This window comes from Magnolia sinica, chromosome 2 (genome assembly GCF_029962835.1).
Source record: "Magnolia sinica isolate HGM2019 chromosome 2, MsV1, whole genome shotgun sequence".
NCBI classification, from domain to species: Eukaryota; Viridiplantae; Streptophyta; class Magnoliopsida; order Magnoliales; family Magnoliaceae; genus Magnolia; species Magnolia sinica.
This window is the reverse complement of record NC_080574.1, coordinates 50709373-50781461: the sequence shown is the minus strand read 5'-3', so window position 1 is coordinate 50781461 and position 72089 is coordinate 50709373. Positions and strand designations below refer to the sequence as shown.

The 72089-nt window shown below is 40.3% G+C and overlaps 1 long non-coding RNA gene and 1 pseudogene across 2 annotated transcripts; both read left to right on the top strand.

Annotated features, from left to right (window-relative positions):
- Positions 1-30923: 30923 nt before the first annotated feature.
- LOC131225406 (protein PHOSPHATE STARVATION RESPONSE 3-like) lies at positions 30924-32928 on the top strand (annotated as a pseudogene).
- Positions 32929-33298: 370 nt separating this feature from the next.
- Positions 33299-35984, top strand: LOC131228788 (uncharacterized). Of its 2 annotated transcripts, XR_009163090.1 has the most exons (3): positions 33299-34624; positions 35196-35316; positions 35645-35984. It is a non-coding gene; the product is annotated as an uncharacterized LOC131228788 (long non-coding RNA). The 2 variants fall into 2 exon arrangements; XR_009163089.1 differs by lacking the exon at positions 33299-34624 and having other exon boundaries at positions 34822-35316.
- Positions 35985-72089: the final 36105 nt, after the last annotated feature.

The window sequence follows — 72089 nt, the reverse complement described above, 5'->3', positions numbered from 1 at the left end:
ACTCTCCTATTTCCTACCCGTCTCTCTCTCTCTCTCTCTCTCTCTCTCTCTCTGCAACTCCACGACTCTCTCCTTCTCTCTTTCCTCTTTCTCTCTCACGGCTGCTTTGGGATGTCTCCGTAGTATCTAGATCTGCTACTCTCTTGTTTCCTAGGGTTTTGGATCTGTTTTCTGCACTCTGCTGCAGTTCGGTCTTCTGCTGCTGGTAAATCTTAGATTCTCAGGTATGATCTATTTTAGAATACTTGATTAGGAATATGTTTTGTTAAATACAAATCCCTAATTAAGGATTTGCGTTGTAGAATCCATTTTTAGGGATTTGCATTGTCGAATCCATTTTCAGGGATTTGCATGGTCGAATCCCTAATTTAGAAGTGCTTATTACATCTGCAGATTCTCGAATCAGGGTTGTTGATGGTGTTGATCTAATTCACAAGTTCAAAGGTATTAGCTAAAACCTTCACACACACACACACACACACACACACACACACACACACACACACACACACACACACACACACATATATATATATATATATATATATATATATATATATATATATTGTTCCTGTTTGTATCTTGTCCATCATTTTCTGTTGAAACTGTTTTAGGATTTGAGACGAATCACCAGCGGATAGTCCATTCTGGAAAACAAATCATTCTTCTTCGTTAGTCTTCCTGTGTGCATGACATGATAGTAGATATGGCAAGTATGTTTTTTTTCTCCTCAAAGGATGTTTTTAATATGGCAAGTATGTCTTACTGAAAGTCAAATGGTAGTAGATATGTGCACTGTTTGATTTACGAGGAGAACGCTTTTGTAACATTATTATTATTATTTATTTTTCTTACTGAATGCAGGATCAGTATATACTGGGGTGGATTTTTGTAAAAGGCTATGCGGTGTCTCAATTATTAGAAGGTAGACTGTCATAGTTTGTTGCGAGTTCTATTATCAGTATTATTTCCACCTTTTAAGTACTGAACATGAAGAACATCTTATTTATGCAATACCTCTTCCCATTTTTCTGAACCACTTGCATCTTTGAATGTGTGGATTTTATTTGGATGAAGAGGTCACGATCCAATGAGTTTCTAGGTTACTTGGAACATTCTTTTTAGTTTTTGAAATCTATGTGCTGGTAAGAATGCCAATCAATGGAATCCTGGCATGTGCTTCAGGACTTTTGCATGATATGAAACATTGGTTGTTGTTATTTTTTTTTTTTTTTTGCATGATATGAAACATTGGTTGTTGTTATTTTGCATGATATAATAATAGACTTTTACTGCTCCCCTTTCTTGAACTCAGACTCTAAAAATCAAAGGCTCTCTCCCTCTTCTCCTTTGCCTAGAAGCATCTCATTGCATGGTCTCCTCAGCACTACACATCTACAAAGAAACTTGGATCACCACTTGCAATATTAAAAAAAAAAAAAAAAAATCTTCGATACAGTCTACCAAATCAGGTACCATGTTAGACCATATTTTTTGACCCACATGAATCTTAGCTGACACGAATGATGGTGTGTGAGATCTGGAGCATTCATTTGTTGGGACCTAATGTGGATGGCCTGTTTGGTGGACACCTAAAACAGAGTTCAACTCGCTTTATTTAACAATAGTTATGTATTAGAGATCTTGATCTCTAGTGCATAATGAATTAATGTTACCGTTAAATAAAATGGATGAACTCATTTTTAGGCGTCTACCAAACAGGGCATAAGAATTTCTAATTGAGAATAACCACATTCATGTTAGATAATTCTCACCAAGAGAAGTTTTTTTCTATGCCATTTTTCAAGTTTTAGGTTCAGTGACAGTTGGAGTAATTTAGGTAAGAAGTACAAAAAGGCAGTGATGGTTTCCTCCCGCAGCTGCCAAAGCAAATAGCACTATTATTTACTTGCAAAGAGTCAGTCTCAATCCAAAAATCAACATTAAAATAGAAAACTGCAATTTATGCAAGTAAAGAGAATCCTTAAAGCTTCACATTGACTTAAAAAAGGACTGTCAACTAATTAACATCCTTTTAGCGGGTATGCTACAATTCTCTATTTGTTGTTCTGTCATTTTTGGTGCTTAATGGAGAGCAAAACTGAAAGTTGTTGTCCATATGTTAAAGTTCCAAACAAATTTCCTAATTCTATGACCACATCTAGTCATAAGGTAATTTCAGTTATTTCCTACTCATATTATTAGAAATTGCATTGATAAGACTGTTTGATAAAGATCTGGGGCTTGAATCTGCCATCTTTTGAGAAACTAACAAATGGAAGTGACAGGAGGATATAATGCAGGAGGAATTATTAGTTCTGGTGATTGGGACTGTAGACCTGATGGGGCCCAATGTGAATGAGGAATTCCTGAACGTCTTCAAGATCTGAGAATCTTAAGCATCTGATTTTTGTCATTTTTTTCTTGGACTGTTGATGTGTTTTTGTTTTTATTTTTATTTTTTCCTTCTTTTTTATATGGCCATATTTGCCACTAATCAAGGAGTTAGTATCTTCTAATATTGGAGTATCAAAGATGTTTTGAGAATCTCTAAAAAAAGAGATTTTGAAAATATCAGGACATTTTCCTGATATCATTGCTATTTTTTAACATGTATGCTGATATTCTTATGTATCAAATCTTTATGGATTTTTAGTGATAGATTATATGCTCTGGAGCATATCATTCTAAATGCGAAGTGGTTGGTAGTAGAGTGGGCCAGGGCCTCAGATGCCATTGCTGGCTGTCATGTTGAGGCCTTCCAGAGTAGTTGGGGATAATTCTTCTTTGTAGCGATCTAATGATTCTTCGTCATCTTTATTGTATTTTATCCTCTTTTGTATTTTAACCCATGAAAGCAACAAAACAAGAAATTCTTGTTAAACAAAGCTTTCTTCAAACAAGATGTCCATGAAGTGTTCTACATGCTTCGGCATTATAAACATTAAGAAATGCAGGATTCATAGTGGTTGTGCTTTTTGTTATTGTTGGATAAATATCATCAGTTCAATTAATGGGCATGTATATTATTATTTAATCCTTGAAACATGATAACAGGAAGCTTGGAACAAGTTAAATTCAGAGGAGCTCTTCTAAAGACCTTGAAACCTTCTTTGCAGATGATTTTGGTAATTTGCATATGTTGGGAGGGGCAAACAGCACATGCGTTTTGCAGCTGCTTAATACATCATGCAGTTGTTCTGGTGTAGTGCTTTATGGATGGTGCTTCCAATGTGCTGCTGCTGCCTTAGTAAGGACTCTTTGTTGTGTTTATGGCTGCTGTAAATTGCTTTTCATTGAGAAATATGGATTACAGAGGTGTGCTTTTGTGGAAGTGCGACGACTGCTTTAGTCATGTGTAGAGTAGCAGCAGAGAGGGATGGCGTAATCCATGCCCCATCGTTCGGCCATCCCCTTTGATTTGTAAGTGGTTGTCTTATTCTTTTTCGTGATCATCAGGATCAGATCCTTGAACGATCGAAAACATTGAATGAATGCCGTTGGCGGCGGATGAGTTGTCTTAGATTATGAAGTCAAGCTGGCGATTTATGATTTTTGGTTAATTGTATTCTAAAACTTGACTGTCAAAACTATTTTTGGGTATCTACGATGAGTGGAATTACTTCTTAAATTTCGATCAGATTTGATCTAGGTCTGGTTGCTTCTGTTTTGTCTTGCTGCATCTGTGAGCAACAATCAAGCAAGCACTGGTAGAACTGTTGTTGAATTTCTATAAAGGGATAGTTGCTATTTACTAGCTGGAAACTCTTCCCATTTCCAGTTCTTTAGCTATGAGAATCCTTCGAAGCTCTGCATTTGAAGGCATCCAGTTGCTGGCTCCAGATTAATCTACTATAAAATGGTGGAAACATGGTATATGTTGGATATCAAATTATACAGAAATAATGTATCCAGACGTGGGAACTGCACCTTTAATTCATTTGATGACATATCCAAACATAATGTTTATCTTTCGAAGAAAAAAAAAAAAAGGAAAACAGGAAAAAATGTAAAAACATCAGAATCTGTCTTCTTCTTTTTTGTATCATGTGTATTTGTGCGTTTTTAACATGTATACTGATATTCTTATGTGTGTACATCTAGTTCTAGTTTTAGTGGTTTTTTTGGTTTTGTTTTTTTTTTTTTTTGTTGGTTTTTTTTTGGTTTTTTTTGTTTTTTTTTTTTTTTTTTTTGTTTTTTTTTTTTTTTTTTTTTTTGTTTTTTTTTTTAATTTTTTTTTTTTTTTTTTTTTTTTTTTTTTTTTTTTTTTTTTTTTTTTGTTTTTTTTTTTTTTTTTTTTTTTTTTTTTTTTTTTTTTTTTTTTTTTTTTTTTTTTTTTTTTTTTTTTTTTTTTTTTTTTTTTTTTTTTTTTTTTTTTTTTTTTAAAAAAAAAAAAAAAAAAAAAAAAAAAAAAAAAAAAAAAAAAAAAAAAAAAAAAAAAAAAAAAAAAAAAAAAAAAAAAAAAAAAAAAAAAAAAAAAAAAAAAAAAAAAAAAAAAATAAAAAAAAAAAAAAACAAAAAAAATACAAAAAAAAAGAAAAAAAACAAAAAAAACACAAACAAAAAAAAAAAAAAAGAAAAAAAAACAAAGGGAAAAAAAAAAAAAAAAAAAAAAAAAAAAAAAAAATGAAGTACATCAAAGTGGGCCCCACCATCTGGATAGTGAGAATACAACGCATACATTATGGTGGGCCACACCTGTCCAGCAAACAGAATAGACAGCGAGGCTGAAAATACATACATCAAGGTAGGCCTGATGCACCACAAAATGGGCCTTATGAGGCGGCCCATGGTTCAACCAAGATAGGTGGGCAGTCATGTACAACATATACATTAAGGTGGGCCCTGCACAAGTAGCAGGTGGGCCTGCACAATCCATATAGGCCCCATCAAATGGGCAGCTAGGATTTACAATGCATATATCATGGTGGGCTCCATCGACGGTCAACAAGGACAAAACACAAACATAATACAGCCCCGTGGCCTGGCGTAGATATACAACATATACCTCAGGATGGGCCTCACATGCACCATCCAGATGGACAGTGCAGAGACAAAATACATACATCAAAGTGCGTTCCACAACACTGCACCGTCCAGATGGACGGTACAGATATAGAATACGTACATCCAGGTGGGTCCCGCACATCACTGCACAGAAAAATAGTTGGACGGTTGGGATATACCCACATACATCACGGTACATCCCTCCCAACACCGTCCAGAATGGATGGTGTGGAGACATGATACATACATCAAGGTGGGTCCCACTGTCCTAGCTAGACGGTGGAGATGCCACATGTGCATCACGTGGGTACCACGGTGGATCTCATAACCCGCTGGTTAGTGGCAAACAAACACCATGGTGGGCCCAAGGTTTCATTGATGGACGTCAATCCTCACTGTCCAGCGATGGTGCGGTGCATTAGAACTTAGGATCTCTATAGCAACTATATAGCTGGTGCAGGGTACCTCGGCCAATCCATCCAGCAGGTGGGTCCCACATGGGGCCCACCACATGCATATATTTATATAATATTATATTTATTATATATATTAATATATTCTATTTTACTTTATTATTATTGTTATTATTTTTTAAAAAAGAAACTCCAGCTTCCAGACCTTGGACGCTGGACAGATGATAAATAAAACACATACCTCCTGGAGGGGTGTCCCATTGTCCTGGGCAAATGGACGGTGTGGATGAGCATCACGTGTGGGTCCCACACGGATGAATGGTTGGGATATAATACATACCTCAAGCAGGGACCCGCAGAACCTACTGACGTACTCCCAGGAGCTACGTGCTGGTATGTGGTACTCCATCCAATCTACATCCACCGTCCAGCAGATCTGGACGGGGTGGATGCAACACATCATACAAGGTGGGCCCCACATGCTGCTATGGTGGGGTCCACGTCCCAAGGATGGACGACTGCAAATAAACATACAACATGGTGGTCCACAGCACTGTCCGTCCATTATCAGCACAGACGGATGTGTGGATGAAAAGGTATACATCACAGGGGCCACATTGGGCGACCTGGATGAAAAAATACATTTGGTGGGTCCCTCCGTCCTTGCTGGAAGGTGGTGATACGCCACATCATGGTGCGTCCCACGTGAACGGTCGATAGGGATAATCCACATATATTATGGTGGTCCACGTGGTGGCCCACCCGAGCCAGGATCAACTGATATTTGTGATTTCCCTTCATCCAGATCAGGCAGCAGGACTGGCCTAATGGCTGGGCGGTTTGAATCATGCATGCACATAATAGGTGGGCCACATGAACAAGGAAGGAGAGAGAGAGAGAGAAAGAGAGAGAGAGAGAGAGAGAGAGAGAAGTGGTGAGGAGGTGAGGGACCCCGTCACTATGGGCCCTCCCTATATAATACATACATCAAGATGGGTCCCACATATGTGGGCCCTCAAATCATAAAATCAATAAATAAAAGCACTCACTTCGAGATCTCTTCTTCCTTCTTCTGCCAATGCATGATAGAGTCCCAAAGGGACAATTTTAACAATTGAGATGGGCTTAGGATGGTGGGATCGGGTGGTAGAAAGGTGGGCCACACTACTCTCTCCCATGGAGCTTGGACGTGAGTTGCTCTCATGGAGCTTGGGAGAAATGAGAGAAAAATGAGAGAGAGAGGTGATAGGTGAGAGATGTGAGTGATGGGTGAGTGAGTGATGGGAGTACTTGTGTAAGAGAGAGTTGACTTTAAGGGGGGATAATTGTACTTGGGGATGGGTGTGAGTGATGGGAGTGATGTGTACTTGATTGATATGATTGATGGGATTGATGTGATAGATTCTCTTAGGATTAGCAATGCACGGCATTTAACTCGAACTAAACGCAGGCCCACATCTCCTGGCCCAAGTATCCCCTTGGTTCGTGAGATGCGGCATCAGAACCACGGCGACACTGCAGTCGCAAGGAAATAAAAATTTTGTCCTCGAAATTCACTATCACGCAGGACAAAGCGAGGGAAGCGGAAGCATTATCATAAACATATACAAGGCATAATCAATTTATAAACAAATGGAGATAGTGTTCTCTAATCTCAACCTCGCCCTCCCAAAATGCATCACCAACACTATGATGATCCTACGAAACTTCAGACTATGCAGTCTCGCAATCTCAACGGTAGGGGGGCTATGTCAGAAAATCTCTAAGTTATTCGAACTTGGGGATCTAACCATTCTAAGTTCTCAACAATCATACAGTGTAGGGCAGCTATCAGCAGATATGTGATGTTTTCTTCATGTATTCCCAAGTTATGCTCTGATACCAACTTCTGTCACGCCCCAAACCCAGAAATCGGATTCACAGGAATTCCGATCGCCAAATCCGGTGCCGACAGCCTCCGTAGTACCCCATTCTCGGCTCCTAGTGTCCATACGCCAGATTCCAATCCTGGGATCCTACAAGGAGGATTTTTTTTCCAATATACATTTAACTCTTAATTGGCATAACCATAAGTATACCCAAATCACAAAGGCAACATCATCATCACATATCTACTAATATAAACATTTGAATACAATGCTGAAAAGGAAATACATATGTAAAAATTACAGAAGTCAGCTACATACTCCAAGCTTCACGCTGTTGCAACCTAACATCACCTGCACGCATCTATCATACATAAGCTTATAGAAAGCTTAGAGGGTAGTGTAAGTGTGTGCACAAGTTAAGTGCCAAGTATTCAATGCAATGCCATAATCATACAATGTCAAAATAGGCACAAGATCATCAATCATACGTTATCAGAGTAAGCGAAGATACTGACAAGTCCATGAGTCAAATAATATCAGAATACGCAATACATATCAACTATACAAAAGAGGAACAATATTAGATTATGCGATACAGATCAACTATACAAACGAGTCATAAAGAGTCAAATATCAAATGCAGTATCTAAACCATATAAATGCACAAACACAGGTAACCCAAAATGTCATATGCCACAGATGTAATGCAATAAGCGGTACGAATGGAATAACCATGCTAGAGTGTAAAGTCGGGATGATAGTACGTAGTACCGTAGGCTATGGGGTTCATCACAAGGGACTTCTATCGAAACTAGTCCCATACCTAATTTAGATAGTCAGACTTAGTGTGGTAAACTCCTGATCTCAGGTTAGTTGTGCACCCCAACCGAAATCCTGGCCATAGTGAAGGTACATGTAACAAATAGTTACACACCACTAGCTCGAGTGGATAGTGAATAAATGAATGAATGAGTATGCAACTCCTGTTCAATAAGTCCACACATCAGCACTGCCCCTCTGCCAACAGCACAGTTCAAGTGAGCGTAAGAAACCTCACTATCCGCCTGGCCAATAGTTTGTCAATATCTATCTAGCACGTCGATAGCGAACCCATTTACGAGCTGGTCAAACTCAGGCTAGCTATGCCCCCTGTCCTCAGGCGGGTAAGGCCACACCCCCTCCCAACTGACCACGACACAGTGGGAGACGCGGCTTCCTGGTATTCGGCACTCAGGCGCTCATGTATCCACTCGGTCTTGACGTTGGGGCGTCTCCTGGCTCGGAGGTTTAAAGATTTTCACCCAGGACCACATATGGCAGCCTGATGCTAATAACATATTTTCAATGTCCCATCTGGCCATCCGCGTACAGTAATCACATCATACAATGCAATATGCATGAGTTATACAATCCTGTCATGCATCAATCCTGCGCATACCGTGCGCTCATGTGAGATAACCTCCGCCTATCTGGGAGTCTCATAATAACCTGTCCAATGGCATATGCAATGGTCGATCACATCTCATAACACACATGCAAATGATGCATATGGGTATGTATCATGATGTTATGCACATACTCATAATCGGTATTAATAACCGGTATCGACAATCAGGATTGATCGATAATTAGAATTGGCAAATAGGTCACGTCAATTGGAATCGATTGATAATCTGAATCGACAAATCGGTCACGTCAATCAGGATCGATCGATAATCAGAATCGGTAAGTCGGTCACGTCAATCAAAATCGGCAATCGGTCACGACAATCGGGATCAATCGATAATCAAAATCGCCAAATTGGTCATGTCACTTGGAATCGGCAATCGGTCACTACAATCGAGATGGGCAATCGGTCATGACAATCGGGATCGATAGATAATTAGAATCGCTAAATCGGTCACGTCACTTAGAATTGAAAATCGATCACGACAATCGGGATCGATCGATAATCAAAATCGATAAATTAGTCACGTCAATCGGGATCGACAATTGATCATGACAATCGGGATTGATCGATAATCAGAATCAGTAAATCGGTCATGCCACTTGGAATCGTTAATCAGTCACGACAATCGGGATCGATCGATAATCAGCATCAGCAAATCAATCACGTCAATCAGGATCGATTGATAATCAAAATTAGCAAATTGGTCATGTCAATCGAAATTGATCGATAATCAGAATCGGCAAATCGGTCACGTCAATCGGGATCGATCGATAATCAGAATCGGCAAAATCGATCATGTTAATCAAAATCGGCAATCGGTCACGACAATCGGGATCCATTCATAATCAGAATCGGCAAATCGATCACATCACTTGGAATCAGCAATTGGTCACGACAATCGGGATCAATCGATAATCAGAATCAGCAAATCGATCACGTCAATCGGGATCGGCAATCAGTTACGACAATCGGGATTGATCAATAATCAGAATCGATAACTCGAGCACATCAATCAGGATCAACAATCAGTCACAACAATCGGGATCAATCGATAATTAGAATTGACAAATCGGTCACGTCACTTGGAATCGGCAATCGGTCATAACAATCGAGATCGATCGATAATTAGAATCGTCAAATCAGTCACATCAATCGGAATCGATCGATAATCAAAACTGACAAGTCGGTCATGTCAATCGGAATCAGTAATCGGTCACGACAATCGGAATCGGCCTTGACAAGTTGGAATTGACCTTGATACTTGGTCTCGACGATCGGAATCGGCTTAACAAGGCTTAAGGGAAGGTCACTATGTGGACATCTAACCATCATTGCCCATCAATGTGGTCATTTAACCAACATTGCTCCCAAGGAGTGGCCCACATAGAACCAAACGTATAGTGGGCCCCTGGCCTCTCGCAAGGGCCTCATACACAACATAATGGTCCTCACTGTATGGGCTGAAAATACATTGCAATGGGCCATGAATACATCAAATCGGGCCTCATTCAAGGGTCAAAATATATGGTCTTCAAATACACAAAAGGTGGGCCCTGCACATGGGCCATAAATACATCACAATGGGCCACAACTCATGGGCCTTAATACACAACGGGTGGGCCCTAAGCATGGGCCTAATATACATCACAGGTGGGCCCTGCACATGGGCCTCATATACAAAACATGTGGGCCTTGCACATGGGCCTCAAATACATAACATGCGGGCCCTATGTATGGGTCTCATATGCATCAAATGGGTCACGCCAATGGGCCTAATACATATCACAATGGGCCACATGATATGGGCCTAATACACATCACAATGGGCCTCGTATACATCAAGTCGGCCACATGAACGAGCCGCACCATGGGGCCAAGAAAAGTGGATGAACCATATGCATGCAATACACACATCATGGTAGGCCACACAAATGAACGACATAGATATACAATTCATGCATCCATGGTAGGCCCCACGTGACAGCCAAAACAGATGGATGGCATGGCTGTAAAGTACATCAAAGTGGGCCCCACCGTCTAGATGGTGAGAATACAACGCATACATCATGGTGGCCACACCTGTCCAATAAAAAGAATGGACAGTGAGGCTGAAAATACATACATCAAGGTGGGCCTGATGCACCACAAAATGGGCCTTATGATTTTCCATCTTAGAAGAGTTTTTGGGGTCGGGTACTTATCTTAGTTTACTTATGCAAGTAAAAGAGGTATTATGGGACACCAACATGCTTCGAAAACAGTGTTTCCTCACTAACTTACTACAGGTTTATAGGAAGCAAAAGATTGAAAAGTAGATGATTTAATGCAATAAATAGAGCAGACTGGGAACTAAATTTCATATCTTGTTGGCAAAAATGGAACTGAATTGAAAACTTAAGTATTAGAGACTCTATTCATGCTCAGGCCTTTCATTTCTTAGAGAAGTCAGGACACTGGTCCAAACACCATGGCCTGTTGCATAGTCAGGATAGCCACATTAGTCTAATTTACCAGGACTAGAATCTCAATTCCCTGCTGACTTTTCAGCTTTAGTAGAATGTCTATTGTCAAATGCAGCAAACACTGCAAACATTGGGGCGGTATTGCTTTTCTGGTGATTTATATACTTTCATTGTAATATTTATGGTTTTTGGTGGAAACCTCGTCATTCGTTCTCATCGTCTTATTCATTACCAACTTCTCTTTCCTTCACTCTGAATAGCTCACAACACTATGCTTATTGTTTGTGTTTCAGGAATGGCCAGAAGAAGATTATCCACCGTATGCCAATGGCCCAGGCTACATCGTATCATCAGACATTACACAATTTGTTGTAACAGAGTTTGAGAAACACGCCTTGAGGGTAAGATGTACAAACTTCTGCTACTATTGTTTTAACCCTTATTACCAACTTGAAAAAAAGAAAAAGAAAAGGAAAAAAAAGGCCTTCACGCTGATAATTCAACTCTGAAACAGCTCTTCAAGATGGAAGATGTGAGCATGGGCATGTGGGTGGAGCAGTTAACAGCACGACACCCGTCGAGTATCTACACGACCTGAAATTACTGGCATGCTAGGGCCTCTCAAATCCATACAAAGGCTTCTACCGGCGCTTGTGTAGAAATCTTACGACACTTTTTTCGCAAGAAAAAGTGTCCACAAACCATTTTTACCGGCGCTCTAAGTGATTTTTACCGGCGCTTTTTCGGCGCTCAGAACGGTTAGCAAGGACAAAACACATACATAATACAGCCTTGTGGCCTGACGTAGATATACAACATATACCTTAGGATGGGCCTCACATGCACCATCCAGATGGACAGTGCAGAGACAAAATACATACATTAAAGTGTGTTCCACAGCACTGCACCGTCCAGATGGACATGACAGATATAGAATGCGTACATCCAATTGGGTCCCGCACATCACTGCACAGAAAAATAGAAGGACGGTTGGGATATACCCACATACATCATGGTGCATCCCTCCCAACACCGTCCAAAATGGACGGTGGGGAGACATGATACATACATCAAGGTGGGTCCCACCGTCCCAGTTGGATGGTGGAGATGCCACATGTGCATCACATGGGTACCACAGTGGATCTCACAACCCGCTGGTTAGTGGCAAACAAACACCATGGTGGGCCCAAGGTTTCATTGATGGACGTCAATCCTCACCGTCCACCGATGCTACGGTGCATTAGAACTTTGGATCTCCCTCAGCAGGATGAAGGATGGACGGCGTGGAGTCGAGAGATTAGAGGTGGGTCCCACCGTCCAGCCATCTAGATGCTGGAGATAATCAGTGGGACCCATGGAACTTGTTGTTTCAATACAACAACTATATAGCTGGTGCAGGGTACCTCGGCCAATCCATCCAGCAGGTGGGTCCCACATGGGGCCCACCACATGCATATATTTATATAATATTATATTTATTATATATATTATTATATTCTATTTTACTTTATTATTATTATTATTATTGTTTTTTTTAAAAGAAACTCTAGCTTCCAGACCTTGGACGCTGGACAGAGGGTGAATAAAACACATACCTCCTGGAGGGGTGTCCCACCATCCTGGGCAAATGGACAGTGTGGATGAGCATCACATGTGGGTCCCACACGAATGAATGGTTAGGATATAATACATACCTCAAGTAGGGACCCACAAAACCTACTGACGTACTCCCAGCAGCTACATGCTAGTATGTGATACTCCATCCAATCTACATCCACCGTCCAGCAGATCTGGATGGGGTGGATGCAACACATCATACAAGGTGGGCCCCACATGTTGTTATGGTGGGGTCCACGTCCCAAGGATGGAAGGCTGCAAATAAACATACAACATGGTGGTCCACAACACTGTTCGTCCATTGTCAGCACGGACGGATGGGTGGATGAAAAGGTATACATCACAGGGGCCACGTTGGGCAACCTAGATGAAAAAATACATTTGGTGGGTCCCTCCGTCCTTGCTGGAAGGTGGTGATACACCACATCATGGTGCGTCCCACGTGAACAGTCGGTAGGGATAATTCACATATGTTATGGTGGTCCACGTGGTGGCCCACCCAAGCTGGGATCAACTGATATTTGTGATTTCCCTTCATCCAGATCAGGCAGCGAGACTGGCCTAATGGCTAGGCGGTTTGAATCATGCATGCACATAATAGGTGGGCCACATCAACAAGGAAGGGGAGAGAGAGAGAGAGAGAGAAGTGGTGAGGAGGGGAGGGACCCCGCCACTATGGGCCCTCCCTATATAATACATACATCAAGATGGGTCCCACATATGTGGGCCCTCAAATCATAAAATCAATAAATAAAAGCACCCACCTCGAGATCTCTTCTTCCTTCTTCCGCCAATGCATGATAGAGTCCCAAAGGGACAATTTCAACGGTTAAGATGGGCTTTAAGATGGTGGGATCGGGTGGTAGAAAGGTGGGCCACACTACTCTCTCCCTTAGAGCTTGGACGTGAGTTGCTCTCATGGAGCTTGGGAGAAATGGAGAGAAATGAGAGAGAGAGGTGATAGGTGAGAGATGTGAGTGATGGGTGAGTGAGTGATGGGAGTACCTGTGCAAGAGAGAGTTGACTTTAAGGGGGGTGGTTGTACTTGGGGATGGGTGTGAGTGATGGGAGTGATGTGTACTTGATTGATATGATTGATGGGATTGATGTGATGTTTTCTAGGGATTGCAACGCACGGCATTTATCCTCAAACTGAATGCGAGCCCACATCTCCTGGCCTGGGTATCGCCTCGGCACGTAATACGCGGCATAAGAACCGCGGCAATGGTAGGGTCGCTAGGGTACAAGTCTTAGGTTGAGCCGACTCTGGAATACGGGACGCAACTCAAGATTGCGCCAACTATCGATAACAGATCGCAGGTCGCCGGAATTCGACCGGAAAGACCGCGAAAGCCTATGGAACGGTACGAGCTCGAATACGGGTCTTATAGGTACTAAATGGACATGCATCACATGCATGCATACACACATGTCATGGATTCAAGTCATCCAACGTGCCATGCATGCATACAATTTGTCACCTGCAAATATCATGGGCCAACACCCCTACTAGATGGTGCTTTATGGACCCAAACATGTATCTCATCCAAGCGGACGGTGTAGATATATTACATATACCACAGTGGGTCCCACCTTCTAATGGAAGGCGCACCAGATGATCAGGCCCAAAGAACTTACAGCGAGAATACACCAGCAGCAGGGTTGCAAATGTGGATGGTCTGGGTGCCACACAGATGAACGGTTGAGAACAGATACCTCATGCTGGTGCACAGAACTTGCTGACATCAAAAGATGGCAGCAATGTGTGGGGTCCACACATGTGACCACCAACTAATGGACGGTGTGCGTTTACACCGTGGTGGGCACGTGCAACACGTGCTGCTGCTGCAAATGTTGCAGCAGATGGCAGCGGCTGCAGCTAGACAACGATAGAGGTGGGTCCCACGTAGGGCCCACCGTGAGGTTTATTTACCATCCAATCTGTTAATAAGGTCACAAGGACCTGAATGAAAAAGAAAAATAAATTTCATAATGATTCAAAACTTCTGTTAACCACAAAAGGGTTTCCAATGACAACTGTTCAATCCCACTATTCCTTGTGATGTAGGCCACCTGAGCACCACATACGACTGACTTTTGGGGTGTCCACTATCCCAAAGGAGACCCAACAAGTGGCGTCCACTATCCCAAAGGAGACCCAACAAGTGCACGGTGTTGATGATCAACACACATCATGGTGGGGCATACGGCTGGGACCCAACAGTCCCTGCCTTTTTCTACGCCAGCGCAGCAGCGTGCTGCAGCATCAGCAGCGCCTGCTGCTTCTTTTATTTTTATTTTTTTTGAAAAACTAAGTATTTTCAAGGTCTTTCCTATGTGGGGCCCGGATCAGGGGAATCCGACCCAGCCATTGGTTGTTATGGCCCAAGACGGACCCATCAAGCCCAATATTCGATGTATTTTGGGATATACAAATATTAGGGTGGATTTCAACGGTACAAACACTGTTTCCTATGCTACGGCCCGCCAGATAGTCGGATTGGCTTCATTTTTCAGCTCAACGCCTAAAATGATTTGGGGAATGGAATGGACGATGTGGATTAAATCCATACATCAAGGTGGGGCCTACATGAGTAGCCAACCGCAAAAGCTTGAATATATAGATATATATATATATATTTTCCTACAAAACACGTCCAGACAGCACATCCCACTGTCTGTTCATGCTTCCCAAAATCACGTCCAGCGTCCAAGGACGCTGGACGGATAGCGTGGGTACATTTCATCAAGGTGGGTCCCACGTGTGGGGACCACGGCTGGTGGGTCCCACGTGGACATGGCCCACTTGGTTGGATCAACTTGATATTTGTGTCTTCCCATCACCCCAAGGTAGGGCCCACATGGCTTGGACGGCGTAGATCTAACACGTCCACCAAGTGGTGCGACAAAGGTGGACAACCTAGATGAATTGCATACATAATGGACCAATCAACAAGAGAAAAGAGAGAGAGAAAGAGGGAGACAGACATGTGATGGAGGGGAGGGATCCCGCCACTATGGGCCCTCTCTATATACATGCAACAAGATGGGTCCCATATATGGGGGCCCTCAAATCATAAAATCAATCAGAACAATAAATAAAAGCACCCACATTTGATCTCTTCTTCCTTCTTCCGCCTATAGGTTTTAGAGCTCCAAGGAAACAATTCCAACAGTTGAGATGAGGCTTGGTTGGTGGAGATGGGAGGTAGGAAGGTGGGCCACACTAGCTTCTCTCCTCTCCCTTGGGAAGCCATGGATGATTGTTCTCTCTTGCTTGGGAGAATGGGAGAGAGAGAGAGATAAGAGAGAGAGGTTATAAGAGAGAGGATGGGTGTGATGTGTGAAAAGGTGAGTGATGGGTGATGTGTACTTTGACATGTGAGGGATGGGTTGCTTTGACTTTGGGATTGCTTGGGTATGGGGTTTTATACTTAACATGAGAGGTGATTGATGGGATTGATTTGACATGTTGTAGAGATTCTCTTGGGATTACAAATGTGCGGCGTTTTCTCAAACTGATCGCGAGCCCACATCTCCTGGCCAGGGTATCAGATTGGTATGCAAGACGCGGCGTTGGAACCATGACGATGGTGCGGTCACAATAGTACAAGTCTTAGATTAAGTTGACTCAAATCTACAGGATATGACTTAGGATCACGTGCAAACGCCCATTATTGGTTACAGGTTACCGAAATTTGACGGGAAGGGTCTCGGGAGTTGACGGAATAGTACAGACTAGGATACGAATCTTACATAAAATGGGCCAAATATTCTGGTCAAAATTGTGACCCAAAATACTGACCTCGTGAAAACCTAAGAATCGATGTTAGTAAACTTTGTGGGCCCCATCATGATATGTTTCAAACATCAACACCGTGCATTTGATGTGTCCCCTTTAAGTTATGAGATAGCTCAAAAATCATCCGTATACAAAACTCAGGTGGGTCATACCATCTAAAACTATGTGAAGACATCCTAAAAAATATAAAAGCACTTGGTGGGGCCCAGATGACTTTTGGATGCGGCTGAAACTTAATCTAACCCCTCATCCAAGTGGGACACACATAATGAATGGGTTGGATCTGTGAATCACATTTAGGTAGGCCCAATATATGATTATGAATGTTACCCCTCTCCACTATATTATGTGGTGTGGCCCACCCAAGTCATGGATTGAGTTTGAGTTTATTTTTAAGCTCTTGGCCCACCCAAGCCATGGATTGACTTTCTCCATACTGCTCAACGCTTTTCTCGGATAGTTTTAAGATATTAACCAAAAAATGGGGCGGGTCCAAGGCTTAAGTGGACTACAGAGTGGGGATTGAACGTCCGCCATTAAAAACTTCTTAGGAGCTGGACAAGTTTCAAATGAAGCTGATATCTGTGTTATCTGTGTTTTCACTTCATCCACATCTACATGACCTTATAAATAGGTTGGATGGTAAAAAAAAAACATCATGCTAGCCCTTAGAAAGGTTTCAATGGTGGGTGTCATTATCACTACAGCTTCATTTGGTGTGGTCCACTGGAGCCCTTTACCTACCTCATTTTTTTGCTCATACATTATAATGAACTGAGAAAAATGATGAACAACGTGGATAAAACACTTACATCACTGTGGGCTAAAAATGAAGCATATCCAAAGCTCAAATGGCCCACACTACCGAAAAGAGTGTGAATTGAACATCTACCATTGAAAATTTCATGGCGGCCACAGAAGTTTTAGATCAATCTGATATTTGTGTTTTCACTTCATCCATATCTTTGTAATATTACAAACAAGTTGGATGATAAATAAGTGTCACCGTGGGCCATAAAAAGGTTTCAATGGTGGAAACATTATTCCCACGGTTTCTTATGGTATGGTCCACTTGAGCTTTAGATGTACCTCAATTTTGGGCTGAACCACTAAAATGATTTGAAAACATGGATGGATGGAGTGGATAAGACAAATACATTCACGGTGGGCCCAACTGAGTTTACGATATCATTTAGAGAACTATCTAAAAAAATGAATAATATCCCAAAATTAAATGGACCACAGCACAAATACCAGCGGGATGATGATTTTCACCATTAAAAATTTCGTAGTGCCCACCATAACATTTTTTTCCCATCCAATCTGTTCATAAGGTCACAAAGACCTAGATAAAGAGGAAAAACAAATTTCATATCGATCCAAAACTTCTGTGACCCCGAAAGGGTTTCAATGATAGATGTTCATTCCCCCACTGATTTTTACAGCGTGGTCCACTTGATAGTTAGATCTGTCTTATTTTTTGTCTCGAGCCTTAACACGAGCTTGTCAAATGGATGGATGCTTTGAATATAACACATACCTCATGATGGGACCCATAGAAGTTGTTGACGTCAACCTTTGAAACGCATCAATCTCCCTTAAGCGGACAGGTTAGGGCACCGGCCCTAACCAGTCCTTGTTTCATCTCTCCCTCATACACTCGCCTCTCTCTCTCTCTCTCTACTCTCCTCTCTCCTCTCTCTCTCTTCCTAGATCTCTCCTCCCTCTCTCTTCCTGTCGATCTCTCTCTCCTCTCTCTCTTCCTTGCTCGAGATCTCTTCCCATTGTCTCTCTCTCTATCCCCACCCAAGATCTTCTTGTCGACTGCCCTACCCACGCACACCCTCTCTCTCTCTAAATCTATGGTTGAAGGCTTAAATCTCCAGGAGCATTGAGGTATCTCTCTCTCTCTCTCTCTCTCTCTCTCAATCTCTCTCAATCTTAATGCTGATTTAGGGTTTTTTGAATTTTAGGGTGGATTCAATTTTTTCTGGGACTTCAATTTCCTGCCTAGGAGTACCTTGGCGTAACCTCTATGGGCCACATTTAGACGTCAGCCCAAAATATGTGGTAGATCTAAAACTTGTGGGCCATACCACCCACAGGAAACGGTGGGGATTGAATGCATGAACAGCCTGCTCTACCACCATCCTACAAACTGAACATCAACAGGGGTGTGGGCGTCCCACCACCCAAACAAACCAATCAAAGGGTGTGTGGACATTAGATCAGAAGACCTTAATTATGGAGAAACCAATTAAGATAAGATTTTTGAAAGGGGTGATAATGGGCCATGCTGGCCCCTTGGGTTTTAGGTTCCAGCCTAATAGAAGACTGCCTGAGGGCCATGATGATGGTTAAATATGGGCTTACAGATTTGAATGTGGACCCCAAATTGGGGTTTTTCTGATTTTACAAAATAGGGATTTGGGGATTTTGGGTGTAACACCCCATACTTTCCAGTACTCGAGTGTTACCGTGTAACCTAACTTGGTATAAATACAAACCTAGGTTAGACAAGTGTTCACGTTCATTCTAGTCTAAATCTAACTATTGAAAATAGTCCAAATCCTTACATCAAGCCTTTTATCCTATGCCCTAAGGTCTGGATCGACATATCCATCATTCACTTAACTTTAGAAACTCCCGCAGATGTGCACCACTTCATCATTTCGATTAGGCCACTGATTACTAAACTCTTTAATGATTTTCACCTAAACTAGGCTGAGAACCCTAGGAATCACCATTGATCATATTTTGTAATGATCTGACCATTAGATCTCCATAAATCGTAAAGTAACCTATGTATTTAGAAAATATGGCTCACTTACAAATTTAAATTCTTCCTATTAAGCCCTACAGTAAATAAAGGACATTAATCAAAATGCAAACCAAGATAAACACCTTAGAAACTAAAGATAGTAATATAATAATAATAATAATAACAACATTAATAAGTATGGCAATAAAGGGTAATAAATAATGATGTATATAGTTTATACTAAAGTAATAATAATAACATTAGTATTAATGTTAATGTCTAGTTAGTAAATCATACAAATAGCCATTAGACCCTCTTAGCCGTTACGTTCGATTTTGGGGTGATCCGACCGTCGGATTTGACGGAGATCCTCCAAGACAACCCAAGTCAAGTTGTGGGCCCCGTCTGGGCATTTCATCAGCCTGATCTTTGGTCATGGGCCCCTCTTAGGACCTCCAAGCGAAATAGATGGGGTGGATTTCCCACAAACATCATGATGGACCCCACATAGAGGTGCGTGTGCACCTTAGCAAACATGCACGATGTGCACTGTACCAGCTGGAGCGGTCAAAGCTCCACTGACCCAAAATTTCCAAAAATGGGTGGGTTTCCTGCCAGCAACGTGTTTGAAAAATGTCGTCCATGATTTCTGAACCATGGGCCACCATGATGATTCTATAGGGTCATCCAAACCGTCCATCTTGTGCACAGAAAGGTCCTGACCAAAACCAACCTCTCTCACATGCAGAAACACGTGTGCGTGCATACGGTTCTTGACACAATCAGCCCCTACTAACACTTATTTCCAAAAACAGAAACTCCATTTCTCTCTCAACACGCCAGCTCAGCGATCCACCTGAGGGGCATCTACCACGATCTTCGACGTCCATCCAAAGCAATCTCAGCCGTCCATTTTAGCTGAGCGGTTTAGGGCTCCCTCAGCAAAGAAAACCATAACCAGTTTCGGATTTGCCCACCGTATTTGGAGATGGTTTCAGCCAGGATGATCCGGACCATTTGTTGTCAATCCTATGGTTCTAGCACGTTAAGGTAAAGGAATAAAAGGGCGTGGATTGAGCAACAGGAGCTCCGTTATTGCAACTGCCTGAGAAAAACCCATCGTTTCCTTCCGAGCTTAAACCCACCATGAAAATATCAATGGAGCTCCATTCCAACTATCCTCCAAGCCCCGTGTGGTCCATACGAACCTTTTGCAAGAGGCGGATTGAAGAAGAATGGTCTAGGCGAGATTCCGCCATTAACGGCCATATCCTCCTCCTTCGAGCTGTTGGTGCCGCACTAACTGATCTAACCGAGATCGGTTTAGGTTAGTGTTCTTGATGACTAGGATTTGAAGAAGAAGAAAGAATACGGAAAGGAGTAAGAAGAAAGAAATGAGGAGAGGAAGGGAAATGTGAGAGTAAGAGAGGTGCGGCTGCACCATGCCGCATTAAGTTGGAGGTTGCCGTTCAACCTCCTGCTACACCAACTCGAGTTGGGATGACTCACTCCAGGCTAGCAATGGGTCCAAGTCCTTGCAACAATAAGAGAAAGGAGAGGATGGTTGCACCGTTACACCAAGCTTAACTGAGCCGAGCAATGTTGGGTCGCTGCTAAACCAACAACTCGACCTGCGACTCGGTCCGAGTTTGGGTCAGATTCGGTTGAGCTTGGGTTCAGGACTAGCTGGGTGTTCCAGCAGGAAAAAGAAGAAGCAGAGAGTGAGAGTAGAAGAGAAGAAAAGAAAGGAGAGGAGAAGAAGAAAAGAGAGGGGGAGAGATGGCTGTCGAGTCAACTTGACTCACCCGAGTTGGACCAAGCTGTTCATTTCTAGAGTTCTAGCCCACACACACATAGGGGAAGGGAGAGATGGAAGAAAGGATAGGGAGAAAGAAAAGAGAAAGAAGGAAGAAGTGTGGTGGGTTAAGCCGAGTCAACTCGGCTGGAACCGAGTCAAACTCGGTCTAAAACCGAGTTAGATGGGCCGAGTTGAGCATGGGTCCTCAGTTTTATACTCAAGGAAATGGAGGAAACAACATGCTCATTTAGTGAGAAGCACTTGCTTGGGAAAGGAGGAAAATCAACTCACTCGACTCTAACTGAGTCGACTCGCCGTTGAGTCAACTTACATGGGTCAGTTTTCTCTCCTAGCTTAAATTGTTTAATTCACTATTATCATTGGTGTTATTATAACAATTGTGGTTATTAAATGTGATTAGCTACTATAAGGTTATTTGTGCTAGTACTAGTTACTATAAAGCTACAATAGTTGGATGTTAGGTAATAGTATTTATTCCTAAATATTTCCATTAATAGTAGATCACACTATGTATTAGCATTTTTACCACTAGTCTATGAGGATTGATAACCTCAGGTACGATTAGCCATTGGTAAAGTATTTGTGCTCAACCTAGTATCATAAACAAGTTTTAGTTATTACAATGTAGAATGTCATGCAACTCTCTTAAACATCATTCTTAATGGTAGATCATAATATCTATTACCACGACTAAATCCATTATGGATAGCTATTATTATTAGTATTATCATTAGAAATATTTGTCGTTCTCCTTGTGGGATTAGTATAATCCTTGTTGATATGACTATAAGTATAAATCCTTATTATATTAGCGTTGGTAAAGAAATCTTATTATTATTACTTGCCTTATTAATCATTACAAGAATAATGGATAATATCGGTAAGTTTAGATATGAACTTGTACACCTTCATCATTAATACGAATGGATTGATGCTCCTACTATGAATATTATTGGCCCATTGTATAATAATAATAAGTTAGGATTCAAATCCTAAAATCTAAGTATGGGGCTAGACTTTAGGATAAAACCCTAAAACCCTGAAAGATAACCCTAAGCGATGATCTTAAACCCTAGTTAGTGATTAGAACTTGGACCTAAACATATAAGTTCATGATCTGTGGTAGGATACAATTCTAAGGGCGCAAGTACTTAGTGACACTAGAAAGTGATTCAAGGCATAAGGTGATGATTCTTCCCCTTGAGCTTTCCATCTTCTCATTAGCTTAAGTTATAGTTTTTATTTAAATTCATAAATGATATCTCCTTTTATAATCACATGTGTTAGCTGGTGAAAATTGAATTGCTGTATTACATGCTTTATGATTATCTTGTATAATTGTTCATGCTTGTGGATTGCTTATGAAACTTAAACTGGTACATTAGTACGAAATTCCCACATATGAATGTACACCCATACTTAGGATGCAACTTGACTAGTTGTGATCGTAATGGACTTTCGACTTAGTGGTTATTGAGTGGTGGTCTAGATGGATCATTGATGTGGGCCTACCATCCAGGGTTGTTGTGACCAATGGTTTTTAAGAATAGTATTTATCATATGGTTTTGATATTTGCCCTATGTGGCATATTTTGATACTCGCCCTACGTGGTTTTATTTGATATTTTCCCTATATGGGTTCGATGTTTTATATCATGTAACCATGCAATGGTAAGCCCCATATACTGTAATATGGTTGGCCACAAGTCGACAGGTTTCCATTAAACATCCTAAGGTGGTAGTCTCATGAGCCAGGGATGGTGGTAATGGGACCTATGCCCGAGCTGTTGGCCTCGCTAGGCTATACGCTCCCCGCAGTGACCTTTGAGCTTATTTAAATTGGCTAGTTGTAAATAGACTAATAATGACTTGGCTAATCATGCATACATGACATATTTGCGATGACTTGGATCATTATGCCCATGCGATTACGCTGAGTGTTGTGCTAATGACCAGTCATTTGATTTAGGATGATGACTTGGATCTTCATGCCCATGCGATTACGCTGAGAGTTGCGCTGATGACTAGTCTTATCCCTAGGTGATGACCCCAATGCCCATTCGGATGGTTTACCCGAGTCGATGATTGCATTCATGCATCCATGCACCTAATAAGACTGCATTTACTCTGTTTTGGTTGTCTAGATGTTTTATATTATTTCTTACCTAATTCGGCGATGTGTAATCTTGAGGAAAATTTACACTGAGTTGGCCACTCATCCATCAATTAAATATAACCGTACAGGTAGCACAGGTGGCCCTAATGATGTTTACATTCATATTGATGAGGTGCAGGCTATGGTGACAAGGGTGCATGGTTATATTTACTAAGGGCTGCTACAGGATTTCACAGCTCAAGATTATTGCAAATTTACTTTGTTTCACATGTAATGTTATTTCATTTTATGTTTGTAAGAATGGAGACATTGGTTTGTATAAGTCATTATGGGCAGCTCTTGTATATTTCAAATGTAAAATAAAAATTTCTTTATGTTGATTTGTCCATCCTACGCTCATCAGTTAACTCTGATAAAAGGAAAATATTATATATCAAATTTGACCATCCTTTAAGGTTAACACTCGGGTTTTTGGGAAACGAGTCATATACTCGAGTCCGGAAAACTCAGGGTGTTAGAAGTTGGTATCAGAGCATAGTTTGGACAAACTTGGCCTTGGAAAATGATCTTATACAAACTTCAAATGTCTCAACTTAGGATATTTAGAACTAGAAATTTGAACTTATGTGAATATTCCCTATAATTAGAAGAATGGTTGAGAATGAAGAGATCCAAACTCAGGCTCCCCCATAAATTGTTATGGCAACAGCCATTTGAATTGATGTGAAATTTCCCTATAACTAGGAGAAATTGAGAATAGAGGGAATTAAGATTTTAAATTCCCTAGAAAATTTCTTGAATAACTATAAAACTTAAAAGTGAACTTAGATTACCTTAGAATCATCAGATAGTCATTTGAACTTTCGCTTATGTAGGAATCCCTTAGAACTGGGAAGAAATGAGAATGTAGAAACTCAAACGTTAGGTTCCCTAGAGAATTGTTTAGGTAATTGTAGAACCTAGAAATGAACTTTATGTCCCTTGAACATTTTAGGTTTGGTTATTGAACTTAGCAACAGAACTTTAGTTCCCTTGAAAGCTACCAGAATTGTCATTTGAACTTAGAGATAAAATTCATGTGCCGTGGAGGGACAACTACCCACGATGATGCGATTGAGATGGAATAAGAACATTCCTTGAACTTGACTTTTGATGAATAATTTTCTTAGAAACATAGAGTTGACAATTCTAAAAACCTCTTAACTAGAAATAACATTGTCGCAATGGTCAGCAAATGAGATGAACTTAGATTTCGTAGGAAATTTCTTATCCCCTAGATTGTATATGGGATCAAGCATAAAAGCTCTCTGAACTTAAGAAATCATACAAGGAATGTAACTTGAATTCCCTAATACATCTTCTTACTTAGATATAACATTTCCCACAAGTTTCAACATGAAAAAGTTAGTTAGAGGTGAACTTATGGAATCTTAGATAAATTTTCAACCACAGGATGATCATGTCAAGGCTAGATTTGAAGCCCTGGATGAACTCAGCAAATTTCAAACTCAAACTTCCACGTAGGAATTTGGTCATGGAATTTTTAAGTAGTGCACTAGGTGATCAGAGTGCGTGCTGGAAGCGTGATGGTCATTCACACCCATTCACGTAAACTTTCGGGCGCTCTCATTGAAAATTTTGAAGATAACATGATATTCCCATGAGTCTGGAATAATCGGGGTCACGAGTTGATGAAATCATACTTAGGCGATGTTGTGCTATTTGACTCAGATTCTAAGTCCTAGCAAATCTTAAGGATCTCAATGCCCTGATCAGGTAGAAGATCGAGATTTAACAGGATTATGAATCGATACCAATAGATCCTTTGTTCTACGTAGGCAAATGATTGATGTATCGAGCTCAAACCTACTATGACCGTCTTCTCGTGTTACCCTGAACGCTGAAAGATAGAAATTGGTAATATACTTTAGGCAGCTAGAACTATCATTGATAGCCAAGGAGAATAAAGAGGAAAATATAGAATTCTTTGGCGTCACCTAAAGGAAGTTGTAATCCTCGGATGTTGCGATGTTGTTAGACATTAGACCAAATCCTGGTAAGAGAAGCCTTCTTTAAGGGGGGTAGACGAAACAAGCCTTGTTCTAGTAAGTCATGAGCGCATGCATATACGAATAAACTTAACATGGAGTACTAGCGAACGCACACGGACACCGTAAGATAGACTGTTGTCCACATTCATAGTCGTAGTGATGAATTTTAGGGACGAAATTCTCTTTAAGAGGGGTAGATTGTAACACCCCGTACTTTCTCGTATTCAGGTGTTACCGTGTAACCTAACTTGGTATAAATACAAACCTAGGTTAGACAAGCGTTCACGTTCAATCTAGTCTAAATCCAATTGTTGGAAACAGTCCAAATCCTTACATCAAGCCTTCTATCCTATGCCCTAAGGTCTGGATCGACAGATCCATCATTCACAACTTTAGAAACTCTCGCAGATGTGCACCACTTCATCATATCGATTAGGCTACTGATTACTAAACTCTTCGATGATTTTCACCTAAACTAGGCCGAGAACCCTAGGAATCACCACTGATCATATTCTATAATGATCTGACCATTAGATCTCCATAAATCGTAAAGTAACCTATGCATTTAGAAAACATGGCTCACTTACAAATTTAAATTCTTCCTATTAAGCCCTACAGTAAATAAAGGACATTAATCAAAATGCAAACCATGATAAACACCTTATAAACTAATGATAATAATAATAATAATATAATAATAACAACAGTAATAAGTATAGCAATAAAGGGTAACAAATAATGATCTATATAATTTATACTAAAGTAATAATAATAACATACAAACATCCATTAGACCCTCTTAGCCGTTGACGTTCGATTTCGGGGTGATTCGACTGTCGGATTTGATGGAGATCCTCCAAGATGACCCAAGTCAAGTTGTGGGCCTCGTCTGGGCATTTCATCGGCCTGATCTCCGGTCATGGACCCCTCTTAGGACCTCCAAGCGAAATAGACAGGGTAAATTTCCCACGAACATCATGATGGACCCCATATAGAGGTGTGTGTGAACCTTAGCCAACATGCACGACGTGCACTGTACCAGCAGGAGCGGTCAAAGCTCCACTGACCCAAAATTTCCAAAAACGAGTGGGTTTCCCGCTAACAACGCATTTGAAAAGTGTCGTCCATGATTTCTGATCTGTGGGCCACCACGATGATTCTATAGGGTCATCCGAACTGTCCATCTTGTGTGCAGCAAGGTCCTGACCAAAACCCAACCTCTCCTTCACACGGAAACACGTGTGCGTGTGCACGGTTCTTGACACAATCAGCCCTACTAACACTTGTTTCCAAAAATGGAAACTCCATTTCTCTCTCCACACGCCAGCTCAGTGATCCGCGTGAGGGGCGTCTAGCACGATCTCGGACGTCCATCCAAAGCAATCTCAGCCGTCCGTTTTAGCTAAGCGGTTTAGGGCTCCCTCAGCAAGGAAAACCACAAACAGTTACGGATTCGCCCACTGCATTTGGAGATAATTTTAGCCAGGATGATCCAGACCATTTGCTGTCAATCCTACGGTTCTAGCACGCTAGGGTAAAGGAATAAAAGGGCGTGGATTGAGCAACAGGAGCTCACCCTCCGTTATTGTAGCCGCCTAAGAAAAACCCATCGTTTCCTTCTGAGCTTAAACCCACCATGAAAATATCAATAGAGCTCCATTCTAACTATCCTCCAAGCCTCATGTGGTCTATACGGACCTTCTGCAAGAGGCGGATTGAAGGAAAATGGTCCGGGCGAGATACCGCCATTAACAGCCATATCCTCCTCCACCGAGCTGCTGGTGCAGCGCTAACTGACCCGACCGAGATCGGTTTGGGTTAGCGTTCTTGATGACTAGGATTTGAAGAAGAAGAAAGAATAGAGAAAGGAGTAAGAAGAAAGAAATGAGGAGAGGATGGGAAACATGAGAGAAAGAGAGGTGCGGCTGCACCATGCCGCATTAAGTTGGAGGTTGCCGTTCAACCTCCTACTGCACCAACTTGAGTCGGGACGACTCACTCCAGGCCAGCAATGGGTCCGGGTCCTTGCAGCAATAAGAAAAAGGAGAGGATGGGTGCACCGTTACACCAATCTGAACCGAGCCGAGCACTGTTGGTTCACTACTAAACCAACAACTCGACCTGCTACTCGGTCCAAGTTCGGGTCAGATTTAGTTGAGCTTGGGTTGAGGACTAGCTGGGTGTTCCAGCAGGAAAAAGAAGAAGCAGAGAGTGAGAGTAAAAGAGAAGAAAAGAAAGGAGAGGAGAAGAAGAAAAGAGAGGGGGAGAGATGGTTGTCGAGTCAACTCGACTCACCTGAGTTGGACTGAGCTGTTCATTTTTAGAGTTCTAGCCCACACACACACAGGGGAAGGGAGAGATGGAGGAAAGGATAGGGAGAAAGAAAAGAGAACGAAGGAAGAAGTGCGGTGGGTTAAGCTGAGTTAACTCGGCTGGAACCGAGTCAAACTCGGTCTGAAACCGAGTTAGATGGGCCGAGTCGAGCATGGGTCCTCAGTTTTATACTCAAGGAAATGGAGAAAACAACATGCTCATTTAGTGAGAAGATCTTGCTTGGAAAAGGAGGAAAATCAACTCGCTCGACTCTAACTGAGTCGACTCACCGTTCAGTCAACTTACATGAGTCAGTTTTCTCTCCTAGCCTAAATTGTTTAATTCACTATTATCATGGGTGTTATTATAACTATTGTGGTTATTAAATGCGATTAGCTACTAGAAGGTTATTTGTGCTAGTACTCGTTACTATAAAGCTACAACAGTTGGATGTTAGGTAATAGTATTTATTCCTAAATATTTCCATTATTAATAGATCACACTATGTATTACCACTTTTACCACTAGTCTATGAGGATTGATAACCTCATGTACGATTAGCCGTTGGTAAAGTATTTGTACTCAACCTAGTATCATAAACAAGTTTTAGTTATTACAATGTAGACTGTCATCTAACTCTCTTAAACATCATTCTTAATGGTAGATCATAATATCTATTACCGTGACTAAATCCATTATGGACAGCTATTATTATTAGTATTATCATTAGAAATATTTGTCATTCTCCTTGTGGGATTAGTATAATCCTTGTTGATATGACTATAAGTATAAATCCTTATTATATTAGTGTTGGTAAAGAAATCTTATTATTATTACTTGCCCTATTAATCATTACAAGAATAATGGATAATATCGGTGAGTTTAGATATGAACTTGTACACCTTCATCATTAATACGGATGGATTGATGCTCCTACTATGAATATTATTTGACCCATTGTATAATAATAGTAATAATGATAATAACATTAATAATAATAAGTTAGGATTCAAATCCTAAAATCTAAGTATGGGGCTAGACCCTATGATAAAACACTAAAACCCTAAAAGATAACCCTTGGCGATGATCTTAAACCCTAGGTAGTGATTAGAACTTGGACCTAATCATACAAGTTCATGATTTGTGGTAGGATACAATTCTAAGGGCGCAAGTACTTAGCGACACTAGAAGGCGATTCAAGGCATAACGTGATGATTCTTCCCCATGAGCTTTCCATCTTCTCATTAGCTTAAGTTATAGTTTTTATTTAAATTCATAAATGATATCTCCCTTTATAATCACATGTGTTAGCTGGTGAAAATTGAAATGCTATATTACATGCTTTATGATTATCCTATATAATTGTTCATGCTTGTGGATTGCTTACGAAAATTAAACTAGTACATTAGTGGGAAATTCCTACATATGAATGTACACCCATACTTGGGATGTAATTTAACTAGTTGTGATCATAATAAACCTTCGATTTGGTGGTTATTGAGTGGTGGTCTAGATGGATCATTGATGTGGGCCTACCATCCAGGTTTGTTGTGCCCAATGGTTTTTAAGGATGGTCTTTATCATATGGTTTTAATATTCGCCCTATGTGGCATATTTTGATGATATTCGCCCTACGTGGTTTTATTTGATATTTTCCCTATATGGGTTCAATGTTTTATACCGTGCAACCATGCGATAGTAAGCCCTATATACTGTAATATGATTGGCCACTAGTCGACGGGTTTCCATTAAACATCCTAAGGTGGTAGTCTCATGAGCCAGGGATGGTGGTAATGGGACCTATGCCCGAGCTGTCAGCTTACGCTGGGCTATACGCTCCCCATAGTGACCTTTGAGCTTATTTAAATTGGCTGGTTGTAAATGGACTAATAACGACTAGGCTAATCATGCATACATGGCATATTTACGATGGCTTGGATCATTATGCCCATGCAATTACGCTGAGTGTTGCGCTAATGACCAGTCATTCGATTTAGGATGATGACTTGGATCTTCATGCCCATGCGATCACGTTGAGTGTTGCGCTGATGACTAGTCTTATCCCTGGGTGACAACCCCAATGCCCGTCCGGATGGTTTACCCGGGGCACCGACCGTCCGGATGGTTTACCCGGGTCGATGATTGCATTCATGCATCCATGCACTAATAAGACTGCATTTACTTTGTTTTGGTTGTCTCGATGTTTTATACTATTTCTTACCTAATGTGGCAGTGTGTAATCTTAAGGAAAATTCACACTAAGTTGGCCACTCATCCATCAAATAAATATAACTGTACAGGTAGCACAGGTGGCCCTAATGATGTTTACATTCATATTGGAGAGGAGCAAGCTATGGTTGACAAGGGTGCATGATTATATTTGCTAAGGGTTACTACAAGATTTCACAGCTCAAGATCGTTGCAAATTTACTTTGTTTCACATGTAATGTTATTTCATTTTGTGCTTGTAAGAATGGAGACATTGGTTTGTATAAGTCATTATGGGCAGCTCTTGTATATTTCAAATGTAAATGAAAATTTCCTTATGTTGATTTGTCCATCCTACGCTCATCTATTAACTCTGATAAAAGGAAAATATAATATATCAAATTTGACCATCCTTTAAGATTAACACTCGGGTTTTTGGGAAACGAGTCGTATACTCGGGTCCCGAAAACTTGGGGCGTTGCATTGGGGATCTGTGGATTTTTGGAATTGGGGATTTCACCTTCTATGTTTTATTTATTTATTTCTCTTTCTTTATTGACATTTTGAATTCCCTAATCCATTGATCTAGACTGTTCATTAGGTCCAAGGCACATTTCATGGGGTTGACATGTAAACATCATACTAATCTGATCCAAATCTTAGGGCCTGTCAAGCAAATTTGAATGTGGACCCCAAATTGGGTTTTTCTGATTTGAATGTGGACCCTTATTTCAAGATTTGGAGATTTTAGGGCTTATAGATTTGAATGTGGACCCGAAATTGGGTTTTTCTGATTTTACAAATTGGGGATTTAGGGATTTTGGGGATTTGAGGACTTTTAAAATTGGGGATTTTCTGATCTTACAAATTGGGGTTTTTAGGAATCGGGGATGTGAAGATTTTAGGAATTTTGGATTTTAGGATTAAAGATAATAAGTTTTTAATCTTAGGTTTGAAGGTTAAGAATTGGCTAATTGATGTGGGTGTTTGACATTTTATATGACTCGTACTAGAACCCAACATTTTGGGTACTGATATGAGTAACAAGAATCAGGTACTGGATCAAAATCCTTATTTAAGCATTAATTCGATCTGCTCTAATTTCAGTCATGATTCATATAGAATCTGGTCTAGTTTAGATCTGGATTCAAATAAGCATGATTTTTTAAAGGCTTAATTTTTTGCATTCCTTGTGTTGTGGCCTAAGTTTTGGATTGGAATGATTTTTAAGAACTCATGGTGAAAATGTGGGTGGACCATGTACGATTTGATTATGAAACTTCGATTGTATGCAATTACTTGTCGTCTATTATTATCTTCAATTCATTTAAAAGCCATCCATTAGATAGATCACTGTTTCAGTGGGTATTGTAAGGAGGTAAGATTTCTAAGAGGACTGGAAGATTGCATTTTCTCAGTTTAAAACTCCAGTAAGTGACTGAGCCATTGTCAAAAATCATGAGTATCCATAGTATCATTACTTTGAAACAAAGTGAGTCTTATAAAGTGTCTTCTTGTAATGCCCCCTCAATTCGTAATCTATTCAATGTTGAATCAAATGGCCAAAAGGTGCTGGATAAGAGCTTTTCATCCACTCATCCATCCTTGAATGTACAAACAGAGTCACTTGGTTCATCCAGACCACAGCAAGGACCTGAATTCCATCCTAAGATGTTAAGCCTGCACTCTAACCCAAGCATTTGGGTGAGGTTCTAGGTGATCAATGGGATGAGGGTGACTACTCAAAGGATCTGATGAAAGACTTTCTTAATTTCCCTTGGGATGCTTCTAATGGCAACTTTGATGATGAGACTTACACGAGAATTATAAGTTTAGCATTTACAGAACAACTAGACTTACAGATTTTGTCAGAGGAGCTCGACATAGCCATCACAGGCAATGGGGAAAATCCTGGGCTGGATGTGAGTACATTTACGATATGCCTTTTTTTTCCTCCCCTGAATGAGGTGCTAACAGGAACATGTTCTTTCAACATGTCTTTTATTTATTAAGTTTGTGGCAGTGTCTTACTTTTCACATTGTTGCTTACTTTATGCAGGAAATTTATGAAATGCCTCAAGTTCAACCCGTCCCAATAGTTTGATCTAAAGGCAATGATACCCATCAGCATCTGGTCTCTCCTGCAGTTCAAATCCCTTCAAGCCCCTCAACTTTTGTGGCCGCAGCTCTAAACGAGCCACGGTTGAGATGGACACCTGAGCTCCATGAGCAGTTTGTGGAAGCTGTTAACAAGCTTGATGGGGTCGAGAGTGAGCATATAATTTTTTCTATTTCATTTTTTCCTTTTTTGTCAAGTAAGGTCAGTGACTAATGATCCCTCTGATGAGGGTTTAACCACTGTCATCTTGTTCGTTGTTGAGGGTATTTGCGAGTGCACAACTTCAAGTAATGCACACACACACACACAAGGCATTTTTCATCTCACACAGGTCAATATGAAATGCAGAGGTAACTTCGAAGGGTATATTGAAGGTAATGAATGTTTAGGGTTTGACAATCTATCATGTAAAAAGCCACCTATAGGTATTTTCAGTTTTTTTTTTCCATGAATTATCGTTATCTTAACAATTCATTGAGCTGCTATCACACTCAATTACTTTATGTATTCAGCTTCTCATGAATTACCTAGATCTTTAATATTGAATCAGTTCCAATGCCATTTGATACCTAATAGTTTTGTATGTGGTCGTAACTTACAGAAATACCGACTTGCCAAGTATCTTCCGGAGGGAAAAGAAGGTAATATATGATAACACATATGGACTTGTTCTTATGCTGAGTAATGAAGTGCTTACTACATAATATAGTAACATGATATGATAACACATATGGACTTGTTCTTATGCTGAGTAATGAAGTGCTTACTATGTAATCTATTAACATGATATGCTTACACATATGGAAGGTCCTTATTTAGTAGTGGAACTTAGATTTCTTTATGATTTTTGGTTTTGACTGCATGCTGTATAGAGAAAAAGTCTTCATCTGAAAACATGAAGGGAACTTCTGTTGGTACTTAATCCGATCCACAAATCCAAAGGTAAGCCTTCATCCTATCTTTTTTTCTTTCTTCTCTTTTGTTCTTTTACCCACAAATTTGTGAAGTAACTCTTCATTATTTAGTATTCTTTTAATTTTTTTTATTATATATTTTTAATTTCCTAGATTCTCAAAACCATATAGCATATAGTGGACACTTAATCCCTGATGCTTCCTTAACTTGCCAAGTTGCCTTTTAGTCAGTTTATTTATTTATTTATTTTTAAATCCATAAATTAAAGATAGTGCTCTGAACCACTATCTATCACTGATTTTTGGATTTATTAAATGGGCAGAACTAAGCACATGCTGCATGAGATGGAAAAGTCCCAAACTAGGTAGTTGGTGAGATTGGTTTCTTAGAAACCCAATGTTAATTCGGGTGAGCTTCAAACACTATCCATTAGTTCTACTACAATTTGATCTTCACATGGAAATGGCTCTATCCACTTCTTCAGTTACTGGTAAGTTGAATTAGGGAATGTTTGTAATCTTTTGTGCATAGTAGTGGAAGAAGAATGGGTTGGACCTATTGGATGGTCCAAGTAAGTGACATGCTCATGAGGCCAAATGTTACCGTGTATGGGAAGGTTTCTATACACTTCGCCCACTAAATCATTTCTCTTTAGGAAATTATGAAAGAGGAATATGGCATGTAAAGACCAAGGTATTAAAAAGTAGTTATGTAATGGCCGCTACATTGTTACATAAAAACCTTTCTTTTAGATGGTTGCACTGCTCTCTTTATTAAACTATTTTGGTTTGTACTTGAAAAGCAAGCTTCTTTTATTCTTGTCAGGAATGATTTGTTTGGATGCACACAGTTGTACTATCTTGTTGTACGTTGTTAATCCAAAATCTTAAATCTTTCTATTTGTAGTACATTGTAGATAACAATCTTGAGAACAACCCATGGCATGGATTTGATGAGTGGTCACTCAAGATTAAAACCAATGCGGCTGAATGAAGTTCTAAAAATGTTGTTGGTTTTTCTTCTTCAGTTATTCTTGAAAGTTATTTTGGTTGCTTTCAAAAGATAAGCAACAAGACCCTTAGTATTCAAATAAAATCTTATTAGTTGTTGCATGGTTTCTTTCACAAGTTCTAGTATATTGCCTCAAGAAGTTGCTACTCCCACACTTGCGTGAAGCCTTTCCCATCCACATGCAGGCGCACATGCCAATGTGGCACACATGTATAGGATATGAGATTTCCATTAGGTATGCGACACAGTTTAGATATTCTGGCCAAAATAAGGCCATTTCACTCAGATGAGCAATAGTTAACAAAAGAAATGCTTGGCTAAAACAATTTTTTTTCTAGCCATCCATTTGTTTTGTACACTTTGGCAGACCTGAGTGGAACAACCTAGTTTTGATCTAAACAAGTGCAGCCCACCTGATGGATAGCTTGGATCTTACACAAGTGTGCCATATTGGCACATGTTCTTTTATGTGGATGGGCAGCAGTTCACTTGTGTGTGGGCTCAGCAAACCTGTTGTCTCAGTTCTCAGTCTCCTTTAGTAGTTAGTCTTATAAAATACCAAATTTCTTCTCATTTTTAGGATGAAGTGAACAAGCTTATAAGTCAACCCTGGGTGAAAGGGAGAGAGATATAATACGCCTTTTCTATGGCCTGGATAAAGAATCCCTGCCATGGGAAGACATTAGTAGACAGTAAGTAGCTGAAGTTTTTGTCTCATTTTCTTTTTTCATTTTTTAATGAAAAATGACAGAGTGATGCTTATCAAGCCATGGGCTGCTACAACCTCCTATGCTATGATGTGCAAAATTGTAATAATGGGATTAGCACTTTCACTTGGGTTGAGTTGTTTAGTTATTAATGGATGGGTGGAATTTTTCTGTTGGGTGTTTTAAGCATATGGGCTTGGGTTTTGCTATTAAGTTTTTTACGTGTTTGGATGCTCAGTTCAATTGCATATCAATTTATTAGGATTGTTGTGTAATTTGGAGTTAAGTCTTCCAAAGTGAGGGGAAGTTGGGCTAGCCCCAAATTCATTTAGGACTTGTTTGTTTCGATGGGCCTGATGAAAATGGATAGGATAGGCCATCCATTTTGTTTCTAGCTTTGAAGAAAGGCAGCAGATTGTAAATGGGTGCATTTTTAATGTTTACTTGCTTTCAAACAGAACATTTTGATAGACCAAACACCTGATTCTTTTAATGATGAGTTCAATCACCACTTCTTTCAATCTAATGTTTATGTATCCTCATCATAGATGTAGAGCTGAAGGTGAGTGGTGACCTCACCAAGTATGTAGAGCTAAGGGCGTGTTCTTAGCCATTGTTTAGAGTGAGAGGCTACAGGGGTTATTGATGTCTATTGGTTGAAATTTAAGTTTGTTTAGGTAAGCATGATTTTCGAGCATGGATTTTCTCAGACTAGTCTATTTCTATGATAAGAGCACTCATCTATACATAATTATGGCAATGCTTATTAGTTGGAATGGGTTTTATATGTGGCCATGGGCATTTGCATAATATAGTTGATGTGGGCATTTCATTAGCATGGTTAAAAAGTGAGCTTTAGACATGGACTACGTTGGATATGTGTATTTGGCATGGTCACTTTTATATGTTATGTGTTTTTTTTTCTTTTCACATGTATTTACGATATGGTTAATGTGTATTTAGATGGTATCCTCAATGTTGCATGTTTGATGTTTGCTCTGGTAGTTGGAATGTTGAAGTTTAAAGAATTAGCAGAGGCTTCTAATATGGTTCTCAGATGTCGAAGAGCATCAAAGCATGCCTGCCCTATCACCAACTAGTCTCATCTTCTATTTTATGGCTGTGATTTGCTGAGGAGATGTTGTAGCTACTTTTAGTCCCAACTGATGTACGGTTTTGCCTATGACATTCATGTGCATTTGTAGTCTGAAAACATTAAATAGACCATTAACTGTTTTATTGGTATTGTGCTGATTATTTTGTCTTGATGAATGTTAAATGGGTGAAACATGCACGCACATGTTTAATCATTGATTGATTATGATTGTGTGAATTATTTTTTGAATGACTATCAGGTGTTAAATGGGTGGTTTTTTCTGAATTTCAACGATGGATTTTTTATTTTTTGCGACGGTTCTTATTCGTCGGTAAGCTATGATGGACCTTATCTGTCATAGATTCAATGACGGATTTTATCCGTCAGAAAAAAAAGACCCAGTAAACAGCGACGGACGACATTCGTTGTTTATTTGGTTTTACGACGAATTTGGTCCATTGCAAATCCGCAATTTTGACGTAGTGTGGGGTCTAATCCACTCGGTCCATAAGATTGTTGAGGTCAAAATATGTCGGGACCTCAAAGATCAGGCCAATCTGACCATCAAGGAGACCTTACTGGTTAAATAATGATGTTGTTAAAGGAAAAATGATATTAAAGATCGTTTGCGTCCACAGGAGAGTTGGATCAAACTGATATTTGGTCCCCAACTTTAACAATTCATTGTAGGGCCATTGATCGGTATGGATATGATCTATGTACCTCAAGTGCTCTTAGAGTTAAGCTAAAAGAAAAAGAAAATTTGAAGAAAAACCTTATTTAATTTCGTAATACCGAAGTGAAATCTGGACTATGTTGGTCCAATCGATAGAGTGTTTTCTGCAATAAAAAATTATTTGATCGAGCAAGACTCACTCGGTCCGACTAAGAGAGAGTGAAGATGGCCAAATTGAGAACCATAAGACTGTTGGTCCTACTGATATTCAATTGGTCCGACTGACAGAACATAAATTAGATCGCTTACATTTCAAATTTTAGGAATATCATTAACAAGATAGTTGATTTTGATGCTTTTAATTAATCATAATTAATTGGTTATTTAAATGTCGATGTAATGGTAGATTGATCAAGTGTGTTTCACATTAAATCATAATGGTTACAAACCTTGTGTCAAGAGTTAGATTTGAAATGGATTAGAACTGAAAGGATCCAATTTGATTAGCCCGAAGTGTGGTCATTGGATTACTGCATGGGACAGAGTTCCTGGAGGCCCTAACAATGGATTGGAAATCTCCATGCAATTCCACATTCTCTAGAAGCGAAAAGGCCGAGGCTTAAGAGGGGGGTGGGCTTGGAAATGAGAGGAGGAGAGGGGAGTGGTCAAAGTTAACTCTAGGCAGATGATGGACCTAGAATAGGGGAAAAGTGTTCTGTTAAGCCTAGCCCATTTTCTTCTTATACCAGCTTGGTTGTTGCGCCGTTTAAATACACTTCCATTAAAGCCAGCATCAATTAACCTAGAGGCATTGATGGCTTCCAGGAATTCTGTAGAGCTTTGGTTGGACAGATGGTTCCCTCCAATTCTTTCTATTTGAGAAGTGACTACATTAAAATCACTGTTGATCAACCATGGGTCACTGTTGGATGAAGATAAATCCTCTATCTCCTTCCATAGATCTCTCCTATGGTGTAGGGAGCATTTTGCATACACAAATGATAGGAGCATTTTTTTTGGATGTCCTGACTATCAATCAAAATTGAAAGAATTTGTTGGCACACTGCTTTCAACAATACGTTGAGATGGGATGAGAAAATGACCTAGAATTTTCCACCTACTTCCGCGTTAGAAAAGGAAGCATGGAAACCTAGCTTTAGGCCTGTTTTCACTCTTTTGATATCGGAAAGCATCCGTTCTAACAGAACCACTATGGATGGCTTGTACTTTTTGTTATGCTACTTAATGGACCTAATGGTGGAAGCATTTCCCACCCCACTGACATTCCACACTAAGAAATTATCCATCTGATAGATGGCCTGAGTTGAGGGCCCTGCTATGTCGTCTCATGTCTCTTCATCTGATCGGTGTGTCCCATTGATTGAATGTTCTAACTTGGTTTAAACAACCATATGTACAGCTCCAACATAGAGTCAGAAGCGATGGCCAAGGTTGTGAGTTGCTCTTGATCTGTTCCCACCTTGCTGACAAAAGTGTCCCCCTTTTGGACTATTTCTGGGTGACCTTGGGATGGGGTAGGGGAATTGGATGTTCTATCTCCCTTGCTGACATTGGGACTGGGAAGTATGGCGATGAATCAACTCGAAGTTGAATTACTTCAGTGCTAGCCCATTTCTCCCTAGGTGGAGAAATGGGTTGTGTAGAGTGCAGGATACCTAGATATGATCCCTTAAGCATTCCATACGAGGGCCCAGTAGAGGATCCCCATCCTCTGAAAGGGAGTGGACCTTTTCCTTAAGATCGATAGGCCCGTTTGGGTTAGCTGGAGGAGACTTTTGCTGAGATGGAGGGGGAACTCTGTCTCCACTACTCTATCCTACTTCCCCTTCTTCAAACAGAGGGCTTTGTAGGGAGTCATCTATATGATTGTGTTGCAAATCAATAGGGCAATAACTTGCCTATCTCTGGTTCGCTGCTAGTCTCTTCGGGACATTTCGTCGAACATGTTCGATGGGTGTGTTGTTGGAAGCATTAGGTCAAACATGTTTGGCAGAAGGGCTCACTGAAGCATTTCGATGAACATGAAGAGTAGATGGAGGCTGTGTGATTTCCCTTCTGTAAAAGGTGGCTTCCACCCATTGCTTGGTGGAGATCTTCCTTTTAAGCGATGACCTGGATCTCCCAATCATATAGTTTGAATGACCAGCAACAGCAGAAGGCAGTTTTAAAGAAGCAAAAATTGGGTAGGATTGGTCAGATACCTCAAGGTGGATAATTTTATGAAAGTCATTCCCCTGTTATAGTTTGACCTTGACTCTCACAAACACCTAGAATAGTCCAAATCTCGCATTCGGATCAATGTCAACGGTGCTTCCAAATTGCTAACTTGGTTCGATTATCGTGGATTCCATCCAGGCATGGGCTGAGATGTCGAAGATTCGGATCCAATTGCCTCCATATGCTGATGCCAAAACCGGGTACCAGGCTTCAACTCTGTCAAATCCCATGTTTCTTTGTAGGGACCCATCTGTGTAGAAAGTAATCATCTCCTCCTTCGCTTTAAACACCAGAAGGAAATTGTCTGATGAAATCCTTACCACATCCCCTACAGAAGAAGAGAACTTGGAGCTTCTCAGTGTCTTAATGATTTGTATGATAGATGTTTGATCGCCATCTTGAAAACTCACAACCCTAAGTTTTAGGGCTTCCGATTTAACTGCAACGGCCTTGTCATTCACATGTGCCTCGTGAAAATCTGTCGAAGGAAGGAGAGGAACTGTCGAAGAAGGGAGAGGAGGTGCCCGGTCATCAGTTTTTTAGCGAATGTGGGTTTAGAAGGTGGCTGAAGGACGATGAGCTTCTCCCCATGTATAAAATGGTGGCTCCAATCCCCGATCCTTGATGCATGGGTCCCCTTTGCTTTTCCACTGGCGACCTTCACTGACACTATTCTCCCATCTATCCTTTTTCCATCTAGCACTTCCCTCATTGCCCTAGCATCGTCTTTATACCTGTAGCGAGTGAACCAGTAGCCCCTTGACTTTGTGGATCCTGGGAAGTAGGGTATAGACGCATCGCTTACCTTTCCATATCTCCCGAAAACCTTGAAAATGTCATGAATTGAGAAGTCGAATGGAAGATTTTCAATGAAAAGGCTAAAATCAAATGGCCTATGATTCCGAAAAATGGGGGTTTCGCTTCTGTGAAATCTCTGTAGTCGTTCTCCTTTACTGCCTCTTTTGGTTTTCGCTTGGAGATGTGAATTGAATGAGGGTGATAATCTCTCCTGGTAACAGTGGCTTCCCATGGAGATTTCCTACAGAGAAATTGCCAGCTAAGTTGTCCCCAATTCGTGATTTCCCCCAATTCTAACCATGTCCTCATTTTCATTGAAAAACACCAAAGCAATGCTGAAGCTATGGAACAAAGAGGTCTTCCTAAATATTTTAACCAATATTAGCAAGTTGAAGAATCTATCCATCTCCTTGAGGAATTGGCTAGCAGTAGTCCTAACGAGCTGATACTTCAAAGGCTGAAAGAGGGCGAGGAGCATTTACTCCGGTTGGAATTGATGGAGGACGTTTTCTAGAAACAAAAATTGCACAATAAGTGGCTGGATGAGGGAGACAAGAACACTAAGTTCTTTTCATGTGTCAGTAGATGAGCAAATTAGGAAATCCTCCATTCTCTAGATCATGCTTCCCAACGATTCCAAGACCAATAATTATGCTGATACGAAATCAGAAATTGTGAACTTTTTGATGAAACATTTCAAGGCAGCCCCTCTAACCAGTTTGGGATTTCCTCTCCCCAATCAGCGAAGAGATTTTAGATGCAGATAATGGGGCCCTTATGGCTGTTCCTATGCTGGAGGAAGTCCACAGTGCATTCTTCAACTTGCCAACTGATGGGGCGCCAGGCCTAAACGGCCTTTCCGGTAGTTTCTTTAGATCCTGCTGGGATATAATTGGGTTAGATATTTGGCAAGCCATCATTTTCCTATTTAAAGGAGGTTGCATTCCGTGATCCTTCTTTGCTTCCCTTTTGTCTTATCCCAAAATGTTCTCCTCCAAAAATGTTTAATGATTTTCGTCCTATAAGCTTGTGTAACTACATGTACAAAGTGTTTTCTAAGATCATTGTAGCCAGGTTAAATTGCTTACTGCCCAAGCTGGTGTCTAAGGAGCAATTGACCTTCATCAAAGGCAGATTTATTGCAGAAAACATTGCATCAGCCCAAGAACTTCTTCGAGACTTTAACAAGAAAGTGAGAGGGAGCAATATCATAGCGAAACTAGACCTGGAAAAAGTGTATGACAGAGTGAGTTGGAGCTTGCTGAAAGAGGTTCTCCACAAGTTCAAGTTAAGCCAAGTGTGGATTGCCATGGTAGAGAAATGTTGGGCTAGAGTGTGGTTCTTTGTCCTTTTCAACGGTGAAGCATGTGGTTTTTTCAAGTCTAAAAGGGGGATCCGTCAGGGAGACTCTCTCTCACCCAGCCTATTAATCCTAGAAATGGAAGCTTTGAGTAAAGGAATCTCATCGCCACAAGCTAGGGGGAGCTTGGCCCATTCAAGAGGGAATCTCCCAATATCCCACCTTCTTTTTACAGATGACACAATCATTTTCTTCAATGGTAGCACAATTCTATATCCAACCTTAAGTCCTTCCTCAACCAGTTCTATGAAATTTCAGGCTTGAAAATAAACAACTAGAAGAGTAGCCTTCTACTTCCAAACAACATGCCAGAAGGGTGCAACAAGAAAATAGAAAGATTGTTTGGTTTTTCTAGGGGGACTCCTCCCTTTGTATACCTTGGAGTCCCATTGGGAAGAGGAAAATTTTCAAAGGCTATCTTCCAACCGATGCTTGAAAAGATAGCGGTGAGAGTAGAAGGGTGGCAGGGACGATTTCTGAGCATGGCAAGGAGAGTGGTTCTCATCAAGCATGTTCTTAGTAGCATCTTAATCCATACTCTGGCAGCAATAGAATTGCCAAAGGTGTGTATAAACAATATGGAAAAGAAATTTGCAGATTTCTTGTGGGGCTGGGCTAAATGAAAGAAGAAATATCACTAGGTAAGTTGGAAGAAAATAACAGACCCAAAAGACGAAGGCGGGCTTGGGATCACTCCTTTTAAACTTGTCATGAAAGCCATCCGCATGAAGATGGCCTAGTCAATACTTAATGTAAATCAGATTAGTTTATGGAGTGACTTCATGAGAGCAAAATATGGGCTCCAATTTTCTTCTCCTTCAAATCTTCTACCGCATTCTTCCGAGTCAAAGTTCTAGTAAGAGGTGAGAAAACTCTTCGAAACAGTGTCCGACAACTCGCGGGTGCTTCTGGGGGAGGGCAACAACAATTTTTGAAAATCAAACGGGGCTGATCTCGGTCCTTTTCTCGGAAAGGCCACGGGGGAGATTCCCATTGATCAACATCAGCTGCTAATCAATGCTTTCCTGGGGTCCAACGGTCTACGACCAGAGAGACAATGGTCATCCATTCTCCCTGCTTCCATTTTTCACCATGTTAACACAAAAGAGATTAAAACTTTGAGTGGTGATGGCATTACCATTTAGACCAGGGAATCGTCGGGGAGATTTTCCACCAAATTTGTAATGAAAATCATTCATCCCCTGAGTATAAGGACATCCTAGGTGAAATGGGTATGGTTCAAGAAAACCCTGCCCAAACATGCTTTGTTGTTGTGGAGAGTATTAATCGTGGCAATCCTGGTGGAGACAAGGGTGAAGAGAAAAGGTGTGAACCTTGCTTCGTGTTGTCTATGTTGTCACGATGTAAATTCCCACCAGGAAAAATTCATGGACCATCGTTTTGCTACGGGATAGCTCATCATGGCCTTGTGGTCCCATTTCTCTGCCCTTCTTTCTGTTTCTTTCCTACCAGGTCAATCGGTCACAACCAAGGTGACCTAATGGTGGACAGCGGCAACAAAAACCTCCAATCTCAGGATCCTAAGGGGTCTTACCCCACCTATTATCATTTGGGAAATCTGGAACTTGAGAAACACCAGCCGGTTTGAAGATTTCCCAATTGTGGTGGCCCAATCAATACGCAGGATCAAAGAATGGTTTAATCATATAACATTGTTGCATTCTATCAACCATTATAGCTATGATGTGATTAAGGATCTCCGTATCCAAACAAGCCCAGCTATCGATCCCTCCATTTCCATTGTAAAGTGGAAGAGGCCCAAGAAGGGATGGTCTAAACTTAATGTCAATGGCTCCTCTCGAGGGAACCCGGGGCTATCAAGCAGTGGGGGAGTCTGTAGAAATGAGAAAGGGAATCTAATTTTCACATTCTCAAGAGGCTACAAGGTAGACTCCAACTTCCAAGTCGAGGTCAGGGTGGTAATTAATGGGTTGGGCCTTTGCATGGCTCATGGCTGCCTTAGGGTGGAGGTGGAAAGCGACTCTTCTGCGGTAGTAGATCTTTTCTCAGAGTCAAGCACAGTCCTGTGTAAAGCCTTTTATTGGAAAAAGAGCTTTGAAGACTTCAAGAAATTAGCATTTATCTCAATAGTTGACACTCCCAGAAAGGCCAACAGAGTAGCGGATGGGCTTGTGCGCATGGGCAGCACAAACTAGCAGAACATAATCTTTTTTAACCCATCTCTTCTTCCCCCAATCACCAGAGGAGACCTTTTTCTAGATAGAACAAGATTAGGAGTGGTGAGAATCTGCCTTAACCAGAATCCCATTGCTTAGTCCCTTAGGAGCTTCTTGTTTGTCATTTTATGGAGGGTCATGATAGGCTACCTTCTTTTCCTTCATTTTTTTTTCTACGGAGGGTGGCCCGAATTGTTATTGTGTGTGATGATGTACAAATCTCTCATCTAATATATATTCTCATAGTTTGAAAAAAAAAAAAAGATCTAATTTGATTATGTGCTAGGCCCCGATCATGATCTTAATCAATAAAATGTGGGGCCCACCATATAGATTAATTAATCAGAAGAATAATTGTTATTGCACATTGTATTTTAAGAATTCTTGAATCTTTTTTTTTTTTTTAATTCAATGAACCTCACCAAATCCTCAAGTTATGGATCCTTACTTGTTTCCTTATCATTGAAATCAAGATGGTGTTTATTAGATGCATGTTGAATTTGAATTTTTTGTTCAATTTTGAAATTTATTTCGATTGTGTTCAATTGGAGTTATCTATTTATTATTCACAAGTGTTCACTTGTAAAGATGTTAATTTTCTTACATGTATATTCTTCTCAATCTATTATAACTGTAAATCTACAAATAAATACAGAAACTTAATATATCATGATTTCATAGCACGCCCATAATCGTTCCTGGGGAACCTCCTCGGATGAATTGTTATTCCTATTAACTTTGCTTTCATATGCAGGCTTTACCCATGCCTACATATATGGTGGAAGCCTTCCCTAATGGAGGGATGTGGGTTCACGATTTTCCAACTCATACAGGTAGATACGATACATCCGATACCTAGTGCACACATGCATTTCATTCAATTAAGAAGACTAATTGGTTGTTCAATGAACTTTATGTTTCTTTTACCATATTTGATTTTAATGTGTAAAAAACCCTAGAGGGAACTTTCACAAGGCCTGACCATCTCATCCTTTCATTCATTGACGAAAATTAAATGGATGTAATCTTATTTGAGCCATTGACACAAAAGCTTGAAATGCGGCTCAGCCAGTGAATGACCCATGGGACAAGTGGCCTTTCCTTATGGAAGAAGAAATTGGTGTGCTAGATTGACTATTATTTAATTCATTTTAATTACTCAGAACATAATGATTATTTATTTTTGGTTTGGTTACTAATTTGCAATCTTTTAGTTGAATTATTTTTTGTTTGAGTACGGTGGATATGAGTGGTAATTTTCTTAGTTAAAGTTGGATTATTATGAATGAATAAGACCCCAAATGGGTGGGTCATTAGATGGTTTACAAATGGTTAGAAATCGAAGGATGGAATTTACTTTTCACATAAATAATACATAATGATTTCCTATGATCGTGCATACATTTTGTGGTTTAAGTACACTTAGTGTACAAGTTGCGCCGTAGAACTAGGGACTTGGATGGGCGATTTGTCACTAATTTTCTGGTCATACAATTTGGTACTAGATATTTTTTATTTTTTAAACAAAAAAAATTTACATTAGTAACTAGGGAGATGATTGAGGCATAATTGGTAGGTTCTCGAAAATAGAAACCCAAAATTTAGAATCCATTTTTGCTTTAGAGATGGGTAAATTATAAATTAAATTTATGATCCCTCTGTATCTATCTTAATATGTAGTCTGATCCCCATTAGGTCATATAACAAATTGGAAACTCGATCTAAACTCTAGATAAATTTTAAGGATTTAATCTCCCCATATATTGTTGAATAATAATGGACAGCATAAATAATACATCTTAAGAAAATCATAACTAATTAAGTACAACTGTGATTGAGGTGATTCAAAAGAGAGATAATAGTTTGATAAGTCTAGTTTCATGAAAAATAAATGAAAAATAAAAACCTAAAATTTTCCGTACTGATTTTAGTATGTAATGATTGGTGAGAAATAGCTCGTTTATGGACAGACCTCACTATACGAATTTTAGGATTTTCTGTAGATCTCAGAATAGTTTGATATTTTACAGCATGATGACAAACTCATGCATAGAATAGTCCTAAAAATTTTGAGATCAATTAAATACCTGTAAGTACTAGAAACAATAGTGGGAAAAACCATAGCAGATGAAAGCTTCAAAAACTGATATGAAAGAATTGACACTCTATCAATTCGACTGAGAGTGTTGTCAGTCTAACTAGTTTCGACCGATAGCTACCTGTCTTGACCTCTCTTAAAGTATTTTATAAATTTGAATCTTATATTCCTTTGCTTAAAATTAAATCCCATATGATTTATGCATCTTATTTGGGGTAATTTTTCTTATAATGTATAAGTTCAATTCATGATAATCCAATTGAGCCTTAAATTCCCTTTTTATAAGAAGAAATGGCTCTTAAGAAGAGGAATATTTGAGACTTAGTTCCCTCTATAAGTGCACTACTTTCTAAAACTCTAAGAGTGGACCCCATTGTACATGTAGAGTCTCGAACTACTCATGGAAAGCATGATGAGAATGTGTTAAGTAATGATGAGATCGAAGAAGGGAAACAAATTCGTGTACCTCCACCTATTATTCATCTTGGTGGTGTTGGTCCGAGCATAAAAATTACTATACCCCCAAGTATAGTTAGTTCTAATTATGTTGGGCCTAATGTAAAACCTTTGGACATATTGTTTGGATCGTGAAATCAAATGGAACATATTTTCCATTTTGAGCCAAGCACAACATGATCATCAGAGTGCGTCTCCTTATAGACTCGAGCAACCACGAGAGGTGGACCAGCTCGAGAAATTCACCTAGTTATGTCCCCAGAAAACTAAAAATTCAAGCTTGCGTCATTTGTAATTGAAGGCGATGCTGAAGTATAATGGGATGCAGCCAGAAGAATGGTTCCATCTAGACATGTATGGATGTGGATAAATTTTCAAGATAAATTTCATGAAAAATATTTCACAAAGGCATTCGGTAACTAGAAGATGGTAGAATTCATGAATTTATAGTAAGGGTCCATGACCATAACTCAATATGAAGACAAGTTCACGGAATTGTCTAGAAATGTCCCGAAAATGGTGAATGATGAAAATACCGTTCAGACCAAGTCAAAACTAATAGAAGAGAGTTTATTGAAATTGCGATAATGACCGCTTTAGTAGAAGTGAGAATATGTCAAAGTGTCCTAGAGGGTGTGAATAGGACTTTATAAAATTTTATGATGATTTAAATCCCATTATCATAATCCTGAATTAACAAACACCTATCAAGATGACCCCAATTTAACTCCAATGGCTTCCAACCCAAATAGAGGATCCAATCATAAGACTATCCAGTATTTAAACAATATGCAATCTTAGTCTATGATGAATGAATGATACGACTATGTGTGTGTGGGATGTGATTCTTATCAGTTTTAAATAATCATGTTAGCATGCTTTATGAGAACATTCAAAATAAACACAAATAGTAAGACGAAAATATCAATCCCAAACACAGTCATTTATAGTGGTAAGGCTACGTACCTACTCCACTTCCGGTAGACGTACTCAACCCTTGAGTGTACCGGATCTCACTGAAGGAGGTTTTAAATTAGGTTCACCTCTAACCTTCACAACCTACACAAAGTCGACTTTAGGACCTACACAAGGAACCTAGGCATGTCTCCACAAGACACAAGTTTATGCCCCATACAAGAGCAAGGGTCAACACACAGCACCTGGGTTTTATGCTCTACAGACGAGCAAAGGATCCACATAAAGAATCTAGGGTTTTAGGCCACACTGGCCAAGCATCCACACAAGGAACCTAGAGTTTTTGCCTTACACAAGAGCAAAGGTCAATACACAACACCTAAGTTTTAGGCCACACAAGCCAAGGACCTACACTAAGGACCTAAGTTTATGCTCTACAAGAGCAAGGGTCAACACACATCACCCACATGTACTCTCCAGTCGGAGGCCTCCTATGAGGACTTGAAAGGGGTAAGAATCACCTGTGACTCAATCCTACACAAAGGAATTATCAACAGGGTCTCCGGACTCTAATGACTTATCAATAAGTAGATGAGCCCCATTAAGCGCGTTGATGAAGATCTCTTCCTTTGATGATTAAGAATCTTTAGCTTCCTTGATCCACAACACTTGAAGATGTACCAATAAAAGGTGACGGGTTGGGTCAAGGTTATCTTGGAATCTACTCTAATAAATATTACCTATTAAAGAAATGTAGAGATTCCAAGGTTTTAGGCATTACAGGGATCCCAACTCAATGATTTGCCATTAAGGTGGTAGTTGGAAGATCCCTGAATATGAAAGTTCATTCTCCAATCCACTCTATTGATTATCAATGATGAGGGTGGATTGAAGGATGAACTCCGATGAGAAAAAAGGCTTATGGTAGATGATATGTAGTTACTCTCTGAAAGCTCTCTCTATTTTTCTCAATACAGCAACTAATAGCAAGCTCTCCTTTAATAGGCAAAGAGATCCAATGGTAATAAAATAATTAGTTTTTAATGGAGTTCGATATCATCGAACATATACTTTTGAAGACATCGAGGGACAGATCGATGATATGAACTCTACTGACAACAGCTAAATCTCTATACACAGCTTGATCATATCAAACATGCTTCGATGTCATTGAATTTTGAATTCCTATTTCATCGAACCACGGTTCGATTCCTCGACAATGAAACATGAGAGCAAGTTAAATATGAGACAGCTGGCTTCGATATTATCGATCCTCTCAAATGTCGATGATATCAATACCTAGTTCGATTCATCGATCTTTTATAGAAGATTTTTCAATAAGCTCGCTAAACATTCCATTGTCCGAATTCGATGATATCGACTTAGTTTAGATATGATCGATATTTAAATATCAATATTATCGAGTGAGTCTCGATTCCTCGAACATTTAAAGAGGATTTTCCTAAAAGCTTGTTAGACTAGTTTGGTCTGAATTCGATAACATCGAAGATCCATCGATATCATCAGAGTTTGAGTTCCAAGGATATTGAGGCTCTCTTCGAGTCATCGGTAAATATATGATTTTCCTTAACAGCTTGCTGGACACAAACTAACCAGAATTCGATTATATCGAGCCGTCTTGATGATCTCAGAATTCGAATGTCAATGATATCAATTCTTTCAACAATTCATCAAGAATTTTGTCCAGAGATCAAGTTGGTTGTTGGACACAAAAGGTCCCCAATTCGATGATATCGAATGCATTCCAAGGACATCGATAACAGGTATCCAATCACGTCGAGGTGATCTTGATATATCGACAAAAGCTGAAAACTTAGAGATTTTCCTGATTGACAAAATGATTTTCATGCGTTAAACCGTATGTTGTTCTATCCACTTTTAAGGGTTTTATATACCTGGGTGTTTTGGGGGATATGTGGCTAAGTTTACCTTTGACGAGTTCGTAGCACACATCTAGTTGAGGCAGGCGCTTGAATGATCTTCCTGTGGGGTTCACTTGACTTGCTGACTCAACACCCATGCTAATTGACAAACCAGGAACTTTCATTTATGAGAGTCCGACGTGTACGGTTGTTCCGAAGAGAGGTTGTGCCAATCGGACTCCTAGTCGACCTTTCTTTGGGATACGTAGCCGAGAAGAGAGGTGGAGATCTTTTCCTTAGTAGGATACATATGGGATATCAGAGATGACCATCCTCTTCATCTTATCATACAACAGAGGTCGTACTTTGGGGCACTTTTCCAAGAGAGCTTCCAAGCACCAGCTCGGAAATGCATGGGTCCGTGGAAGGGCTCGACATCTAGAATGGCTCGATGTCAGTCGAAGATGGGGAGATTCTTTTTACTGGTGGTTGACCCCAAGGTCGTTCCTTGGAATGTAACGAAGTACCCTTCTTTGGCCACTAAGGAGATCCTTGATTATTATTGGCTTTGGCCAAGCTCCCCATACTGTGTATGTATGTCCGAGCTAGTTTTTCCTTAATGGTGAATCCATTTTTACCCATAACAGCAAGCCTCCCTACTTTCAAGCACGCGTAGCGAGGTCGAAAAACAAATTATCCTTGGTGAGGTTGGACATTTTTACACCTGCTTATCATTATTGTAAAGTAAGGTGGCATGCACAGGAATTAAGGCGTATCCTGCAATCATGATACACCACGCTTGAGGTGGCGTGCCATGGTTCGAGGTCACGTGCGCTGTCAGGGATCATGTTTGGTCCTCGGTGTATGGGGGTGTTGACGTATGGCATGCTTTCGATAGTCGAGCTGTGTGGCGAGTGGTAACACTCCACGTGTCCGAGTGTGGGCGACGAGGGGCCGTTTTAGTTGCGCATTGAGTGCGGGCATTAAATGCCCCTATGAGTAGGTTTGTTATTGTTCACAACCCTAAGTGTAGGGTCGCGATGTAGTAATAATCTCGATAAGACCGAGGTCAAATCCACAGGGACCGATCTTGTGTGTTTTGAAATTAACTAGAAGTAGAACTAGAAGAAGACATAAAACTAATTCTGAAGTGATTGAGAGAGTAATTGTGAATTAAGTAATTAAAACTAAGAATTTAAAGGTGGGAACTAGGGTGCCAAGGATTCACTTGTAGTGATCTGGGAGCCCTCTTGCTTGATTCAAGTAACATAATTATAATTGGAGTCCTATCCTATCCAGTTGGAAAATACATCAATAAAACCAAATCAGAACTTCCATTGACCTAATTCTCAATGAAGGAGAACTATGATAATTGACAGGGATTCCATCACCAAACCATGCCCTGGAGACAATGGCAAACAACAGGATTTACCAATCCCATAATCTCAAAGCAGGAGAATTGTGAAAATTAGGAAGGATTCCATCACCCTACCATGCCCAAGGGACGATGGTGAACAACAAGACTTACTAAAGTCAAAATCTCAAATCAAGAAAAGAAGATACTCAAAGCTATCGCAGATCTACTGTAATTTAATTCACAATAAACCATTAAAAACTGAAAGTATTCCTTAAGTATCAAATTAGAATCCATGGAGTTCAACATAAACATGACTTAAAGTAAGAGAAACATCCCATCACGCTACAAGCTTCACCTCTAAGCCCTATCTAAGAGGTTTAGCCAACCATAGATATGATTGGACCAAAGTCTCTTAAGAAAAATATGAAAATAACTAAGGAATAAGAAGAAAAACTCTTGGCAACGGCCTCTCCACCCTTTGCTCCACTCCTTAAACCCTAAAAGATCCCTAGGTACATCCTAAGGAGTCCTATTTATAGTTGTGGAACTCCAACTTTTGCATCTAGTTGGAAAACTCTAGAAACTACCTCAAATTTACACAGTTTGCTAAAATAAACTTCACTCTGCGCAATTTCACAAAATCACCCATAGTTTCAGAATATGCTTTTTCAATGCGATTTCAGGATTCCTTTTATTCACTTTAAATCTTTGATTCTCTTGATTCCTCACTTGGTTTTCTTAGATCTTTGGCATGTGAATTCTTCAATCTTGGTCTCCTAAGATCCATCCCTTGCCTTAGTGATTCTTGAGCATCAAATCTATGTTTTAAACACCCTTTTCAATCCAAGCTCTTAAATTCACCTTGCAACACAAACACGATTAAAATAGAACATTAAGCATTATCATGTTCATAAAATCAAGTAATAAATGGGGGATAATATGTAATATTTGACCCTCAACACAATCCTCAACTAGCAATTTTCTAGTCCCGAGCAAAGTATGCGAAAAAATATTTCGAAAACCATTGTATAATTTCCATAAGCTCAAGAGGTTTCATAAACAATCTAGATAATAGAGTTTTAAAATACATCAATGTTAAGCATTATTCTCTCCTAAACTCTAACACTTGTAACATCATAAACAAGTTCAAAGCATTAATCCATCAATTAGAACAATTCCAAACATTGAGTTCCATTAGTGCATAATGAAGTCTAGACTTATCACAATCAAAAGTTCAATTCTTTATTTCCATGAAAAGATTGATAATCCAAAGAGCATTCAAGACAACCAAAACCTAAACTGAAACTTACCTTACAATTCATCTTTTAATTCCCATTTTTATTCCTCCAGCTTTTGATTTTTCCATCGATGGCTTTCACGCTATGTAAACCTTTTTAAAGATCTTTAATAAGTGGCCTTTTCAAAGACAACTATTTTTTTTAGTTGGATATTATTTATTATTATTATTGTTTTCTTTTCGAACATGATGGACAAATTCCCCAGGTTGGTTCCTTTCATGCTAAATAATCACCAAGTTAATAATTCCATGTTGACTGAAGCTTTAATGCGAAAGCTAGATGTGACATATGAAATCATGACTCAATCAATGTTTAAAACTCTTAATCATGGATTAATAATTCGAACTTACTTTGAAATCTCCAAATAATTGAATTCAAGAGACATAAATCATTAACATTAAGCATCTTATACTTCAATTTTTTTTTAATTTTTCACAATTTTTACTCAAAGACTAAGAAAACAACTGATTTGTCTACCTAATCTCCCATCTCCAACCTAAAATCTACATTGTCCTCAATGTAAAAGAAATAAGCATGTAATGCAAAAGAGACAATGAAAAGAAAAGCGAAGTAATATGAAGATACCACCTAAAGAAGGAATTTCGAGGCTATTTCAATTATCTCAGTACGAAGATGGGTTAGCACAAAAGACTCAAACAAACAATAACAAAACTATCCTAGTCCTAAATCATATGAAAATAATAAAATCTAATCATCAACTGTGAAAGCATATGAAATCTACTCAGTCATGCATCTGGGTTCTTCCTCTGGCTAGTATCTTGATAAATTTCTCAGAAGGTTTCTCAACAAGATCATCCAAAAGCCCTTTCTGTAGTAGGCTTAGATGTCCTAGAGCATGAATGTCCAGAGAAATTTATGGACCTCAACATAAAGTTTCTTTTTAAGCTCTTGAGGTGTCCAAAGTATATATAATTCACTTGTGTATAAAAAGTTTTAAAGTTAGTACAACATGGTAAATTAGAGACTACAAGTAAATGAAATTCAAAAATAATCTTAGTAGGTGGTGTATGAAAAGGCCTAGCTATATGTCCTAGAGGGGACGATGAATAGGACAATGCCAAATAAAACTTATAACAGCGGAATTAAAAAGATAGCCAAAATAAATCACAATGTAATAAAGTAAAATAACCTCAAAATTCAGATCTTGAGAGGTTGATACAAATGTTGTTCTAAGGACAACCTTACACCAAAAACCAGAGTTTATGGTAAGATAACCTTATTTCTAGAAAGATCTTTGTATCAAATCTCAAACCGAAGAGGAATACAGAAATAAATACAAACTGAATTGAAATAAATTGTAATCACAAATGTATTGTTCTAGGGACAGCCATACACCATAAAAATGGCAGGGCAACCTTGCTGGAACAACTTTTAAAGGAAATTGAATATCAAGCTGATAAAGGAATAGCAGAAAATAAATTCTAAACTATTACAAAATTCTCACAATGCTTGAATTAAATGATTACAACATTCACCACCATACATACACCCACAAAAGAATAATTAAAGATCAGAAGTATAAATCATTCAACCACAACACAAGGGATTATAGTAGTTCGCCTATGTGTTCACCAACTGTTAAACAACAGCCACACAGAATGCTACTCCACTCCTAATATCCTCACACAGGGGATATTAGCGTTCACTAACAAAATAGGTTTTCCCAGGTTCACCCAAAACCTTTACAATTGTGTCTTTGTCTGTGGGCTTACACAATTAAAAAAACCCCACTTCTGAGTTTTCCTGGCTCTCCTCAGATAACCAATACAACAAGATTTTTCTGGCAAATCTTGAAAGAAACCAAAAACAGAAAGGAATTTACAATTAAATGTAAAATACCTGATTATCTCCTTCGTTGTAGCAGCCCGGTAGAACCAAATCAGAGTAGATGATTGAATGTCCAAGTTCAATGTCCAGTACTCAATTACAATGGTTCTAATTCTAATAGATTTTAAATTAAACCAAATAGGGCTTGCCTTAATTGATTTTGATTCCAAAGAAAGGGAATAACAATTCCTCTTATCAAATTAGATTGGAATAGCAAAAACAAAATCAATTAAATAAAGCTAAGGAAAGAGAATATTAAATAAGCACACTTAGCTTAGATGGAGCACGAAATTATTCTCAGAAGTTTGATGAAGATTGGCTTGAATGGATTAATTAATTCGATAATTTCTTCGAGATTCGTGCACTATTTATAGGTGAGCGGATCGCCTTCGACTGGTCTAGGAGCTCTTCGACTAGTCGAAGCAATAACGAATATTTAAAAAATCCAGCGCGATAAGCTTTGACCATTCTACATGGTCGAAGGTCTCCTTCGACGGTCGTAGGTCACCTTCGACGTCGAAGAACCCTAGTCGAAGAACTTGAAAAACATCAATGGATTTTGAGTCGAAGATTTTCGAGTCGAAGATGCGATTGACACTATTCCTTCGATGTCGAGCAATTTCTGGACTAGTCGAACCGTAACAGAAATTATCCGATTTTTGTAACAAACTCACGACTGGTCGAGGAATTTCTTAGACTGGTCGAAGCAACTCTAGGACTAGTCGAAGAAGGCCTAGGACTAGTCGAAGAACAGACCAAACTTATGTAAAATAACATTCGACTTATGTATCCAAAATGACCTACTTCTAAGGTCAACCTATGGTCAGTCAAACCTCAACCATGAAGTAAGGACATTGAAACATTAGGAACTAGTGACCTTGAAGTATGAGCCTTGAAGTCTTGATGTAGTTCAATCTTGAAATCTTGATGTAGCTCAATCTTGAAAGTGTCTTGAGTTCTTTACAAACTGCCTTATACTCTTCTTGAAGTCTTGCAGCTTGAGTCTTGTCTTGTGAGCAGTTCTTGCATTCAAGATTGATCCTTGTACTTGTGAGCTTTGCTTGTTGTGAGCTTAGCTTGTTTATGAATGTTGATCCTTGAGAGAGCTTCACTTATGCAAGTTATATATAATAGTGATTTTGGCACCACAAATTTGACAACAGACAGGGATATAAACTATAGCACTTACAGTGTAGTCTTAACACATTCCGAAGTTTCAGACCCTGGTTCAATTTTCAATTCCTCTTCCTTTGATGATAAACATTCAGGAACTATGGAAGGAGGGACTTCAGAATGAGGATACTCTCGGTCAGTAACAACTACCAAGGTATTGTCTTGCAAGGCATCCATTATGTCTTGTATCAATGATCATTTGAAACCACTAAGTGCACCAAGCAATCTTTTAAAGAGTCGAAGTATTTAGTCGAAAAGACTTCATTCACCACATCGAGATTTGTGATGATATGCCCAATAACTCCTTTCTCTTTTTCGAGAGTAGAAATGAGCATACTCTCCTGTTTTTCTCAAGGTGGGATGAAAGCACCATCATGTATATCTCTTCTTGACCTCGGTAAACTTGTTCAAGCTTGGTAGGCAAAGGTTTTAGGTTAAGCTTCGATATCTTGAAACTAGACAGTAGAGGCATTATATCAGTTTGGGGAAAATCTTCAAATTGTGGCCTCCATCAATTAACTTCAACTACCAACACGGTTTTAAGCATGACATCCCTCTTCCTAATTGTGTTTTCATCCAAATTAAGGGAGTGGGCCAAACACGAGAGTCAGAGTATAGAGTCAGGAGTGCTCTATCTTCCACGAACGAGTCAATCATGTTAATGTTGTGGGACACGTCATCATCTTGTGCCTGTGCCTGTTTGCTCATATTGAAAAACATATTGAGCTCCAATGTCATATTTTCGAAAGAATGACAAGAATTTGAGTGCTCACGTCCACGATGGGTTGAGTATCCAGGATGATAAAATCTATTATGTAATAGAATTTGTCAACATGAACCAACACATCCTCAATTATCCCTCTCGTTACACGAACTGATCGATCGACAAGTTGTAATGTGGTCTGGGTGGGTTTTAATTCATCTAGGCACAGTTGTTCATAAACCAAGTAAGGAATTAGATTAACACTTGCCCCCAAGTCAAGAAGTGTGTGCTCGATTCGGTAGTTCCCAATTACACGAGGGCCTTTATACTTTTGTGGCGCATCTTGCTTGAGGATGGTACTCACTTTCTTCTGTCAAAAAAATTCTATGTTGAATAGTCTGTCGTCTCTTGGTAGTGCATAGATATTTCAAAATTTTGACGTATGAAGGGATTTGTTTAACAGCATCTAGTAGAGGAAGGTTGACCTTCACTTGCTTAAGCACCTCTAGAATATCCTAAGAGTTTAATAGAGGTTTTGGTGCAATCAACCACTGAGGGAATAGAGCAATAGGCTTCCCTTGAGGTTTCGGTTCTTACCCATGTGGGGAAATGCTAGGTCTATCATCTGTCTTCTTTCAGGTCCTTAGACTTTTCAATCTTTATCGGAATAGATTTGTCAATTGTTTTACCACTCCTAAGAGTATTGATAGACTTAAATTGTTCCACATATTGATTTGAAGAGCTTGGGTCACAAATTTCGTGTTGCGGTTTAGGGTTGGGGAGAGGTTGGGCTAGAAATATCCCTTTATCCCCAATCAAAATTTTTGTCCCGCACCCTTGTATGGCCTTTGAAAGGTCTTGAATGGCTTAAAATATACTCTGATTGTAAAGCTCTTGATTTTGAAGGTGTTTTAAGATCGGATTGTAACGCCCCGTACTTTCTGGTACTCAGGTGTTTTAATGGAAGCCTAATCTAGTATAAACACCAATCAAGTTGTCTACCATCGAGATAGATTATCTAGTCATCAGAGAAACCTGATTTTGGACTTTAATAACCTTGCTAGACAATTGAATTTCACATTAGTTATCGCAGGCTTTAGACCACACGATCCACTAATTTTTCAACTTCGATCATTAATAATCTAACCATATGATTATAAGATCACTCATAAGTTTAGATTATGTAACTGTTCAATCACAAGATCGACTATCCAATCATTCATTGTGGATCATGGAACGTCTTGATCAGCCACGAGCACTAAAGTCCACTTAGATGGGTCTCAAGGGTTCAAATCATTGAGATCACCATTGACTTCCACATGAGCAGTCTCCAAGGCCACTAGTGTATGAAGTAGATCTGATTCAATCATTGGTCCCAGTTTTCGAAGTTGATCCACTGATTTATCATGTTCCAGACAACCTAATGATATACCAGCTCTTGAACCATACTACATGTCATGCCCCAAATTCGAAAACTGAGCTCACAAAATTTTCGATCGCCGAATTCGGCACTGACAGCCTCCGTAGTATCCCATTCTTAGCTCCCGATATCCATTTGCCAGGTTCCGATTGTGAGATCCTACAAGGAGGATTTTCAGCATAAGATTGTTTCACAATAAGCATAACCATAGCATAACCCATGAACAATAACGATAAGAACACCATCACAAAATCCACCATGATAAAAAAGCTTTTGAGTACACGGCGCACAAAGGGAAATACAATGGTAATAATAACCAAAAAACTCCTGAAGCTTTATGGTACGCTCCTGCTCCTGCTCAGCTACGACTGCGTCCTTGCGTCATCTGCACACATCCATCGTGCATAAGCTTATAGAAAACTTAGAGGGTGGTGAAAGTGTGTGCGCAATATGAGCGTGCTCAGAATGCAGAATCAGAGTAATGTGGAATATGCTGGTGAATCTATGAATGTTAACAGCCATACCAAGGCTATGCGATGTAAGGCATGAATGCTATCGGCCATACCAAGGCTATGATGCGATGCAAGATGCAACTCAAGCATACCAATCCTCATCGGAATCCACATAATCATACAACTAATCACTGGGATATCACCGGGGTCTAGTACACTCTACGCCAACTTAGCTCCCCAATCCGAGCACACAACTGGGTGAGTAGAAGAGACCTCACTATCCGCCTGCCAATATCGGACCCGGCTCGTCGATAGCGGACCTATTACTCAAGCTGGTCAAACTCAACCTAGAAATTACCCCCTCACTCAGGCGGGTAAGGTCACACCCATTTCCAACCGACCATGACACAGTGAGAGATGCGGCCTACTAGTATACAGCCCTCATGCGCTCATGTATCCACTCGGTCTTGGCGTTGAAGTCATCCTCTAGTACCATCGGGTTTAGGGATTTTCACCCAGGGACATTTATGGCGCCTCGATGCTAGAAATAGTATTTTCAGTATCCAATCTGACCATCCATGATGTGTCTGTGGAGGCTATGGCCCTGATGTCGCTAAGGCACACAATAATCACAATCATACAATGTAAAGTACATGAGTCATGCAGTCCAATCATGCATCAATCCTGCGCATAATGTGCGCTCATGTGGGATAACTCCACATATCAGGGAGTCCCGTAAACCACCTGCATTAAGGCATATACAATGGTCAATCACATCTCATAACAAACATACAGATGATGCGTATGGGCATGTATCATGATGCTATGCTGTCACAAACTCATAATTGGTAATGGTAGCTAGTATTGGCAATCGGCACTGATAATTGGCATCGATAATCAACCTCGACTCAAGGCAGGGTCCATAGATAGACGGCCGATGATGGATCAACTAAAATCAATGAGGCCCAAGCATTTTGGTTAACCCACTAAAGAATGAGGAGAATAGGCCTAGCAAGGCCTAAGGGAAGGTCACAATGTGGACGTCCAACCATCATTGCCCATCAATGTGGACCTTTATCCAACATTACTCCCAAGAAATAATGCTCATAGGGCCAATCGTATAATGGGCCCACAGCCTCATACAAGGGCCTAATATACATCATCACGGGCCTTGCTTATGGGGCATATACGCATCACATTGGGCCTCACTCATGGGCCAATATATATAACATCGGGCCGTATTAAATGGGTCGAATCAAATGGGCCGAATCAAACGGGCCGAATCAATTGGGCCAAGTCGAATGGGTCGAATCAAATGGGCCAAATCAATGGGCCGAATTAATTGGGCCAAGTTGAATGGGTCGAGTCGAATGGGTCAATCAAATGGACCAAGTTGAATGGGTCGATCGAATGGGCCAAGTTGAATGGGCCGAATTAATAGGCTAAGTCGAATGGGCCTAATCAAATGGGCCAAATCAATTGGCCAAGTTGAACGGGCCGAGTCGAATGGGCTGATCAAATGGGCCAAGTCAAATGGGCCGAATTAATTGGGCCAAGTCGATTAGGCTTAATCAATTGCACTGTTCCTCCATAGTTAGAGATCATTTTAGAGCATTATATAAAAAAAATAAATCATATCCAAAGGATCATCTGGACCATACCACCAATAGTAGGGGGGATAATGATTTCCACAGTTAAATTTCCAGTGGGCCCACAATAGTATTTATCTTCCATCCAGTCTGTTCATAAGGTCCTAAAGACCTGAATTAAGAGGATAAACAAATATCATATTGGTCTAAAGCTCTTGTAGCCCCAAAAAGGGGTTTCAATGGTAAATGTTCAACTCCACTATTTGTGTAGTGTGGTCCACTTGATAGTAGATCTTTCTTATTTTTAGTCTCAAGCATTAAGGCGAGCTAGCCAAATGGATTGATGGTTAGGATGTAACATATACATCAGAGGGACTCATAAAGCTTGTTGCCGAGATATAGTAGCTGTGGCTGCAGGCCCACCGTCCATCAAACGGATGGTGTGGATTACAAATGACGGACAATTTAGGTATATACAGCGGGTCCCATCCATATGGATAGCTGGGGTGGTGCAAACCACTCAGCAGGTGGTCCCACAGACCCTGCTGACATTAATACAACAGCTATATAGCTGCTGTATGAGCTTCAAATGGCACAGGTGGGTCCCACGTAGGGAGGGGGGACCACCATAGTATATATATTATTTTAATATAAAATATTATATTATATAATAATATATATCAAATATATATATATATATTCGTGTGTGTGTGTGGGAGGGAGTATCAGCGTCTAGCATCTAGAGACGCTAGACGGACGTCCTGATAAAGACATCCATCATAGTAGGCCCCACATGAATGGACTGTCTGGATGTAATACACATCCATCATGGTAGGGCCCCACATGACACGTGGTATGCTAACATCATGGTGGGTCCCGAGATCACGCCCAAACAATAGACGACTGGATAAAAGATGGACGGTTTTGATGTAACACATACATCATATGGTGGGGCCCACATAAACCAGCTTGATGGCGTCCGTACACTAGCTATAAGGATGGTGGGACCCATAGCTCTTACTCACATCAATACAGTAGCTGATTAGCTGACGTGAGGTACACCATCCAATCCTCTTCCACTGTCCATGGATTGGATGGTGCGGATACAACACATAAGTTCAAGGTGGGGTCCATTCGGGTGGGCCACACAGCTTCATCATCATCACAAGAAAATGAAAGAGAGAGAAAGAGAGAGAGAGAGAGAGAGAGAGAGAGACGAGATGGAGGGACCCCGCCACTATGGGCCCCTCAAGATTACACACACACATCAAAATGGGTCCCACGTAAAAGTGGACCCTCAAATGCAAATTGACGGTAGATCACCCACCTATCGGCCTTCTTCCTTAGCTCCATGGACTCATATGCTCCGTGCCTACAATTTTGATGGATGTTGATGAAGAATGAATGCTTGAGATGGGAGATGAGAGGGTGGGAAAGTGGGCCATACTTATTGTATTTTGGAGAGCTTGGGGAGTTGGACGTTAGAAGCTCTCTTGGGAGTTTGGGAGATTGCTTAGAGAATGAGAGAGAGAGAGAGAGGTGATGGATTGATAAGAGATGGAGTGATGGGTGATGGGTGATGGGTGAAGTGATGGAGTTGTAAGAAAGGGATGGGTGGAGAGAGAGAGAGAGTTGACTTTGAGAATGGGAAAAGGATGGGTTGCTTGTACTTGTCGTAAGGTGTGTATTTGGCTTGATTGATTAATTGATTGGATAGGTCATAGAGATTCTCTCAGAATTTGCATGTGTGGCGTTTTCCTTGAAATGAACGTGGGCTTACATCTCCTGGCCCGGGTATCGGATCGGTGTGCGAGTCGCTGCTTTAGAACCGCGGTGACGGCGCGGTCGCTAAGGTGCAAGTTTCAGGTCGAGCCGACTTTGGTATGCAGGACTCGGCTTAGGATCGCATGCAAACATCGGATATAGGTCGAGGGTTGTCGAAATTTAATTGGGAGGACCGCGAAATCTTATGGAATGGTACGGTCCAGGATACAGGTCTTACACTACATAGCATAGTCATGAACCTAATTAGTAGTTCTTGTCCAAATCAAGACAGTAGGAATAGCCTCCAGCTATCTAACGAGTCGTCTAGCCATCCGTCAATACCTGGAAAAATCATTGAAACAGACCAGACCATTCATTAACAACCTCGGTCCCTGGATCACCAACATCAGATCCACACCTCTATCAGGCCTACAACACTCAAACCCACAACTTAAATGGGCAATCGTCCTCAACTCGGCTCCTAGTAGTAAGATGCACCGTTAGAAACCCACTTGAAAAGTCCCTAGGACCTTTCTAACTATTGGTGTTTCAAGAACAGCACAATCTGGACATCAGATCAATAATTCCATGGCTGAAAGCTAAAAAAACATAGGAGAACGGCCCACCTGAGCTTTGGATCTGCCTGATTCTTGGCCAGAGGGCTTGATGGGGACCCCTAAAGAGAATGGATGGGGTAGATTTTGTCCAGCATCAATGTGGACCCCACTTCTAGTGTTGTGAGTGTACCGGGGTGCATGCACCAGCTATGCACTGTATGTGAAGTCGGGTCAAACAAAGTTTGACCTGATGATTTCCTAAGAAGGAAACAATCCTTCTTCCTTTTTCCCGCTAATTTCCATTTTAAACGGACAGACGTTTTTAGCTACGCTCGGTGGCCCACCATTGGGACCCGTTTAGGTGATCTGAACCATCCTTAAGGTGTGGATCTTAAGCTCAACCAAAACCCAACAGTTTTGTATGTTGAAACCCATGAACATGCACACAATTTCTAACTGATTAGGCTAGCGTGTGGGCGAAAATTGTGTTTTCAGCCCCATCAAAACCCACCTATTGCGATTCATGTGGGCCACCTAGAGCTGATCTAAACCATCTATCTTGTTGGTCTAATGGGCCCGAACAAAACATGGTGGGTCCCACATGCATTTGCACTCGTCCACGCACACAAGCACGAGTGCAAGAAGGTTGCATGTGGCTGGTGTTTACAAAAATGGAAAATTTTTCTTTTTCCCTCCCTTCCACGCTGCCGATTCGCGTGAGACCCTTTCCTTTAACCTCTTCCATTCATTAGGTGTTATCTCAGCCATCCATTAACCCTTTATAAGGTTTAGGGTTTCTAAAAAAACCAGGGCCGGTATCGGTTCCTACCCACAGTATTCGAAGGCAAATTTAATCGGATCAAATCCGGACTACTCGTTACCAATCTGATGGTTCTGAGATGTTAGGATAAGGGAAAAAGAGGGAGAAGATCGAGCAGTAGGTTACCTTCCTTCGTTTTCTGGCAGCCGCACTTAAAGAACGACTGTTTCCTTCCAAACTCAAACCCACCACCCAAATCTCTCCCAAGCTTCAAAAATCCTTACCTATAAGCTTCATAGGATCTATATAAACCTTCCTAAGGGGTTGGATTGGAGGAAGGAGAGGTGGTTTTCAAGACGCCATTAATGGTCATCTCCTTCTTCTTCGTTCGAGCCACGCCGAGTCGCACCGATTGAGGACAATTTCTGATCAGATTCGGAGTTCCCTCTGGCCAGAGATGGAAGAAGAAAAGAAAGGAAGAAAAGAGAAAGAAATAAAGAAGAAAGAGGAAGGAGAGTGGTGCGGCTGTTGCACCGCACCAACACAATCACTCGAACCAGCCGAGTCTCAGGCTGGGTCGGAATGGGGGCACATTGAATGGGCCTTGTCTGAGTCAGCGTTGCTGGACCTCCAGCCAGAGTAGGAGGAAGGAGAAGATAGGATAGAGAGATAGTGGGTTCGAACCCGACTCGCTGACGAGTCAGCTAGGTCCGGCCCGAGTCATGTCGATCTGGTATGGTATTGCTAGGTTTCCAACAGGTAAGAAAAGAAAAAGGAAAGGAGAAAATGAAAATGAGAGAAAAGAAAGAAAAGAGAAGAGGGAGAGGGAGTGAGTCAACTCGGTGTAGTAGTGTAATAGCCTAGCTGAGTTGACTTAGCTGATGACTCGAGATCAGGGTGTTGTTGGGCTGATGGACATGTCAGCCATAGAAGAAGAGAGAGAGAGAGAGAGAGAGAGAGAGAGAGAGAGAGAGAGAGAGAGAAAGGTGGGTGGTTAAGTGGAGCCAAGTCAACTTGGGTGTCGAACTGAGTTGATTCAACTTGAATTAACTAGGTGTGTCTTTCTCTCAACCTTGCATTGAAATTCTAGTTAGTAATTTGGTTGGTTAATAGATTTCCTAATCTCAACTAAGATGTAGCCTAATATCACAATTTGGTTTTATTTTAGTTCGAATTGGGAGCAACTCATGCTTATGGGTCGAACTGATCCAACTAATGTAAGTCAGCTTTCTCTCCCAAAGTAAATCATCGATTTATTATTATAATTGGTGTTACTATAGTTATTGTGATTATTAATTATGTTTAGCCATTAGCAGGTTATGCATGCTAGCACTAGTTATTATAAGCAAATTTCAACCATTAGATGTTAGATATCAGTATTTATCTACCATTCCAAGATATTATTATTGATAATAGATCACACTATTCATTACCATCATGATAATTATTTTTGCTACATTAGCTAATATTAATTATAACACTAATGTTGATAAATATTATATAATTATTAAATTAACATTAAAATTAAGTGCACACCAACTAGGGTTCAAACCCTAAAAATCTAGCCTAGACCTAAGTAATCTAAACTATAAGTTATGATCCTAACCATTACTATATTATCCATGCTAATAGTTGTTATTAAAAATAAAATTACTATTACTAAATACTAGTATTTTATTTATCAATCTTATGTACAATCATTGATAGTAGATCATACTATTTACAACATCGCAAGGATTATTAACGTCGCATAGCTAATCTTAATCATATCATTAAGGATAATGGTTATGTTGTGATTATACTTCAATTAACGTTCAAATCCTAAAAATCTAAGCCTAGAATTAAACCTCTAGGATAAAAATCTTACTTCTACATTAAAACCCTAAGGATAAATAATTCAAACCCTAGGCTATAACCTTAAACCTAGGTAGGGCATAGACTTGGATCTAATTGTACAAGTTCACGGTTGGTGGTAGGACTCAGTTCTAAGGGCGCAAGCACTTAATGACACTAGAAGGTGATTCGGTTCATCAGGTGATGATTCTTTCCCCTTGATCTTTCCATTTTTTCATTAGCTTAACTGATAGTTTTATTTTAATTTCAATTGTTAATTGATATCTTTACCTTATAACCACATGCGTGAATTGTTGGAATTGAAGTGGTAGATAACATGCTTAATAATTATCTTGCATATTCTCTAATACTTGTGGATTACTTGTGGATTGGTTATGGAACTTGAACTAGTACAACAGTGGGAAACCCCCACTTATAAATGTACACCCATACTTGAGATGTAACTCGATTGATTATGATTGTAATGGGCCTTCGATTTAGTAATTATTGAATGGTGGTTTAAATCAAATATTGATGCGAGCCTACCATCTAGGGGTTGTTGTGTCTAAATGATTTTTAAGGATGGTCTTTTATCGCATGGTTTTGATATTTGCCCTATGTGGATTAGTTTTGATATTTGCCTTATGTGGCTTTGCTTCTGTATTTGCCCTGTATGGGTTCGATGTATTGTTTTGTACAACCATGCGATTGTAAGCCCCTTCTACTAAAATATGATTGGCCACTAGTCGATGAGTTCCATTAAACATCCTAAGGTGGTAGCCTCATGAGCCAGGGATAGTGGAATGGGACACTATGCCTGAGCTTACACTGGGTTATGAACCCCCTGTAGTGACCTTTGAGCTTTATTAAACCAGCTGATTATAATTGGACTAATAATGGTTTGACTAATCATGCATACATGACATTTTTACGATGATAAGTGGATATTTCTGGATGATGTAGCACATGCCCTCGAGTTATTGGGGTATTGTTTCGCTAGCCGTCAGACCACCAACTATCGATTTACATACATTATGTATGATAGGCAGTCATTATATGGTACGTGATGTACGCACGTGATGTACTTCGCTAATGGCCAACCTTTGCATGGGTGACGAGCCCAACTACCGAACAGATGAGCATCCCCGGGTCGATGATACATTCACACATCCATGCGTCTAATAAGATTGCATTATGTATTGTCTTATATACCTTGTTATATTTTTATAAATATGCTTACCTAATGCGGTAGTGTGTAAACTTAAGAGGAATTCACACTGAGTTGGTCACTCATCCATCGAATATATAATCATACGGGTAGAGCTGGTGGCTTAGATGATATTTATGTTCATATTGATGACAAGCAGGGTACCATTGTTGAAGATGCATGATTGTATTGCTAAGAATTGATATATGATTTTACAGATCAAGATTTGTTATAATTTACTTTGTTCATATGCGTTGTTACTTCACTTTGTAATTATAAGTATTGGGACATTGGTTTGTATAAGTCATTATGGGCAGTCGCTCATGTAATTTGAATGTAAATGCAAATTTTTCATGATATTGATTTGTCCATTCTACGATAAACTACTAACTCTGAAAGAAAAAAAATACATATAGAATTTGGTTCTCTATAGGTTAATACTCGGGTTTTTGGGAAACGGGTCATATACCCGGGTCCTGAAAACACGGGGCGTTACAGTTGGTATCAGAGTATAGTTTGGAAAAACTAGGCCTTGGAAAAATGATCTTATACAAACTTAAATGTCTCAATTAGGATGTTTGAAATTAGAAATTTGGACTTAAGTGAATTTCTCTTAGAAGTAGGAGATGTTGAGAATATAAAGACCCAAGATCTTAGGCCCCCTAGGTAATTGTTTAAATGATCGCAGAACTTAGTAATGAAATTAGGTCCCCTTAGAAATTATTAGAACAACTATTTGAACTTATGTAAATTTCCCTTGTAGTTAGGAGAAATCGAGAACATAGAAAATTGAGATTCTAAGCTCCCGGTAGCATTGATTGTAAGACTTAGAAATGAACTTAGACCCCTTTGAACATTTTAGGTTCAGTTGTTTGAACTTAGAAACAAGAACTTTAGTCCCCTCGTAAACTACAACATAATTGTTGAACTTAGAAATTAACTGTGCAAATACCCATTATGATATATGTAAGGCTACATAAGGACATTCCGTATACTTGACCCCATATGAAAATTTCATAGAAATCTAGAAGATGAACTTCCCTAAAAGTTTTAGTTAGGGATAACATTGTCGCTTAGACTTTGTAAGAAATTCAGTACCCACCACACTGTACACTAGACCGAACATAGGCACTCCCTAAACCTAAGGAATCATACTGAGAAGTATAGCTTGAACTCCCTAATACGTCTTTTCAGTTAAGGGCAATATTCCTCACATATTCCATCATTTAGAATTAGCTAAAAGTGAAGTTGTGTGATTTAGGGCAAATTCTCACCTTTAGATTGAACATAGGGATTGTATTTAAGAATCTGGATAAACTTAGTAAGTTTCTAACTCAAATTCTCATGTAGGAACTCTAGTCCTAAAATTTTCAGTTAGTGCATTAAGAAATCAAAGTGCGTAGTTGAAACGTGGTGCTCATTCAAAGTACCCGCGTTCACTTTGGGCACTTTAATTCTGAAGATAGAAAATTTAAATGATAGAACCCAAGAGCCTAGAATAATCAAGATCACGAGTGGATGGAACCACATTTAGACAAAGTTTATATGGTTTGTCTCAAGTTCTAAGTCCTAACAAATCTCAATGATCTCAATGCCCTAATTAAGCAAAGGATCGAGATTTAATAAGATTATGAATTGATACAAAAATCCTTTGTTCTGCAGGCAGACCATCAATGTATCGGGCTCGAACCCACTACAACCATCTATCCGTGTTAGCTCGAACATTGAAAATGGAAAATTATAGCGTACCTTAGACAATGGGGAGCTATCACTAAAGGTAAAGGAAAATGAAAGGAAAGGTAAGATGTTGTTATTAGTCACCCAAATGAACTTATGATCTTAGTAGGTGTTATTACGAATCCTGATGTTGACAAGCATTCAAATGACTCCCTAGTTCTAGCTTATACTTAAATGGAACCTAAACCCATTAGTTGATTTGATAGACTAAAGGCTTAAGAGTTGTGATAGGTCTGTATATATCTCGTTGGGATTTCACACTTAGACATATCAAGGAAACAACATGCCACCAGGATAATCCTCCTACATTAATAACCAGGGTGAGCATTATCAAATCCCAAAGGTAAAACCTTCTTTAAGGGGCGTAGGTTGTAATGACTCTTGTCCTAGTAGTTAGTCATGAGCACTTGCATATATAAATAAATTTAGTGTGGAGAATTAGCGGATGCATACGGACACCATAAGGTAGATTGTTGTCTACATTCATAGTCGAAGTGTTGAATTTTGGGGGTGAAATTCTCTTTAAGGGGGGTAGTTTGTAATGCCCCATACTTTCTAGTACTCGGGTGTTATAATGGAAGCCTAATCTAGTATAAACACCAATCAAACTATCTATCTTTGAGATAGATTATTGAGTCATCAGAGAAACCTGATTTAGGACTTTATTAACCTTGCTAGGTAATTGAATTTCACGTTAGCTATCACAGGCTTTAGACCACACAATCACTAATTTTTCAACTTCGATCATTAATAATCCAACCATACGATTATAAGATCACTCATAGGTTTAGATTATGCACCTATTCAACCGCAAGATCGACCATCCAATCATTCATTATGGATCATGGAATGTCTTGATCAACCACTAGCACTAAAGTCCACTTAGATGGGTCTCAAGGGTTCGAATTGTTGAGATCACCATTGACTTTCACATGAGCAGTCTCCAAGGCCACTAGTGTACGAAGTAGATTTGATTCGATCATTGGTCCCAGTTGTCGAAGCACTACCCAGCCAACCCACTTATTTATCATTTTGTAGACAACGTAATGATATACCAGCTCTCGAACCATACTACATAGCGTAATCATGAACCTAATTAGTGGTTCTAGTCCAAATTAAGATAGTAGGAATGGCCTTCAGCTGTCAAACGAGTCGTTTAGCCATCCATCAATACTGGGAAAAATCATTGAAACAAACCAGACCATTCATTAACAACCTCAGTCCTTAGATCACCAACATCAGATCCACACCACTATCAGGCCTACAACACTCAAACCCACAACCCAAATGGGCAATCGTCTAGCCATCCGAGCTACGTCTCAAATCAGGTCTTGCTTTATTCATATTAGGTACATCCTTAGAAGATAGTCAAAAAAATTTTTCATTCTCATCTGCTTGCTGATCTTCTTTTTTTGTAGAGATGCCTGAGAAAAGTCAATCTAAGCATAAAGCTCCATCTACATCCAACCTAGTCCAGAAGAAGCAAAGGCTAGCTTCGAAGAAGAAGCTTGTTGCCCACTCTGTCGCTGGTCAATCGGGCGCGGCTGCTGACCCTGCCACTATTCTTGCTACTGCTACTCCAGATCTAGCTACGGTCCCAGAGGGTGTTGGGGTCGCCGCAAGGGTGACCTACGCTACTGTAAGGCCCGTATCCTAGACCGTACCATTCTATAAGCCTCCGCGGTCCTCCCAGTTGAATTCCAACAACCTGCGACTTTTAATCGGCAGTTACGTGCGACCCTGAGTCGTATCCTGTATTCCCCAGTCAGCTTGACCCAAGATTTATACCAATGCGACCGCACCATCGCCGTTGTTCCGATGCCGCATCTCACGCGCCGAGGTGATACCCAGGCCAGGAGATGTGGGCCCACGTTCAGTTCGAGGAAAACGCCGCGCAATACTAATCCCAAGAGAATCTATCACATCAGTCACATCAATCATATCAATCAAGTACACATCACACCCCATCACTCACCCATCCCCAAGTACAACCACCCCTCCCTTAAAGTCAACTCTCCCCATCACCCATCACTCTCTTACCCGTCCCACTCCCTCTCTCTCTCTCTTTACATCACATCTCTCATCTCTCTTATCTCTCTCATTTCTCCCAAGCAACTCACGTCTCAACCTCCATGAGAGAGAGCTTGGTGTGGCTCAGCTTCTTATCTCCCATCCCCTCCATCTAAAGCCCATCTCGACCGTTGAATCACACCACTTGGAGCTCTAGATCGCATTGGCGGAAGAAGGAAGAGGAGATCAAAGGCGGTATTCTTCTAAGGTTTGATTTGTATGATTTTGATGATTTGAGGGCCCACTTGTGGTGGGACCCATCTTGATGTATGCATTGTTCAAAGAGGGACCCATAGTGGTGGGGTCCCTCCACTACTCACATCCTTCTATCTCTCTCTCTCTCTCTCTCTCTCTCTCTCTTTTTCTTTTATGGCCCACCTTGATGCTTGATCCACGCCATACATGTTGTGGGACCCACCTGCGTGTGGATTTCATCCACACCTCCGTCCATCTCATAAGACCCACATGAGGTATGTTTTATCCCAACCGCCCATCTATAGGCACTGACCATGAGGTATGTGTTATATTAACACCAGCCACGTGTTAGTGACCCCACCTAGATGAATGTATGGCATTCACCCATCCTGCCTTGGATGTCCAGTAGCCTCTACTGCTGGACAGTATAAAGGGAAAAATGAATATCACCTTTAATTCCAAAGCCCGTTGGTCATGCTCACATAGACCCTACCTTAATGTATGTGTCCGATCCACACCGTCAACCCTTTTTCCCTACTCATTCGAAGCGTTGAGTCGAAAAATAAAGTCAATTTGAATCTTTGGCAGGCCATATTATAGAAAATATTGGTTTTGGGTGATTTAAACTATTAAGGCCCACTATAGTGTTTTTATACGCCGAAAAATATTGCATATTGGGCTCTTTAGATCTGTTATGAGCGGGGGAAACCAATAGTCGGCATGGATTCCCTTAATGTGGGCCCCACTTATGAAAAACCTTTAAAAAATATATAATAAATGAAAGAAAATATACATGGACGCTGCTGCTACCAGCGTCCTCTGGACGCTGCAGCAAGCAGCATCCTTGCTGCTTGTTTGGAGATGGGACAGTGGGCCCCACCATAGGCCCCACCACTATGTACATTGTACATCTACACCGTGCATTCGATGGGTCCCTTTCGGGAACTAGGATTCCCCAAAAATCAGCCGTACATGGGGCTCAAGTGGTCCACACCATCAAAAATAATAGTGGATGAGATGTCTACCATTAAAACATTGTTCTGGGTCACAGAAGTTTTAGATCAATATGAAATTTGTTTTTCCTCTTTAATCAGGTCCTTGTGACCTTATGAGCAAATTGGATGGAAAATAAACGTTATGGTGGGCCCCATGTGGGGCCCACCTGTGAAAAGGATTGGTTGGTGTACATAAACACCAGCTAATATAGCTACTATGTTGACGCCCCACTTACAATGGGTCTAATCATGAGGAATATGTTATATCCCACTACCCATTCATTTCTTGTGGGTCCCACACGTGTGGACTCACTTGCCACATGGGACCCACACATGTATGTGATTCATCCGACCGTCCATGTGGGACGCACCGTGATGCACTGTCCACACCGTCCAGTCCACTGGACGATGGTTGCTAGACAGTGCTTTCTTAAATATTCTAATAATATAATATATTATTATATATATAAATAAAATAATTCAAATATTATATTATATAATAGTTTAATATATTATATGATATATATGATGGTGGCCCACCCACGTGGGACCACCTTGATTGGAAACTGATTAGTTGAAGAGACTCACACCAGCTAATAGCAGATGTACGATGTCAGCATGTCTTGTGGCCCACCACAAGGTAGGTGAGATCTACACCGTCCAGCCACGTAGATGGTGGATCCCACCTCGAGGTAATATGATATATCCATAGTCGTCTATCCTTTTAACACGTGTGGGGCCCACCCACACATGCTACACGTGTAAGGTGGGGTCACCTTGATGTATGTATTCTATATCAGTGCCATCCATCTTTATTGATGTTATAAGTTTTGTGGGCCTGATCATTTGGTACACCGTCCAACTGACTGACGTGGGACCCCACCTTGTGTTATGTGACACGTGTGTATAGTGGGACCCATGTGAGCTCTATTTCATCCACTATCAACGTGTGCACCAGTGGGATGGCCCACCACATGGAAATCCACCATGATGAAAGTGTTTTGTCTACGCCATCCATGCCGTCTATCTGTTGAAGGACCCGCTGTGATGTATGTTTTGTAATCCACACCATCCACATATCTGGACGATGCTGAACAATGTTTGGACGGTGTTGTCCAATGTTTGGACAGTGCTGATTTACGTAGATAATGTTTGGTCAGTGCTGATCATCATTAGTGGGCCACGTGCCCCATGGAATGATAGTGTACAGTGATACACATGTTACACCTACAACCATTGCAATGATTTTTCATGTGTTCCAAGCTCACTTAAGGCCCATTGGTGAGGCCCATCCATAAGGCCTGTTGTGATGTATTCGAGGCTCATGGGTGAGGCTAGACATGATGTATATATAGCCCTTAAGTAAGGCCCATTGTGGTGTACAGTAGACTTTTACGTGAGGCCCATTATGATGTGTGTTAGGCCCTTATCGTGCGACTGTATTAGGCCCATGATGTGTGGCCCACTTGATGTATTCGAGACCTAGGTACGTGGCCCATTTGATGTATATGAGACCCATGTGTAGGGCCCGCTTGCTGTATGTTTGAGGCCCATGTGCAGGGCCCACCCGTTGTGTATATGAGACCCATTAATGCGGTCCACTTAATGTATATGAGGCCCAATGGTGCGGCCCATTGATGCGGCCGACTTGATGTATATGAGGCCCAATAATGTGGTTTATTGATGTGGCCGAGTTGATGTATATGATGCCAATGGTGCGATGTGGCCCAATGAAATGTATATATGGCCCATGTTCATGGCCCAATATGATGTATTTGCTGCCCATTCGTTAAGGCCCACTATGATGCATTTGGGGCCCTTGGGTTGAGGCTCATTATGATATATTTGGAGCCCATGGGTCGAGGCCCATTGAGATGTATTTGGGGCCCATGAGTTGAAACCCATTAAGATGTATTTGAGACCTAGGTGCAGGGCCCACTTGTTGTGTATTTGAGGCCCATGTGATGTATTTGAGACCCAGGTGTGGGGCCCACCCATTGTGTATTCAAGGCCCGATGTGATGTGTGATTTTGCCATGATGTATGTAATGATGTCTATGTGAGCCACTCCTTAGGAGCAATGTTGGTTAATTGTCCACATTGATGGACAATAATGGTTGAATGTCTACATTGTGACCTTCCCTTGGGCCTTGTTAGGCCCATTCTCATCGTTGTCGATTGTCGAGGCTGATTATCATGACCGATTGCTGATTTCGATCATCCAGGCCGATTATTGATCGATTCCAATTGTTGTGGTCGATTACCGATTCCGATCATCAAGGCCGATTATTGATCGATTTCGATTATCGAGGTCGATTGTTGAGGTCAATTCTGACTCTGACTGTCGAGACCTATATGATGTATATGCGACCCATTGTTGAGGCCCACCTTAATGTGTGTAAGGTTTGTTGTTGAGACCCACCTTGATATATATGAGGCCCATTTAATGAGGCCCGATGTAATGTATTTGGGGCCCATGGGTTGAGGCCCATTATGATGTATTTGGGGCCCATGGGTTGAGGCCCATTGTGATGTATTAGGGCTCGTGGGTTGAGGCCCATTGTGATGTATTTGAAGCTCATGGGTAGGGGCCCATTATGATATATTTAAGTCCCATGGGATGTGGCCCATTGCGATGTATTTCTGATGCATTTGGCAAGGCCCATTATAATGTATATTAGGCCCATGTAAAAGGCCCATCGTAATGTGTATTAAGATCTTGAGTGAGGCCCATGGTGTTATATTTTTTGGCCCTTGTGTGAGGTCATGAGTCCA